This window comes from Neolamprologus multifasciatus, chromosome 17 (assembly GCF_963576455.1).
Source record: "Neolamprologus multifasciatus chromosome 17, fNeoMul1.2, whole genome shotgun sequence".
In the NCBI taxonomy this organism is placed as follows: Eukaryota; Metazoa; Chordata; class Actinopteri; order Cichliformes; family Cichlidae; genus Neolamprologus; species Neolamprologus multifasciatus.
Genome location: NC_140455.1, coordinates 13733138 through 13805226, shown reverse-complemented (window position 1 = coordinate 13805226; position 72089 = coordinate 13733138). Strand labels below are relative to the sequence as shown.

Here is a 72089-nt window from a genome sequence, read left to right as displayed (position 1 = left end):
CCAGCTGTGATAAGTGTATTTATAGCTGGCACACTTTTCACCTTTTTGTAGATGGGGCATGATGGTGACAGAAATGGGGTTTGAGGGGAAATATGCTTCTTGCATCACATTTAGTCGACAATGCTATGATGTACTGAACAGGTTGAAGAGACACCCCAGAGAGTGAGAGAGTGAAAACAAGAATAAATGAGAGAGTCAAAAACAAAGAGAATGTGTAGGAAAGACAAAGACAGGAAGCAGGAGATTTTCCCCATAAGGGACATGTCAGTGTCTGAAAGAGTGCTGGAGTGTGGAGTGCTGGTTCCTGATGTGGAGCAGAAGCAGGTCCCATGACTGAAACCAGTCTGATAGAGCCTGACTGCTCATATGAGGCTTCAAAGTAGGGTGAGTGGAGGGTGAAATACACAGAGGGGATGGAGAAGGTTAAAAGGGTATAAAAGAAAGTGAAGAGAAAGTCAAAGATGGAGACATGAAGGAGGAGCCGGAGAGATCATGGCAATTACATTTTATTTATAGAGCACATTTCATCATACAGACATATAGTTAGAGTCCTGCAAAGTGAACAGAAATTCACCAGAAAGTATCACGCAGCAGTGAAATCAGCAATTGAATAGACTACTGACTTATGACAGCAAGACATGATATAAAATGTGATCCAATTCTAAATTTGCCATGACTCTTTGTCATGTTAATGAAAATGTATTAAATATTTTTTACATGATTAATGCAGCAGCAGGACAACATCACCCTTAGCCCTTATCATATTGACCTTTTTTCAATTGTTATCCATATTTATCTCGCTCACCAAACCTAGAGACTAATATTCACTGGGCTTCCCTTTGATGTTGTGTTGTAAAGCACCTGGAGATAACAGTTTCTGTGAAACAGCGCTGTTAACTACTAAGCTATTCGGTGAATGCCCATGGGGATACTGGATACATACATAGTGTCCAGTTTTTGTAAAGCTGGAGATGGAAAAATTACACTACAGTCCATAAAATGAATGGAGGATAGTAACATTCTCTCTTTGTTACGGGCAAGGCCGTAATCCCGGAGCCTTCCTCCAGAAACCTGAAGGCTGGCTTTCTCAAACAGCATTGGATGGTTATTGAATCGGTTCCTGTTCAATGAGCCTGTGCGAAATAAAGGTAGTGACATAAAGATGCTGTCATTTTGTTCACACAGTTTTAAAAATGGTGAGGTTTTGACTTGACCCAAGTCCATAATAGGAAGCTCTGGCAACAGCAAAGTTAACAAAGACAACAACAACAAAAAACAGCAAATGCAGATGCCTTCACACAGGTCAGAGAAACCCTATTAATCCCAGAGGGAAACTGAGTTGTCATAGCAGCAAATATACACCAAACATCAAGCACTCACATGAGTGTAGAAACAGAGATATTGATAGAATAAATATTAAGAAATTTTAAGAATATTAAATATTAAGATAAATATACATATAAATAATAGCAGCGGGAAGGAACGACCTACTGTAACGTTCCCTCAACAGCGAGGTTGAAGGAACCTGTTCCTGAAACTGCTCTTCAGATTGTCCAGTGTGTTATGGGGGGGATGGGAGTCATTGTCCATCATTGCCTGCGGTCTTGCCAGCATTCTGTCACTGATCACCTCCTCCAGGGTGGCGAGCTTCATGGCAACAACAGACTCTGGCTTCTTGATGAGTTTGTTCAGTCTGTTTGTGTCCTTTGCTTTGATGCCTGCAACCCAGCACGCTACAGCAAAGAAGATGGTGCTTGCAACAACAGACTGATAAAACATATAGAGCAGCCTGTTGCAGACATTGAAGTTAATTGGGATTTTTATAAGATGGAAAGAGGAAAAGAACTTTTATTTTTACCCTCAGGGGCTACTGGCATGAAATCTAGACACAAAGACTACTACACTGTCTGGTGACACCTCTGTTTGGATTCATAAGACATCATTAAATAGTTGAAAATTGTGGTTGAAAGAATTTATCTGTTGTCTGTTATGCTCATGCATCAATCTAATTGGTGCAGCATGTAATGTGATGTAATGTGGTTTCTTAAGTAACGGCAAAGGCTATATCCATAGGGAGGCTTACTTGATTGTGGACCAGTGTGAGACACTACAGGTTGAAGACTTCATGAACCAAGCAGTTTTTTTATATTTTAAGCTGGTTTCCTTCTATTAGGCTACATAACCATTTTTCTCATTAGTGCAAAGAAATATCCAAGATACACATTTGGGTACTTATTTGACTACACTCTGTGTATTGGAAATATATGCAAATTAGTGCATAATAATGATGATGACGACCCTATTTGCCTTTTCAAACATAAAAAATGCAGGAAACATAAGGAATGCTAAGTAAGTGACATTGTAGTAGTTATTTCATAATTTCTTTTTACCTGTAAATACTACTGTTACGGATTCAAATATTGGGAATGGATACAAGAGGAAAACCAAAATAACCACACTGGTCCGGCCGGGTCAAGTCAAACGATGATTTAATGAACACACGCGTGGGAGATGGACACCATACACAGACAGCATCAGATCTCAAAATGGTGGAGCCTTGATCAAACTTTTATAGCCTCTAGTGGCCCCCACCTAATCATAAAAGCCTAAACATTCACATTCTTTCTCTCACACAGCGCCTAAGCTACGACCTTGGCTCCCTGTTTATCTGCTCCTGCTGAGATGGGGCAGTATGCTCTGTTCTCTTCTAACCAGACAGATAAGGCGATGACTTTCTGTGAACAATATTTCTTATAACTCAGCAGTATAATGCATCATAAAACAATATCATTCATTCACAATAAATCAACAGTCTAATGTAATGCAAATCAGTTTACCAAATGTAATAATTATCACCTTCTTCTAGTTCAGGAGCATAATGCAAACTAAAACTACATAATAATTCACAATCTTTAATTAGGGGTCTAACATGGCATAAAATAATATTATAATCTGACACTACTTTACAGTAAACATTACAATGCATAGCTTAAGCTACAGTCACCCCGGGGAAAGCAGTAATCTGATATAACAACAAGATCAGTGTGAGGCTGTCTGTCTGAGATTATAACTTGTTTATTTGTCAGCTCTGTAAAAAAAACAATGTAACCAATTAATGTATCCAATAATACAATTTAAATGATTCTGTACTAGTAGAATACATTGAAAATAACAGTGAGAGTGAGGGAAACAGAAACCGACATACTATGTTAAAATTGATGCACTGCTCTTGACGCACGGCAAAGTAAATGCAGAAGTCAATAAAGAAATAAAAAAGTGAACTGAACAGATCATCCCATTTTCAATTAAACAATTTAATTTACTTACTTTTGTCAAATGGGAATTACTTGCACATACTCAACAGAAATTTGCACATGGACACATTTTTTTCCTAAGTGTACAGTATATGGATCTTGTTTCTCCTACAGATGGGTGGCCTCACTCTGCTGGCATTGGGGATCTGGGTGAGCAGTGATGGGGGTTCCTTGCTCCAGATCTTGAGACCTTTCTCCAAACAAAGTACCCAGGTGGTCAATGTTGGCTTCTTTTGCATTGTCATCGGGGCTGTGCTGATGCTGCTGGGAATCTTGGGCTGTTATGCAGCCCATAAGAAGAGCAAGTGTCTACTCCTTACAGTAAGTGGACAACTCCTGCTTTAGACCGTGGCTAATAAAGTACCTGAACACTGGCGTAACAAATAAGTGTGTAGCAAACAGTAACAAAAAGGAAAAGAACAAAGACTGGAAGGAAAACCATAGGGTGCACGCAGAGTCACTCCCTGTGTGCATTCAGATGGAGAAACTCACTTGGTGTGCAGAACTTTGAAGCTGACAATGAGTCACTAACAGATTTTCCAGGCTCCGGGGGCCTAGACAATCTTCTAATATTTTTACTACCCTGTCACGTCAGTCACTGATATCATGCACAGTTTCTGGTAGTCATTTCAGTCTGTCTTCAGAGTCAATAAAAGTTTGTCACCTGTAATTGCTTAAATATTATTTCAGTGGAATCATATCTCAATGGAAAGTTTGAGCAACTAAAGAAATAAGACTAAATGTTAAACTTCAATTCATTAGATGGAATAAAACAGCAATCATGGATTAACAATCTATATATATATATATATATTGCCTCACTGCTTTTAAATGAGGACACTGATATTAAGATCAAAAACACTAAAAATTATACTGTGTGGTTTCATGAAGTGGCCCACATTTTTTTGGTATTCCATCCATCCTTGCATTTACACTGGGTTCATCAGCCACCCTCCTTTCTCATCCATATCAGCAACACCACCAACCCTTGTACACCACATTGTACATTATTACACTCATTAGTGAAGACGTTAACTACCTCTTAGCCCACTGCAGTGAGTAATGAGGAGCACAGGCAGCACATTTTGCCCCTGCAGAGCCCCCATCATGTCTACAGCTCCTGGTGAGTTGAATGACAGCAGAGGAGTGTATTCTACAACTGGCATCACAGTCAACAGCACATATTTGGCCTATCTGAGAAACTGCTGTAATGAACTAAACATAAAAAATGAAGATGGAGCATCACTGTCCATTGATTTTACAACAATGCGACTATAGATAAGCTTTTTTTTTTATCAGTACATTTGAAAAACCTTGACACATTCCCCTCTTCTTCTCTCCCTGCAGTTTGCCTCCATCATGCTGATCCTATTCATTTCTGAAGTGGCTACTGGAGTTGTAGCTTTGACCTACACCTCGTTTGTAAGTTTTCATTTCCTGCATTCATCCTTTTTCTCTTTGTCCATTGCTCTCATTCCTTTTTCTTTTGTCTTTTTTTATTTTTCTCATCTAGTTCTGCTTTTTCTCCCACCCTTTCACCTCTTTTTGCCATTGTCTGGATTTTATCTCAATATAAATTTTCTATCTTAGCAGTGGACTATTATTGAATTATGGGCTTTACGTCCACCTCACTACATTTCTGCAACTTAATTACTCTGGGATAGCCTGGGGCTGTGTGCACTGTCTCTCACTTTGAACAATATATTACTCTGAAATATAAAACCTAAAGCATTTTATATGCAAAACAGCCTATTTAGATATGTGTTCCCCTCTGTCTGCCTTCTCTCTCTCTCTCTCTCTCTCTCTCTTTCACTCACATACACACACACTCACACACACACCTGCATACATGCATGCTCCATTTTCATTTAGTGCCACAGCAAGTAAAAATTAAAAGGAATTCAAAGGCGCTGTGAAAAGGGAGGTTAGTGAAGACTGTGGTCCTAAGAGAAAATCGGTTGTGCCTGAAATCTAATACTTGGCTTTCTGCAGCTGGGAAATGGGGAATAGAGCAGAGGGAACTCTGCAGTGCTTGGAAATTTCATTTCATTTGTTTGAACTTCTGCTGTTGACAAACCAGTTTAAGCTGCAGGTACACACTGCAAAAGGTATCACAAAAAAGGACAAAAACAAGCAAAAACAAACAAAACAAGCAAAAGAAAGTCCTGTAGATTATAACTGCTGAAATATTTCCCAAAACCAAAAACTGGAGGACGTAAGACTTTTTGGTAGTCTTACATAGCTACAACACATGTACATCCTGATCAAATCATTGCTGGTTTGAACACAAAAAGTGATCAGACCTAAGGAGTGAGTACAGTGGAACCCTGGCTTACGAAGACCCCATTTAACAAAAAATTCAAGTTACGAAGGCACTTAACGGCAATATTTCTACCCATGGTACAGCAAAATTCCCGCATAACAAAATAGATAAAATAGAAAATGTAAAAAAATAAATACATTTAATTCCATAATGTTATGTACATGTACATGTACACGTACGTATGTATGCATGCATACGTATGCTTTCTTCAACCTCCGCCACCTCTTCCACCAAGAACTTCGTCTTCAGCCAGCATCACCTCACTCAAAAGGCGATGGAAAAAGGTGCTTCGACTTACAAACATTTTGACTTACGAAAGACCCTCTGGAACGAATTAATTTCGTAAGTCAGGGTTCCACTGTACTTAGTTCAGTTTGACTGGCTCATTATTATTTGCCAAGTGGCTGCTGCATTTATTTCTTTAACTTACTCTAAATTTCTACTGATTCTTCTCTACTAATTCACTCAGTCACATACACATTCATACAGCACTTACTACTCTATGACATAACATTCTCATACTCTCATACTCACACACACTGACTCCAATGAATGTGGTTGTAACTCAGAGGGCAACTCATTATTTTGCCCAAGGATACTTCCACATACAGACTGATCCATCCACTATGCTCCAATTAGTTGATGACCTATTGTACCCTCTGAGACAGAGCTGCCCCATATCATTTGTATGATAATCCAGTGAAAACAACTATCTCATGTATAGGCCTACTGATGATGTCAAATGGTGTGCCACCTGGCTAACCTTTAGAATTGGTGACAAAGGGCATCTGTGGTGGAAACCAAACAGACTTATTGTTGGCCATTATAATTTACCATTTGCCCAACCAGCAGGCCCATTTTACAAGCAGTTTTTAAATGTCCATAACTCTGTTACCGTTTGTGCTAGAGACAAAATGCTTTGGAAAGAAGAAAAAGTGAGCTTTACATGGATATTGTGTTGTTATGGTAGCAGAAGACATCCACAAGGTAGTACTGTCTGAACATGGATGTAAAAAAAAATCAGGTCTGATTAGATTATTTCACATGTGCTTCACGTTTTCATATTCCTCAACCATTTTGGGCTAGAGAGAAAATTCAAATGGTTCCTAAAAGATGTTAATTATTTTTTCATTTTGCACCCAAAATAACAAAATAATCCATTGGAGCTGTACAAATCTTGGCCAATGAAGGATAAACTACCTCAGTGATCTCGTCCCCAGACTCTGCTTCCTCTACAGAAGATGTGTCAGTGAGATTAAGGAGGTCCTCAAAGTATTCCTTCCACTGGTTGACTATATCCTCAGTTGAGGTCAGGAACCCCCTCTGCACACCTGATTTTTTGGCTTCAGCTACTGCTGAGCCACATTCTGTTTGGCTTGCCTGTACCCATGAGCTACCTCTGAAGTCCCACAGGGTAACCCGCTGTTCCGACCAGTTACACCCCTCTAGGTCTCACTGTTGTTGCCCACAGTGTTAAAGTCTCCCAGTAGGAGAAGGTTCGGTATTCTGAATTGCCATTCTGTGCATAAGCACAAATGACAGAACCCATTCTCCAACCCAAAAGGCAAAGGGAAGCGACCTTCTCGTTCACTGGTGTATGTGTGTGCAAATACTTTAAAACTGATGCTTTTGAATCAGCAGTTTTTGAACTAAATTGACATATATACATACAGTGGGGCAAAAAAGTATTTAGTCAGCCACCGATTGTGCAAGTTCCCCCACTTAAAATGATGACAGAGGTCAGTAATTTGCACCAGAGGTACACTTCAACTGTGAGAGACAGAATGTGAAAAAACAATCCATGAATTCACATGGTAGGATTTGTAAAGAATTTATTCGTAAATCAGGGTGGAAAATAAGTATTTGGTCACCTCAAACAAGGAAAATCCCTGGCTCTCACAGACCTGTAACGTCTTCTGTAAGAAGCTTTTCTGTCCCCCACTCGTTACCTGTATGAATGGCACCTGTTTGACCTCATCATCTGTATAAAAGACACCTGTCCACAGCCTCAACCAGTCAGACTCCAAACTCCGCCATGGCCAAGACCAAGACCAAAGAGCTTTCGAAGGACACCAGGAAAAGAATTGTAGACCTGCACCAGACTGGGAAGAGTGAATCTACAATAGGCAAGCAGCTTGGTGTGAAAAAATCAACTGTGGGAGCAATCATCAGAAAATGGAAGACATACAAGACCACTGATAATCTCCCTCGATCTGGGGCTCCACGCAAGATCTCATCCCGTGGGGTCAAAATGATCATGAGAACGGTGAGCAAAGATCCCAGAACCACACGGGGGGACCTGGTGAATGACCTGCAGAGAGCTGGGACCAAATTAACAAAGGTCACCATCAGTAACACACTACAACGGCAGGGAATCAAATCCCGCAGTGCCAGACGTGTTCCGCTGCTGAAGCCAGTGCATGTCCAGGCCCGTCTGAAGTTTGCCAGAGAGCACATGGATGATACAGCAGAGGATTGGGAGAATGTCATGTGGTCAGATGAAACCAAAGCAGAACTTTTTGGTATAAACTCAATTCGTCGTGTTTGGAGGAAGAAGAATACTGAGTTGCATTCCAAGAACACCATACCTACTGTGAAGCATGGGGGTGGAAACATCATGCTATGGGGCTGTTTTTCTGCCAAGGGGACAGGACGACTGATCCGTGTTAAGGACAGAATGAATGGGGCCAAGTATCGTGAGATTTTGAGCCAAAACCTCCTTCCATCAGTGAGAACTTTGAAGATGAAACGAGGCTGGGTCTTCCAACATGACAATGATCCAAAACACACCGCCCGGGCAACAAAGGAGTGGCTCCGTAAGAAGCATTTGAAAGTCCTGGAGTGGCCTAGCCAGTCTCCAGACCTCAACCCCATAGAAAATCTGTGGCGGGAGTTGAAAGTCCGTGTTGCTCGGCGACAGCCCCAAAACATCACTGCTCTTGAGAAGATCTGCATGGAGGAATGGGCCAAAATACCAGCTACTGTGTGTGCAAACCTGGTAAAGACCTACAGTAAACGTTTGACCTCTGTTATTGCCAACAAAGGTTATGTTACAAAGTATTGAGTTGTATTTTTGTTATTGACCAAATACTTATTTTCCACCCTGATTTACGAATAAATTCTTTACAAATCCTACCATGTGAATTCATGGATTTTTTTTTCACATTCTGTCTCTCACAGTTGAAGTGTACCTCTGGTGCAAATTACTGACCTCTGTCATCATTTTAAGTGGGGGAACTTGCACAATCGGTGGCTGACTAAATACTTTTTTGCCCCACTGTATATATATCAATTTTTTGTTGAGCAATTTTAATTTTTTATGCAGTTGCCCTGATGTTCTATTAAAGATTATTTTTGCAGTGTCCAGGTTTGCATTTAACTTCTTTCTCTGGGTGGAATGTAATATATTATGTTCCTGTTCAATCCTGAGTGTGCCACCTATCAAACAAAGAAGCTATAGGCAAGTGTGTTGGTGGTTGTCCTTGGAGACTGAACATTGAGCTGCTCTCCTGCTGTCGTTCTCTGAGTTTGTTAAATTCAATCTTTCCACTCTTATTTCCAAAAGCTGAGCAAACCAAAGCCAGCCATGTAAACGACAACTGGTGAGAGACGTTTTGACAACAGAGAGCATGCCTGACTATAGAAAGTGAGGAGTGGATCCAAGCTATAGCCTGAACCCCCATTAAATGTAAAATATAACTCAACTTTGTTTTCATTAAAACAATTTAATGTGCTCTTTGTTATCTTTAGCGTCATTTGTTCATTGCAGACATGGTGAGCTCCATCGTGGATATTAATGTGTGAGACCAGTTTTCCATCTTCTGCTTTTCATAAGACAATAAACACTATACCAGTGGAATAATGAAAATGGACAATATACATCTAATATGCATATATATAGCTGCCTGTGTAAATATGTAAAAGACAGAGGCGGGTACAAATAAAGGAGGATATAAATAAAGCCCTGATCTATCCTGTATTACTCATCTGCAGCATAAATCTGCCTTTTGGTTTCTGGGTCTCTGCTGCTCATCTAACCAGGAAGTCAATAACCTTCAGGTAGTCAGAGTAACTGAGATTTCCAGCATGTATTATGAGAAGCTGTCAGTGGTCGTTGTCATGGTTCTGTTTGTACAAAGTGACCAAAGTGGAGATATATTACAGGGCTGATATGATATGAGTTTTGAGTACATTAATGAAATAGATGTGCTGTGATGTTTAGTGACACAACAGTTGCGCCACTTTAATTCTTAATTCTTATCCTTACTTAGAAAATGTTTGAAAACCAAATGCCTTAAAAAACAAACAAAAATACCCAAAAAACAAGAGGAAAATAAATGTATGTTGTACTGATACATGTACAACAGATTTTAAAAAAAGTATTGAACATGCCTCCAATTTTCTAAGTAAATATATTTCTAAATGTGCTATTAACATGAAATTCTGATTAGATATTGGTAACATCCATTCTAACTCACACATGCAATAAACCAAAACATACATGTCCATGTTACTAAAAGACTTTTAGTAAAAGTATTGAGCGCAAGGGTAATTTCACCATAAACCAGCCATGGTCAGGTGTTCCCCACAAGATTTCACACAGAGCAGTGAACAGAATTCTCAGAAGGGTTAGAAGAGTCAGAAGAGTTTTTCAAGAATCAAGGACCACTTCTGGAAAGCTACTTCTTGCTGGCACGTATGGACGTATCCAGTGGCACAGTGCTTCCAACTACCGTGCACCTTTTTGTGCATGGTAGTTGGGAGCACAGTGTTTTCATGTTTTTATGCCTTTTTATTGCATCTTCCAGCAATGCACTGATCGTTTTTAGACATCAACCTCAGACAGAACCCGCACTTTACTTTGGATTGGGCAGACAGTATCCCACCTGAGTTTGTGAGACCACCGAGTGCTCTGTTGCTTTTTTTAGGAATAGAAGGCGACACATAGGTGGTGAAGCCACGTAGGTGAAGCCAAAGGGAAGATATGCTTCATCATATTTTCTAATCTTTGGCTTGGAAAGAAGTTGGTTTGGAAACATATTTGGCGATGCTTCATCTTCTGCCTTGCGTTTGTGTGGAAGCCCCCAAAAAACTCTGTCCATTATGCTAGCAGTGTCCAAGCATTCTTTTTTTTTATTATTATTCATACCCCCCCCCCCCCCCCCCCCGCAATGCCTCTGTTCCCCCACTTTGGGAACCTCTGTGCTAACCCAACGAGCAAAAACATGACTAAATATATAAAAAAGGGATGGCCTATGACAATTATGACAACTATCAACCCACTCCTATGAACAAAAGACTATATCACTTTCTTTGGAAGTAGTTGCTTTGATTTTTATTTATTGCTTTCTTCTTAACATGTAAGCCATACAAGAAAAGATACTGTTAATTATTTGAAAAACAGCAACATACTATAAAGCAAGAGATCAATAATTTAATAAAAGATTTTGATCATGTGTAAATGTGTTCATACCACTCTACATTGATAGGTACAGTGCTAACATCTCCTGCATCACTGAACTGTGTATTACTTCAAGCTCTTTGTTGCTTATCCACTGTGTGTGTGTGTGTGTGTGTGTGTGTGTGTGTGGGCGAATGCACGTGCATGCATCCAACAGAAAGTGACAAGGCGCAGGGCAATTGACAGTGTTGAATTAGCCTCCTAGTAATATATCTTTCTGATCTTAGCCTCACTTGGGGGGCATATTTAATTGTGACTTGTATCGCAGCATCCCCTTGGGATACCCCATGTATCCCATTCACTGTGCACGCATTCAAACATGTCCACCCACACAGAGACCCTCCCTAACCATCAGTTAGGTCTTTGTGACAGTACATGATAGGTTTATTTATCAAAACAGAAATAGCAATCTGCAAAGGAAAGGAAACAAAGGGAGGACATGAGGGCAAGCTATCCTTGTCATGATGCGGCTCTGTGCAGGCAGGAAAGGCAGGCAGGACTCAATCGCAGACTACACAGAGGCAAGAAAGTGAACTCAAAAGGCAGCTTTATTGCTGACACAAGGGGAAAATGGTACAAAAGTAAACTGGGAAAATATAACCTAAACACATGGAGAGGCACACAGGGAAACACACAGCCATGGATCGCGACACGGAGCACAGGAAGACACAGGCACTAAATACAAGAGGGATAATGTGGGAAGTGAGGACACATCTGACACAGTTTACCTAGACATCACAAGACACTAAAACTAAACATAACAACCTAGGGAGTATAGAAAGAAAGGATTGTCACTGGGTAATTTTGACCCAGTGACTTTAGAAACAAAATATAAAATTCAGACTAGATGTGTCCAGTGAGGATATATTTGTTTATATATGATGTCAGTAAATCGTTTTTTTTTCACAGGCTGAGGGGATCTTGAGAGCGTGGGCGACTCCTGCTCTACAGAATCAATATGGTAATGATCCTGCTGTCACTAAGCTCTGGAACAGCACCATGACACAGGTACAGGATATTGTGTTTTCATATTCTTGTTATATGTGTTTAGAACTTTATATATAAACTGTATATACATTCACCACCGATTTATGTATACCTGCTTAACTGCATATTAACATATATATCATGTTATAACATGTTCTGCCAATCACATGACAGAAACAAATGCATTTAGTCATGTACAAAAGTGGTTTAAGGGATTTGAACATGGCATAGGTGCTGATGCTAGACAGGCTGGTCTGAGTATTTCAGAAATCGCTGATCTACCTGTATTTTAGAACATAGTCATCCTACAGACAATGATCTTCAAAAGAGAAAATATCCAGTGAGTGAAATTCCTTGTTAATGTTGGAAGTCAGACAAGGTTGGCTGGGATGCTTTGAGCTGGTAGGAAAGCAACACTAACTCAAATAACAGACAATTGCAAACACATTGTCTTGTCGGATGAGTCTGGATTTCTGCTGCCTGAACAGGATCTAGTAACCATCACAGTGGCAAACATCCAACAAAGAGTGTCAAGCATGAACAGCACCAGTTGGACAGTACCAGGCCCCTCCATGATTCACAGCTGGTTGCTGAAGAACTAACTGCACTCCATGAGCACCTGGCAGCAGAAATGAACCAGTTGCTAATGGACAACACGTAGCTGGAATAGATAACTGAAGGCTGGACAGTGCTGATCCCCAATGTTCCCAGATCCTTGGGGATCAGAGGGGCAAAGCATCAGCTACTGGTAAACAGAGCAGTAGTTCAAGATGCTCTCCCCCCACTGTTCTTTGTAGGCCTGAACTCTTTAATCCCAAGTGATTGACAAGACTGATTACACACACTACCTACAGAATAGAGCAATCGTTAGCCACCTCCTTTACATGGATGATATCAAGCTGTATGCCAGGAGTAAACAGGACATCGATTCACTTATCCATCCCACCAAGATCTACACCAGTGACATTGGAATGCTATTTGAACTGGAGAGGGAACAAACAAAGAGAGTGATGGTAGTCAGAACTGAGGGGATTGCAAAACCAAAAGGAAACATTGCAGACACTAAGAATAGCGAGAATTACCGGGCAATCTCACAAGGATGTGGGAATCATGAAGCGGCTGCCAGGAAAGTTGCAACCACCAAATACCTGCAGAGACTAAGGCAAGTCGGGAAGAGTTAGCTGAAAGAGAAGAATGAGATTCAGGCAAGTAACACCTACACCCTGCTGGAATATGTGTCCGAAAGAGGAGATAGAAACCACTAACATCATGACAAGACAGTGCCTTTAAGAAAGGACCATTATGTCGATAACCCTCTTCACATATTTTCCTGCGGCATGAATAACACAAGAATGTCATCCTTCTTTCAGCTACGTTGCTGTGGTTTCTCCAACTACACTGATTTCATAGGCTCTAACTTCCAAAATGCAACTGGAGGCAGCCTGCCTTCCATCTGCTGCAGGACCAACAACAACACTTGCACCCCAGCCCAGGCAGAGTACAGCAATGTGCAGGTGAAATTACCACATTATACATTGTGCAGCTTTGGCATGAAAACAATGACAATTCAAACAAGCTAGTGTTTAGCAGAAATACTGTTTGCCATGCTCTGTGGCGTTCCAGGTCCAGTTCACTGATATGTAGCAGACAACTGCCAGCTACATATGTATCTGTTAGTGACCACTAATTAGAATCAAAATAGAATCAAAAGAAGTGAAAACAAATATTCTGTCATGCTATGAAGTTGTCTGGGGACTGTGGGCCTGGAAGTAAAGCAGGTTGCCTACTAATTTGAAAGTTGGTAGTTTGATTGTCGGTTCCTCCGGTTTACATGTTGAAATATCCTCGGCCAAGATTCTGATGCCTTTATATTAGAGTATGTGTGCTAGACAAGATGGTATGGCATAGAATAAAGCACTGTATGAATGTGTGAGTGATTGGTAGTATGAGGGTTGTATTATTAAACTGCATTTTGAGGGTTTAATTCTAGTAGAAAAGTGCTATTTAAGTATGGTTGTTAGATAAGAACTAACTATAGAGACCAAAACCTGTAAAAGACCTTTTTAATGCTGTAATATTAAATATTTTTACATAGACATAAATGGTGTTAAGCATAAATAAAGTGTATATTCCTGGTATTGAAACCATGCCACCCACATTGTAGTTCATTACTGACACGTGGAGTGGTGTGAAAATGTGTGGAACATCCTGCCCAATGACAACAATGTCCAGTAAAAACAATGACAACTGTCTACTGCAACTATTTTTTTTGTTTTTTGCCATGCATTTTTAAGCTTTAACATTTTTTCAGGTTAACTTATCTTCAACTGAAGTCTCATTGTCGCTCCTGCATGGATTGAATTTCCCCAGTCATTCTTTCTGCATAACCTCAGAGCTATGCAAACAAATGAAAAACACCAAAATGTCACTAAGATTTTAACAGTGGGGGACCATGTATGTCTAAATTCTATGACGGTAGCAACAGTTAAAATATTTGATTCTGGACCAAGTGTTGACTGCCCCAAGCATCTTGATTCTGGCCTAGAAATGTAGAGGATTTTGAGCCAATTATTATTTTGCAGTTTTGCGAATGTTATTTTTGCATTAGTGTCTGCATGAGTGTCAGCCATGCAGATGCACATGTTGATGCATTAGGAATTAACCAGAGCCCATTTCCTATCAGGGCTGTTTTCAGCAGATCCTGATGATCATCAAAGAGAACGCTAGCACCATGGGAGGCACTGCTGCAGGAATTGGATTACTGGAGGTAAAAACTCATGCAAAGCTTAAGGATGCATTCATGTTTATGTCATTCTGTTTGGACTCTTACACTTTTGTTTCTCCAGATTGCTGCCATATTGGTATCCATTAACTTGTACTGCCACCTGGATAACGAAGATAGCTGAGAGGTCTTCACAGAGAACATTTTGGGAGTGACAGATAATTTAATTAAAAACTATATTAACATCACTCTTATTCTTTTTATGCAATAATTAGCTATAAATTCATATTTATTATGTAAAAAACAACATCATATATAAGTTTCTGTTAGAAGTAGTACACTTTTACCAATATCATCCTTGGTTTTCAATGTTGCCTTTTCAAAAACAATGTATATATAAAATAAAATATTTCAAACATTTATTGAATGTGTTTCAGTGTTGGGTTATTTTTTTCAACACAACATAACATCATATTGATGATGAAAATGAAAATCTGAAGTACTGGAATTTACAATAAATGTTTGTTTTTAAAAAAAAATATATATATATATAGATGCTAATTGCTGCATGGGTAATCATGTTTGTGGAAGGTTTCATGCAGATTGCCTCTGTCAGTGCGCCCCAGGGTGGCTGTGGCTACAATGTAGCTTGCCATCACCAGTGTGTGAATGGGTGGATGACTGGATGTGTAAAGCGCTTTGGGTTCCTTAGGGACTAGTAAAGCGCAATACAAATACAGACCATTTACCATTAGCCAACCTGTTAAGTTCCAAGGGTACATACAGGCATATGTACCTAAATATGCTACAATCATATATAGTAAGAAAATTAAGAAGTGTTCTGTTTGGAGAAGGGGAAGTACTGGATTCCTGCATAAAAACCTGATCCCATCTGTGACATACAGTGGTGGAAGAATGATAGCTTGAGCCTGTTTTGCTGTACAACACCAAGGACAGGTCAGTATGCTTGCTGGAATTGAAAAATATGTTGTTAACCTCTTAAGCCCCAACGCCCCCTGATACGGGGGCAAAAGGCAGGAGATCAGTTAGGCTTGGGGCTTAAGAGGTTAATTGATCTTAAGAGCATATTTTAAGCAATGGATTCAGGGAAAAGTTTTTTACATGTGCTTTTAGATTTAACAGCTGCTTTTGACACAGTGGACCACAAAATTCTTATTACCAGTGGGGAAGAGTGGGTGGGCATAACTGCCTCAGCTCTGCAATGGTTTAGGCCCTACTTCTCTGATAGGAGTTTCTGTGTCATGATGGATGATTTTCTTCTGCTGCTTCTGACTTCAACACAGCGTTTAATAATGATGATCACAATAATTACATATATCTAGTAGAACATGATGTAGGTATTAAGGATACTGTGCTGCAGTGGTTTAAATAAAATCTATCTAAAAGGATTTTTAGATAGGACCAATACCATTTGCATTATATATGATTCCTCTATGCAGTATAATTAGAAGGCCTTGCATAACAATGCCACAACACAAGAATGTGGATGACATATGCAGCTTGAATTGTTCATGAAACCACATAACACGCACCAATTATTTAAACTACAGGAATGTCTTAAGGACAAAGATGATCATTAATGTCCTGCTTCTAAATTCAAGCCTTCAGCTGATCCAAAATGCTGCAGAGAGTACTGATGTAACTTTTTGGCTTCTTCTCACGGGGTCCCTGTTAAATCCAGGATCAAATTTCTAGATGACGGCATAGTCTGAATGTTTATGTTTTCTCTGTATTATTGTAATATTGTAACTTAATATTTTTACCTTTTTTAAAGACATTTTTCCTCCATTTTAATTTCAACTGCTTATTCACTGCTCTTGAATTAATGCTTTCAAACATTATCCATTAGCCTTGTTCAAACAGTCATTTATAACAGAAATATAACAGCAAGAAGTACAGACATGGCTGACTTTCAAATGAAAAAGAAACAGCATGTAAGATATTTGATCAAATGAGATCATGTTATATTTATTACACAGTTATACTACAAGTTGTAGAGTTCTGTATAAATTGATTGAGTTCCTTCTGTCATGGCTGCAGTTGTGTAGTGAAGTGAGAGTGAGGAGACCCTTAAATTTTCAGCAGGCACACTAATCTATAATTTAGATGATGCATGAACAAAATGTCTTTGTACGCTACGAAACATGTCACACATAATGATGAATGCACAGAGAATTTCCATTCATCTCTGCAACTGCTCTTGTTCCCACAGAACTCCCTCATCTGCACCATTTCAAAGTTTAACAACTAACTGATCCGAGACCACAGGTGAAGATCCTTTTCTTTTGCTTTTGTTACAAAGTCAGTTGAAAATAATAATAATAATGATAATACATGAAAAATTAAAGAATATTATCACTGACATGCATGGACTCCACCATGCAATTCAGTCCAGATCCCCCTTGTCATGCCCAAATAATCTCAGTGTTTCAAAAAATTTCACAACGTTGAACAATGGTCCTTTAAAGAGGTGTATGTCCTCTGCGGCATCTACAAGCCTAACTCTGATGAGTGTAAATCCTCAGATCTGTTTCATTTTGATTGAAATCTTAAATATAAAGCAGAATTTAAAACGCCTCTAGAAGTCTGCCTCCACACACATACATGCATAACATGTGGCTCTCCTTGAACAAAAAAGACTGATGTCAGTGGGGCTAATCACCAAAAACAAACAGTTTCGCTGCAAAAGTTGGACCTCAAAGGATAGGAAGCCGCACTCATCCTTGGTCAGCCACAATGAATACAGAAATCCACCGAGTCCTGAGGATTTGCATACATTTCCCTATGTGGTTTTTGCCTCTCAGTTCCTTTGCATGCCTCTCATGGGAAATCTGAAGGCAGCTCTCTTCTCTCCCACACACACTCTCAGAACAACAAGAGCTTCTGGTTTATTCCATGAATATTATACACACATAATAAATCTTTATTTATGAATTATTAAAATATTGTACAGTACAGCCTTGAGGTGGGGGGGAAGAAAAGCAAAAAAAGCATGAGAGTGAGTTTAAAAAAAATCTTTATTCATCTCCAAGATAAAAGAAACTCATACATGTCAAACTGCATTCAAATCCACAAATCCTCCTCTGTCACTCATACAAAGCACTTTCCAGTATTTTCAGAATGCTGCCACAGTATTAAATCAACTGTATTGCTATTGAAATAATGATTCAATTTAATTTAACCTTTGAAACCCAGAAAAGCAGCAACACCACAAAGTGAAATGAAAGAACAAACCAGAGGGGGAAAAAAGACAATTTGCAGAGATCTAAAACCAGAGAAACACACTAGGACTTAAACTTAGCCCCAACTTCAGTGGTTCATTCTGACAGGTAAACACCTTCCAATCAAATAACTGCAAATACTAACAGAGATTCACATTCATTTGGTTAATGCGTTCTTACATCAGCTGGTAAGAACATGTCCAGTATCTCTTCCTCACACACACACACCTCTCTGTTAACATGGTTGAAAACTCCACGTTCTTTTAAAACGTCTGGCAGAATATCAACATCTGGATTAAAAGTCAGTGTTTTTAGACTTCAATTGAAACAAATATTTAAATTATCTTTTCATTTTTAATTGCCTGAAACATCCATAACAGTTGTTTGAAAAGATAACATGACTGGTACAGAGTAAATAAATGCTTAGCCAGTTCTATAGTCTGACTTTCAAAATAAATGTATCCATAAGCAGATAATACTTGGTTTGCTTTTGCATGTCTTACCATAAATAATAACATTTTCTTAAAGGGTTGGGTTTCTATTTGACCACCAGTTAGAAAAGCTTTACAAGAGAAATCTCTCTCTCTCTCTCTCTCTCTCTCTCAGCTGCATCTCAGGGGATTGAATGCGGCCAGTGAGATTATCAAATAAATCTTCTCACGTATTTACTACTCTTAAAAATAAAGAACACTGCAATTAGAAACTCAGATAAATATATGTAACGAAGATTTAGTACTCTTTTCACATTGCTACCTTCAGTGGATGGAAGTGGTGGAGCCTCTGGCCTCCAGAATGGTTGAGAGAGACCAAAATTTATACGCACACTAAGAAAAAAATACGTTTTTAACACATGCTGCATCCAGGAAGTAGCTGGTTGCAAGGACTTGCCTGCTGTGATGTCTGACCCACAATGATCTAATTAATATATGACTAAAGTGCTAGTTTGGGGATTTCATTTGGTACAAGCAGAGAAATTGACTCGGTTCTTTAGTGTTTATACCAGGTGTTCCTGTTATCTGAGCCCTTCTCCTACGTGACTGGATGGCTGTGTGAAAAGTAACAGTGTTGAGCTCAGTTTTTAGTAGCTTCAGTAGTTGAACACTGTTCGATCAGGAAACAAAGAAGCAACTGAACGTTCAGCACCTTATGCAGCTGCCGCTGTCTTTTGTATCTCAAAAACAGCAGCAAGCACAGAAAAAAAAGTGTGTCAAACAAAAACAACAACAAAAAAAATGCGTACACACGTAAATGCTGTGCTAGGATACAAATATCCTGAATTGTTTGTTTAGCACACACGTTTGCATATTTAGATCTGATCCTAGACACGGATTTTCCTCCTTTTTTGGGGTACACAACAAAAAGGTTTCGTTCCTAATGATTGTTAATTATGATTTTCAGTTCCTGTGTCAATTATTACTTGTTGGTTCTGGAAGGGCCATGTGCTTTTTTTCCCCTGACAGAGCAAAAGCCAGTAGTGAACTATACCAGAAACGGATAATTACATGAAAAAAGGTCAATTTACTTAAAAAACAAACAAACAAAAAAACTGCCGGAATTTAAAGTGATTTGTTCAATGTGCATCGTTTAGTAGGTGAGCACACATTATCATCACAGCCTTTGCAATTTCTCTGGTTTCAGATGCAGCACATGTTGTTAAAAGTATGACTTTTCAGTTTTTTCTCTCAGCCACCTTTCAGATTACATCATCAAGCCTAATCCGAGGCAAGTGATCTAAACAGTCAATAACGGTACAAACCCATGGGGCTTTTACACTCGATATCTAATGCTGAGAAATATGCCAACCTTTAGATTTTACACACACACACACACACACACACACGTTTACATTTTTTCATTGTAAAAGTCAGACTCTTAAAAATGCATTGAACTTGATCAAAGTGGATTTTCTTATTTAGAAAAAAAAGCACTAACTTTTGACAGATGTAAAATAAATAGAGATTCGTTAAAATGTATGTACAAAAATGGACAAACACTCAGTAGTTAAAATACCAAACTATAAGGAGCACTGCCTTCTTTCAGGTCAGTGTGTTTACGTCAGTTGTACTGTTCTGTCAAAGATGTAGCTTAGTGATCGAGCCACAAAAAGACACAGCTGTTGGCAGCTGTACACTGTTGTGGTTGAACAATCACAATTAACTACAACTAGTTTTAGCATCACTGCTGGACGGACTCACCAGTGCTGTTTGTAGTGTTAATTCTTCCTCCAACATAAAAAATAGACTCGGTGTCCCAGGTATCCTCTTATACCCAAGTCAGACCTGTAGCTCTGGGCCCCAGGGTGGATTATTAATGTTCGTTGATGGAGAGAAGTAGTAGTGTTAAGGCCAGGGCTTGTTGAAGTCTCTGTTTGTGTGTGTGTGTGTGTGTGTGTGTGTGTGTGTGTGTGTGTGTGTGTGTGTGTGTGTGTGTGTGTGTGTGTGCGTGCGTGCGTGCGTGCGTGCGTGTGTGCGCATGTGTAACATCAGATCTACATCTGCTCCACCGGCGCTCCCTCTTCTTTAGGAGGAGGCTCTAAATGAATGGGAATGACATTCGCTGGTTTCCTCACACTGATCAGAATAAAAGAAGAGAGCATACATGAGGTTAAAAAAAGGAAGTGGAGAGATGATAACATTAAGCAGAGATCAGAGAACCTACACAGAAATACAAGTGAATTAAGGCAAATTGTTTTTTTTATCTGGTGTGAATTTACCCAAGATGGTTATTAAAATGAGAATTAAAAGCAAAAGACTTTAGGAATGCAACTGTAGTTGGCTGTTCTGGTTGTTGTGAATCTGAAGCAGATTAATCAACCATGGTGATTTTTGTCTCTTGTGGTCACTGACAAAGAGAACATATATTGATAGGAAAAATTATCAGTAAATCAGTAATTAATGCAAAGACGGGGTAGAAATTCTCACTCCAACCAGAGATTCTGTTAAAGGGCTTAAAGTTATTTTACTGAAATAAAGTTTTAAAAAACAAAAACAATTGGATGGTTGAAGAAAGGATGTGTAAACAATCACAGGAGTTATCATATTACTTTTGAAATAAATTCCCTTTCTCCCTCTGATGACTGGCACAGTGCAGCAGGAGTGACTTTGCTTCTTTGTATTCTATCGTATTCACATCATGTCTTGAGGTGGAGTTTATATAACCTTTATATAATTATATAAATTAAGTTTATGGGCAATGGAAGGAAATCAAACATTTTCTTCAAATATTGGTGCTAATTAATTATTTATGAATTATATCCTCCCCTCTAACAAGGTACCTCTTTAAAAGAAATGAGCCAGGGTACTCAAGAGTGTTTCAATAGTCTGCCTTCCTGAAATGCTCTTCTCATTAAAAGCACCAGTTGTAACCAGTACCTCCCACATGAACTCTTAGATCCTTCACTTAATCATGTTTACAATTAATAAATCTGCTCCTTGTGTTGCTATGAGAATCAATCTAACTATAAACAAGTGAAAGATGCAGCATCTCACCAAAATATCAACAATAGGGCTAAAACTTTAACCTACATATTAGGAGAATGCACCTTCTAAGCATTTCAAAGCTAAATACCAACTGTGTAACAGAATGTGTGCTGGACTGCCAAACACTTGAGACCTGGACCTGAATACATCCATTCCAACAGAAGACTGCAGGTGATAGCAGACTGACTGCCTGATATCATAGGCAGGCAGCAAACAGAGACAATATGTTGTTTAGATTGCATAAGTTATTTGCATAGCCCTTTATCTATCCAAAGTACCTGAAACTTTTCCTTTCTCCCTTTCCTGTCACGTAAAAGGTCATTGTTTGCCTGTGTTTCCACTGTGTTGAAAACCCTGAATTATTCATGTAACAACCAGGCCACATCTCTGCTGTTTGCATCCCTCTCCATCTCCAGTTTCTGTTCTGCATTTACAGGCTGTCACACAGAACCTGCTGCTCTAACAAACAGAAGCTGCTCTTAGGTAATAAACAGGATCTTTTACGGTTTCCTTTCAGGGCTGTGAAAATGTTTCATCTTGTTTCATACTGCTTTAGGGTGCAACTGCTGTAAAACATCAGATAATGGTCATATGATTTCCATGTCTCTTTCTCTGACACATTTCTTGTTTTCCCAGAAAGCACAGAAAGATTACAGGTATGGGCTACATATAATCTGAGAGTTACTTACGAGTACGGGGAGATCGGAACAGCCACGACCAACACATGGTTCCTTTTTCTGAAGAGCCGCCATAGACCTCTGTGGTATCCCCGAACATCTAGATCCCAAACGTGCAGGCACTAAACAAGAGACATGATTGAATTTATAAGGGCTTAAATCACTGCCTGTAAAAATCACAAGCAAGACCACTTATGTAAATATGACCACCTTGGCAAGCTCAGTCCAAGTGGATGTGTCTGTTTCAGACTCCATCTTAATGAACATGATGTAGATCTTCCCCTCAGAGTCAGGTAGGAATGAGTCCTCACATGGGTTTTTGGTGTGGTCTAGCACCTCTGCCTCTCTGGAATATCACACACACACACACACACACAAAATTTACTTTTTGTGGTTTATAACAACCATAAGCAAACACGCTGAGTGATGCCAGAGTTTGTACTCACTTCAGCAGGTTCTGGATCTCAACTTCATAAGCATCTTTCTTCAAGCTGTGAAGCCCAATTAAAACCAAGTCTGTCACCATGTAGCCAGATTACTTACAAAACACAATAGCATTTAATCACATGGCTGTACACACCTGCCCACGTTCTTCAGCTGTACATTGGGAACAGTGTTGAACTTGTGCTTTTTGAAATATACCTCCTATGTGACACGATAAGACAAAAACAGCAATCTTTAACAGCGGGCTAAAAAGATGCAGCTGACTTAACTGCTCTAGTGCTGCCTTCAGACCTGTCGCTTTGTGTCAGGAATACACAAATGAAAAGCTGATAACAAAAAGCATTTTCCTTTCAGATCTTACGTGAAAATAGCCATTCATGTTGAGGCCGATGATACCGAAGTGGTAGGAGCGGGATACATCAGGAATGATACACTCTCGGCCTTTCCTCTGCTCTGGCATTCGCATCCACATGTCCCAGTCCCACAGCTACAAGCCAGAAAGAGCGCAGGCACACACTTAGTCACGATCTTTTCGCCACGGCCTCATACGCATGCACAGCGTGTTCCTGCATTTGTTTTTACTTGTCAGCTAGACACTATTCTTTTTAAGGCCTACATAGATATTATTCAAGATTTTTAGAATTACAACATGACAGTAAAATCAACAACACAATATATTAAAAATCCTTTCATGCAGCTCCTTTTAATCACTTTTCTAAATGACAATCAAACTTTATTTATATTTAAAAGTTATTGAAGATTATTCACTTCACATATCTATTTATGGCCACTGGAAGAATCAATTGGTGACAAAATATCACAACAAAAGAAAAGACAACTTCAAGCACCTTTTCGGGTGTAGGCCATTTTGGCTCCAGCTCATCTTTGTAGAGGCTTTTCTTCAGCACCCAGCCCAGGCCGGGCATACTCTCCACCCTGTAGAGCAGGGCCGGGTCCTCTGCTGTGTGCTCATAGCCCTGATCAACACCACATATAGGGGAGCGTTATCATCTACATAACAAAGACTGGTGGGACAATGTTCATAAAAAGCAGGCTTAGAGAAGTCAAATAGTGAAGTCACTTAAGTGTGAAAATAAGGAATACAGATGATAGTCAGCACTCACCTGGTCGTTCCAGGCTGAAATACAGTACAGGCTGTCATCCTCATCCAGCAGGTGGATGGTCTGACTCAGAAAGCTACAGAAACAGAAAATATTGATAATGTAGCCGTTTTCTGACAATAGACTGAATATAAAAAGGTGTCTAGTTTGCAGTTATGATTTTAGAAAAAAACAAAACAAAAAAACATGAAGAAAACTTTGATCTAAACAGAAGACCCGAACATACAGACGCCTGATCACTGAACAGGAACATTGTTGTGGTACTTCAAAAGATTACACTGAGCTTTTCTACCAGACCTTTCATAGCAAGTGGTCACTGTGATTGACAGCTGACACAGGAAGCTTCTGAACTGGACTTGTAGATATTCCTTCAAGAAACTACAACTATTGGACATAAAGAAGAAATAACAGGCTTGTTTTTGTCAATAGAACCAAGCTTTAATTTCACTGCTCTCTAACTGAAAGCTTGAAGCTCAAAAGCAAACTGGCGCAAACACAGATGATGGCCGCAAGTTCTTCTCCACTATTGAAGTCAGAGCTTCAAACAGATTGGTCAGCCCAGGAGGGAAGCTGGAGCTTTCACAGCAGCAAACACACAGTTCAAAGCACAGCCTGTCCAACAAAGGAAGGCTAGAGGTTCTAACAGAGCAGAGCATCACTGTCGATCTACTGCCATCTGGTGGTGAATCTTGCAGGTCAGCGTGTTAAAAGGCCGTCTCAGCTGACATTATAGAATCAAAAACATCTTTAAAATGTCACAGAAGAGCTGAGGATGCTATGCAGAAAGTTCTCTTTAACAAAAAATAAAAATAAAGATGTATTTCCACTTTCTCTCCTCATCATTTCTTAATTAAATTGTGGCTAACTATAAACCACAGCTTGCTGCAAAAGCAACAGCACACAGTTTGGACACATATTCCTAGTATACATTTGGGTCCTTAAGAGTAAGCATCCCATTTAATGCACAAGCTCTCTTTCTCAAAGACAAAGACATTGAGCACCAGTTTTAATGTGTGCCTACATTCAAAATTTTAATAATGTCTCAGTACAGAAGCTCAGAGATCACAAATTATACAGAGAGATGTAGTGGTGCAACGGATCACGGTTGATCCGTAATCCGAACCGATCCCACTCCACGGTTCGGCAAACACGTTATTCCGAAGATTCGAAAAAGAAGGAAAAAACGTATGTGTATGGTGCGCGTGGTCAGTCTGTCAAGCGATAGTTATGGTCAGCGCTAGCGGTCCAAGTGGAGGAGCAGAGGAGTTTGCGGTATTTAAGCAGCCCTTTGCTGCCCAAACCGACCGGGCTAAAGCTATTACAAAAGCTACTGGGGTGTTTAGCTGCAGATGGGAGGCCGTACTCCCTTGTGCAAAACAAGGGGTTTAAACTATGATGAACGTGCTTGAGCTACGCTATGATATCCCGTTCGCGTCCACTTCAGTGACAAGATCGTACCCAGGCATGTATGAGCAGGAAAAGTTTAAAGTTATGGCTGAACTGTCCCAGGCATTCTCTGTTGCCCAACTACAAACGGGTGGACCTCCAGGTCAACGGAAAGCTACGTGACCGCTCGTGATATCACAGCCGAGTCGTAGATACAAAGCCCTGTACTGCCCTATATTGCACCTTAATTTGTTTTTATATAATTGCGTGGAATGAGTCTTGAGTTGAATGTTTTTAATAGGCAAAAAATACTTAAAAAGTTAATAAGTAAATGTTAAATTTTTTTCTTTTTTGCTGATCTGAAAATTGATCCGATCCGTGACTTAAAACCGCGATCCGATCGGAACCGTGAGATTTTTGATCCGTTGCACCACTAGAGAGATGTTGCAACAGTTTGACTTTCTGTGAGGTCTTTGCTAATCCTGGTTTTGACTTCTTTTCCTTTTATACCAGCGCTGACAAGTACTCAGTAAGTGCTGGTATAAATGGTACAAAGCTGTGGCAGCATCACTGTCAGGGTGCAAAGCAGCCAATGTGGCAGTAATCACGGGTCCCTTATAGAGACCTTTTAGAGGATCACCTGGAATGGAACTAATTGGTGTTTATTATCTGACTTCATGTATAGATAAAGCTGGGTATCATCTACATAGCAATTAAAATGTATGCTATGCCCTAAAAATGATACTGTCTAAGGGAGGTTTGTATTGTATACATTGTTTAGGCAAAGTTACACACTGATGCAACATTCATTTTAATGACATCCAACTGATGTAACCAGGTGTTATTAATACCAAAAGGAATTATAATATTACAGCATTTACGTTTATCCTTAGCCAACACTTTCAGGGTTTCTTCAGAATTGCCTGCTTTGGGCCCTGGAAGACAATCTATTATGGTTGCTGGTGTCTCTAATGAACTGAATCACCAATAATCAGAGTCTGTTCCTTGGCGGGTGTGGCGCTGAGTGGGGAAAAAAAAAAAAACCCAAACAATTCAAGATGGTGGAATACCGTGAACTTCTGTTTAGGCCTATTCTTCATTCTAATCATCATCTAACCCAGACGTTCCCAAAGTGTGGGGCCCGCCCCCTAGGGGGGGCGCAGAGCCATTGCAGGGGGGGCGCGGCATGAAAAGGGAAAAAAAAAAAAAACAACGCTTGGACACTGCTAGCACGGGCGCCCACACGAACGCAAAGCAGGAGATGAAGCATAGCTGAATATGTTTCCAAACCAACTTCATTCTATGGTGAAGCATATCTTCCCTTTGGTTTCACCTGCACAAGTGCCGAGGTAGGTCTCCCTGCAGGATTGGTTTTCCCTTCGTTGGGAGCAGCGCTGGGCTGTTTAAATCACGGACAAACAGTATCCCACATTCTTGATTTGTAGTTCACAAACACTTGTTGTAATGACTAACTACTCCTGACATTTTGGAGATGTTAGCTCTTTATACAGTAAAGTTACAGTGGGATACAAATAACATCAGGCTCATCCTGCCACAATTTGTTCCCCGGTTCAAATCACGGACAAACAGCATCCAACAGTTGTTTATGTTTTTGAACCCATTTTGCAGAGGGATTTTTTGAAAAATGTATTGATAGCAATGATGAATATTATTACACAGGAAAAAAAAAAACAACTACATGTAAAATAATTACACCATGACGCCTCTGCCTTTCTAAATGGAGGGACAGTAACTGCGTGGGTATGTAAGCGTGTAAAACCTGCAGATAGTCAGATTAACAGTATTTCGTCTCTGTCTGCCATTCTGCAATTCATCTCATGTAAACAATAACGTGCACACAGCGTGAGGTGAAAAAAGGCACATACATTTGACATTGCGTGACGAACTCTGTATTCCTCGTCCACACGTAAACGCAAAAAAGGAGTTTTAAAAAATCTCTGTTCTCAGTGATTCGAAACACCGTTTACGTGTGGACGAAACAGCTGCGTTTTCACAAATACCCGTGTAGGTGTGGACGTAGCGTAAAAGACTTAGTAGTTTATTTTCTTACTACCTGTAATTTATTGCAGATTACTTGTATTTGCTTAATTGTTTACTAAATGTTTGAGGTGTGAAATAAACCGCAATGGAGCAAAATATGGGCATGTGTGGTTGGAGGATGTGTTCGTGCGTGTGCGCGCGAGGGGGGGGGCGCGAACATTTTTCTTGTAAAACAAGGGGGGCCCAGCAAAAAAAGTTTGGGAACCACTGATCTAACCAGCCTGATCTCCAGGCTGCTCAGGACAATACAAGGAGAGAGCCACCAATCAGCCAAGCAAGAAAAAGTGTAAGGGGCGTACATTTTGGACTTTTAACTGCAGTTTAAAGCATTTACAGCTTACTACACTTAATTAAGTAATACATGAGCAATTAAAATAAACTTCACAATAACATTAAATGTAAAATCAATTTAAAGGGAGTTTGCTCTGAAATAATGGAGAATTTTTAGCACAGATTCCATAAGCATGAGTAGAGTCTAACAGAATGAGACTACCAGGTTAAGAACCAAAAACAGCAGCTGTACAAAAAGTTGTCAGTAGAGAGTGACTAGATATCAATCAGTAAGAGCCCTTTTCTGGAACTAACATGGACATCTGGCTGCTTTTAGTAGTGGTAATGTAGACTGGAAGAAATACCTGAAGAAGTCAATGGATATATCAAGATCTTCTTCTAGTACAATGGCATAATTAGCATCCTGGGAAAAGATAAAACAGAGACAACAAACTCTAATGAGCGCATACATATGGTACATACAGACTCTACCCCAGGCAACTGCACACACTAAAACACCCACAGTGCATTCACAGAGTTCACTGCATAAAATCATAATGTCAGTGTTGACAGTAAGAGTTTCAGAAGTCTCATTAATATTGAGTGGAAGCAGAAATTTATATGTATACAGTTACAATTCAGACTTATGTTAGAGGGTTTACCTCTGGTTAAGTTGCAGGTTAGTTATGATGGTCAAACAAATGAATTGAAGCAACTGAGTGTGCACTGTGAAACCTCTGTTTGGACGTGCCAGATGATTTTTTTTTCTTAATTAAAGAAATGCTGAAGTGCAATGTAAAATTGAGGCTGTACAATGCACTTATTATAAAAGATGAAAAATTCAAATAAGAGTTATAACAAACAAAACAAAGTGTTTGATGTTGGTACTTACTGGGTGAAGATTGAAGGTGGCTGTCAGACTCGCTTTGTAGTGCTGTGGTTGAGGAAAGAGATGTTTGAGCTTCACAGTAACAAAGAATAATTTAATAACAACACTGCTGAACGTTTCTGTAAAGGAAACATTGGTCCTTTAAAATCTATGCTTGTACTGCTCTGAATTATGTGTTAACCCTTGAATGAGAAGCTGTTGCTTACCTGAGACACTCTGGCATTCTTGATGCTGATAGGTGTGTGTTGAACTCCCTTCAGTCCAAACAGGTCAACAACATCCATTGGCTCCTGAGTCAAAAATGCAGATGTTTGAGAGCTACAAAAAGATTCTTTAATAATTTGCAAAATGTTTCCTTGAACAAAATCCACTGAGTATAACCTGAAATGACAATTCTGTTTCTAAAAGAAATAGAAACCTAAAGAGAGAACACAAAAACACCCAAAAAACTGGATTTCTGTAGTTCTAGTTTAAATTCTTTTAATCTCACAAAGGATGCAGTTTAATCCTATTCTCGTGGTAATTATGACGAGGATACACTGTAGAGATTACAATTTTTTTTAACATTTAACAAGATAATTAATTTATAGATTCAGTTCATTCATTTGGTAAAACACATGTGATCGTTATAAGTCAAACTGACTCCCAATAAAAAAAAAATTGGGGGGCAGTGGTCAGTGGTACCCCTTCGTCTCCTAGAGAGAGATAGTATCAATTTCAAAAGCCTTGTTTTCAAGTTATTGCATTCACAAGGCTTTCTAAAAAAAACTTGACCTCTGACCTTGAGGTTGAGGTCACTGAGATTCAAACTCATCCAACATTTTTATTAGGAGCACCAATATTATCACTTTCAAATTCCTACGAGTTACTTGAGTTATCGCATTCACAACCTCGGTGCCGATGCTGCCTGCCTGGCAGGTTAACAACAAATCTGCATCAGCCTCTTACAGCCAAGGTGTAAAAAGTTATCAATAACTTCAAAGTCTCTGACAAGGAAAAAGATATATAGATACCTAAACGATCTATAAAGACTTCTGCAAATAAAATTATGTTTGTTGTATTTGTTTAAAATAAGGTATTGAAATATGATGTCTTGGTTAAGATCTTAAAATTGTATGACTTTGATAGTCACATGACCTGACACCAGCAAAGGTACACCCCAATCACTGGCAGAAGTAAACTGCAGCAATCCAAATAAATACATACATACATAAATAAACAAATAATAATAATAATAATAATAATAATGAAGGTACCTCATAATATCCATCAATGAAGACTGTGATCATCTGTGGGTTAACACCATGGGCTGAAAGAAGTGACCTCAGCATACTAAACAACAACAAAAAACCAAACACTTAGTTATATTTTGACAGAGATTTATTACTTCCCTGTATGACAGAAGAGAATTTTTCAGATCTTACCGGTAGAGATAGTTAGGTCTGTTTCCTGCAATAACGGCCACTGGGACATTGAAAACATTATTGATGGGGAGCTGCAAGGACGAAACAGAGTAAAAATGTGATCATACCGAATCTATACTTGCACACAAGAAACTCAAATTAGTGGACAAGAAGACAAGAATCAGTAAAGCATACACCTGACTACTTAAATCCAAGTATATGAGCATTTTAACAATGACACTTTACATAGACTATACAGCCTCATGTATTCGGACAGCTGGCCAGGTACCTTTATTTTTCCATCTGTCTAAGAAGTGGTTGTTTTACTACTGGACTCTAAGCTAACTCAGTCCTTCCTGTTCTGTGGCATCCTTTGGGCTTGTTTGTCAGATGGAGGCCCCTTATGTCATTCAACTGTCTTGAGTCCCTCGCAGCATGCTCAGACAAATTCCAGCTCCACCATTTTGGACTGCAGATGATGACAGTCTGTAATGTTGTGGAGATCCATTGCAAACTGGAGGGTCACTCTAACTGAGCCTGAAGAGCACTAACGCCAATATCCTGGGCTCACTACAGAGCAGCACAGGAAGTATCATCGAGACAGTGAAGTTGAGCATACTCAAACATAAGAGCAAGTGTGCTCAGTGCCTCACTACTCGCTCAAATGCTACTCTCACTTCTGTGGCATTCTGTCTTCATCCAAGACCAAAAAAAACATACAAATTATAGCAAAATAAATAAATATCATTTGACTGATGAAAGGACATTACTCCCTCCTTACAGCTTGGCATTCCTGGGCTTCCCCACACAGGAAAAACATGGTGAAACTAAAGAGTCATGTCTGTTACATGTCTTACAGGGTCAGGATTAAACTCTACGGGTGCCGGATCTTTGCAGCTGCAGATGCTGCCGTATCCTTCCACCTTGCTGCAGAAGAGTTTCCTCCTCCTGTTCAGCTCCGTGTCTGCCCAGTGGCACTCTGCCTCTGCAGAGTGATAAGATCACACCCCAAATTATTTTACAGTTTTTTGTAACATATAAAATTATTTTGAACTTTATTCCCTTAGGGATTCATAAAGTATTCCGATTCCTATATCAGCAAAAAGGTTGGGGTGGGAAAAAAGGCTGGAGTAGTAAATAATACTAAAAAGTTAGAGCAGGCAGAACATGTTGCAATACATTAGGTTAACTGTCAACAGCAACATGACTGAAAATAACATGTTAGAGAGGCAAACTTGTATCTGTGTCATCCATAAATACAGCTTAAAGCTCTATTATGCAAAAGAGGAAGATGTATATGAACATAATCCAGGAATGCTGTGTTCTGCTCTGAGCCAAAGCTCACGTAAAATGACTGAGGCAGAGTGGGAAACTATTCTCTTGTCAGACAAATCCAAATGTTAAATTATTTTTTGCAAACATGGCTGCCGTTGCATTCTCTGGATTAAAAAGAACTGGGACCATCCTGCTTGTTATCAGCACTCAGTCCAAAAGCCTGTATCTCTGATGGTATATACATGGGTGCATTAGAACTGGCAACTTGCACATCTGAAAAGGCGCTATTAATGCTAAAATGTGTACACAGCTTTTAGAGCAACATATGCTCCCAAAGAGAACACATTTTTTTCCATGTGAGGCATATTTCAGCAAGACAATGCTAAACCGCAAAATACATTGGTCAGAATTATAGGTGTTGAACTGGCCGGCCTGCAGCCGAAATATTTGACACATGATGAAATGAAAAATACAACAAAGATGACACAAGACTTTTGAGCAGCTCGGCTCCTGTATCAAACAAGAATGAGCAACTTTCCTCTCCCCAAAGTTCAGCAACTGGTTTGAACTAATATTTTTTCTCAGTTTTAACATTTGTGTTATTTTGTGCATAAAATGTGTTTGAGACCTTCAAATCATCATCTTTTTTTTAAATTTACATTTTACAGTTTCCCCAACTGTGGCCAAAATGCTAAACCTACAAAATGTGAAATCCAAAACTACCGGTGACTTCAACCATCATTCATATACAGTCTTTGGCTCAAACTTTTAACCCATCTGGTCCCAACACCATCGGGACTAAAACATCTTAATATAAGCAGAAGCAAATCCCCAACTTTGACTTTTTTCTCAAGGACCCAACTTTTACTGCATGTCATCGCACTTTCAAAAGATTATTCATAAAAAAAGTCTTTTAGTGAATAAAATACTTTTTTTTATAACATTTTGTGCACGAGAGGGGAATCAAGTTTAAATATTTCACCCTTTGTCAAGCATGCTAAAACTGGCTCTTACCTTCAGAGGCAGTAAGTTGCACTTCAGTCTTGAGCAGCACTGGGTCTCCCCAGGTAGACAGAGCTGGAGACTTTGAATGCTTTTCTCCATAAACCTGACCTGAACACAAAAACAACATCAAGTCAAGAGAGGTAATCTCAGGGCAAGTATAAACTCTTGTTTTTCCTTTTGTCTCTTACCCCCTACTGACTGATTTATTTATTTGATCAAAGATGCCTTATTTATGGTTTATACTGATAACTTCTCAACAAAATCCAAGTTTATGTAGAAAATAGTGATGAAAAACTGCACAGACAATTAAATATATCCATCTGTTTTGTTTCTTGTAAATCAAAGACGATTAAGTTCAGCCTAAGAAAAAGTGTTTAGCCATTAGTGACAACACCTCAAGCACAAAGGTCAAGACACAAATGTGAATATGTAGAACAAAAAAGTCTTTCTTTCAGTCATACACAGTAAAGTTGTAGTGGCCCAGAAAACAGTCTAAGCTGATCCTAGTTAAAAAATAAATAAAATAAAATAGAAATCATATGTCAATCCACGATAAAAGGGTGCACTTTGGGCTGACTTTGTGAAATCTCATAATCAAATCTTCTTAATGTTTCTAAACAACGAATCATAATTCTCCCCAGCTCCTCAGATGTTTTGTGACTGATTGATTTAGTGAAGCTCTTCCTGTATAATGGCTGTCCTCAATGTCATTGTTAAAAATGAAGGTCTGCTTTTCTACCTCCTTTCTTCACCACTAGAGTCCACATGTCTCTCCAGCTCAGATTGAGGGACACCTGGCTGCCCAGACTCTTGAGCAGGTTCTTAGCAGCATCTTTCAAGTGGAATGTGCCCTCATCCTGCAGGACAAATAAGCCCCCAAAAAACACAGTTACAGGTATGGTTTATGACTGGACATGAATATCCCCTTCACTCCTCAGACAGTTAGAAGCTCCTGACCTTTATGGTAAAGATGAGGATTCGACCACGAGTCACCATATTGAGGAACAGGATCATGGCTTCATCCTCATGGGGAGAGTAGGTGTCAAATATCCTCTTGGCCATCACATGACCCTGTGAGAGACACACACACACAAGACCACTTACTGGCTTACTGAAAAATCAGAAATTGCTAAAAATCTACTACTGACATTTGATAAGTTTAACTTCAACGTTGTTTGTATTGTACAAATACAGCTATAAATACAGAGAAACACAGTTAGCAAAACAAATCATGATAATATGATGCATCCATTTTTTCCTCCCACATCTAATATGTACAGTAATTGCAGTTCGTTATATTTACATATGAGTTGCCAGTGGAAAGACATGCGTCATGATATGAAGAATAAGCAGCACATGCTCACAGTTGCTTGGTTGAGAACTATCACATGGATCCCTCTGCCTTGTTCTCGCATGTCATCTTCCAGCACCTGCGGGAACAAGTAAAATGAAGAAAAAACATATTTTTACTGAGCCAAGTGTGTCAGACACTAATCTTACCTGGGCAGGCTCCCCAGGTATACTCTACATTGTTTTATTTCTATTTAAAATACAAAATACATTTTATTTATTAGCGGGATAGGGACTTCATTGCCAGTGGCAGTCTAAGATGGTAAAGTTATCCACATGATGAGAAACTTACTGGAGACTAATTTGTATTGTTGTTGCTGTATATGGTATTATTTATTAAATACAATATAATTCTGTGAGAAATGTGGCATGTGAATGCTCGGCCAGAAGAAACAGTCTGACGCTTTGTGTCTATCATTAACCAAATTCATTATAAAGGATTATTATCATTTTGAACATGAGTTCAATGACATTAAAAAGCCAAAATTTAAACACCTTGCATTGCCAATATTTCCCTTGACAAAACAGAACTCAACTGAAAACCTAACAACAAAATGAAGGTTAGTGGGAGGAAAGATTAGTCTAGGATGTATAGATTGTCTTGAAAACTGCGATGGTGAGAGGCCCAAGAAGCAGCAGCAGCTCACTCTGTCTGAGTAAGATTGTTGTTGTCTTCAGGCACCTAGAAAGTTAGTGAGACCAAACCCTCTGTTGTTGTGTGAGTCGGTTATATTAGCTAAGCCCCTTTGAGTATTAAAGCATTATGTCTCAAGTAACCTGTCAGTAGGCATCAGCCAGTTAACCAGTTAATCACCCACCGTGGTGCCATCTACTGCCACGTAGACCTTGGAGCGGCTGGAGTACACCTCAATGTCGAGGACTTTGCGTCCATTAGCCGGCCTGCGTGCTGTCTCCATGTTAGGAATAACATCCTCTAAATAGAGAAAAACAAACATCAAGATCAAGATGATGCACTTCATAATAAAACTACACTTTAATGGAACACTTTGTGTATCAGAAGGTTAATGAGTGATGGGTGGATCTGTCAGATAGCAACAGACAGATCAACCCTCAACTCTTCTATTAAACTGATTTTGTACATATTTAAATACTGACTGTTACATTAACATACAGTAAACGTTTCAGAGGAATTGACTGAAAGCTGCATTACTGTACAGAGAGTCACAGAGTTAGACATTTGGGTACTATAGACTGTACTGTATACACATATTGTAGATGAGATATTTTATAGAGTCACCTTGAGGAAACTATATAAATAAAACTGAATTTAAATCCATGACAAATTGCAGCATCTATCCAAGTATACTGATGGGTGAAAGACTGTAGTTAAAGTTTACTCTGAAATCACAAATCAAGATAAAAAGTTCAAGTTGACATGTCAAAGGATGAGACATCCATCTATCAGGCCGAAATACTACTAATCACAAAAGTCTGCTACAACTCAAAGCTAAAGCTGTGGTCACTCGCCAACATTCATCATGGGTAGAATGTCATGGTAACGAGTTGCTTGTAGCAGGTTTTTTTGCGGAGTTATTGTACAGCACAGACCTTTAAAGACTTAGAATTAGACGCAGAAGTGTGAATTCATTTAGGATTTTCGCTAAACCACACAGGGTCAAAATCGCACATACAGGCTCAAATTTATACATACACACTATACACTATATACACTTAAACCTGAGTGTACTAAGTATAAGTAAAATGACATGTGAACATGTTTCTCACCATATTCTTGGGCTGCTGCATCTTCACTGGCAACTCTTCTTGTATCCAGGATGAGTTTAATGTTGACTATGACGGTTATCAGCAGAAACAACACGGCACCGGCCTGTAGGATAAAAAAAAAATATGTACCGGTGTTCATCTTGATGTCTGTAGTTAGTTAATTTTGATATTATTAAACTCTACAAATGGTTCACTTAATTGCTGATCTGGTGGCACTAATGAGTCTTGACTTCTGTTGTGAGATTCAGATGGTATTTATTTTACTGTCATTTAAATGCGACACCCAACAAGTATTATTGCGGACCACATCCCTCCCTCTATGACTACGGTGTGCTTATTCTGACGTCTGTTTACGGGACAACAAACCATGTCACAAAGCTTAAATCAACTCAAACTAGTTTCTTGAACATGACAATAATCTCAATGTACTCAAATGGCCTCCACAGTTACCAGATTTCAATCCAGTGGATTGCTATTGAATGCAGTGGAATGGGAGATTGAGATGAACGTACAACCAACAAATCTGCAGCAGCTGTGTGATGTCATCATGTCAATATAAATCAAAATCACTGAGTGTTTCCAGCATCTTGTTGGATCTATGCCATGAAAAATTAAGGAAAATAGGGGTCCAACCCAGTACGAGTAACATGTAAGCTACAAAGTGCCCAGTGAGTGCATCTAGGAACGGGCACTGATATAATCAAGCCAGGATATGTCTTGCAGCCTTTACTTTGAAAGAGCACCTGACATTTCCTTTACCAAAACTTTTTGGCAATATGAAACCTTTAAATATGAGATAATGTGGCTTGTTAAATGCAAAATAAGCGAGAAAACAGGACAATTATCCAGGACAATACGTTTACTTTACTGATTTACAGCAGCAACATCGCTCTTTTGCTGAGCTCTATCAGCACAGACCGTTTAACTATTTACCTGACAGAACCGGCGAATCGTCCTCTTGTTGGTCAATTTGTATTTCCAGGTGAGATAGAGACTCCTCTGTTGACGGGGGATGAAGGGCTTAGCTCGGGGATTGGGGGTCCAGGTCTCCATCCCGGACACCGACAGCCGCCTGGACACAGCTCACGCCCTCCACCTGCTCTCCTCCACTTTCTGCAACCGGGACATGCACAACTCCACACCACCAAAACACGGCTGACTCTTACATGCTCACCTGAGCTAAACAAGAGACGCGAATAAAAAGGCACTGTGCACAAATAGTCACCAAGTTTAGCCGACGACACCAAACTGCCATGTGACTGTACGGGGCTTTAACATGCTCCAGCCGCTTCTTTTCTGTTCACGTATGAACATCATTAATCACGGAGTCATCAGTAAGTCTTGTAGTGCCATTTATATTCCATAGTAAGCAGCTGCTTCTAGAAAAGTAGCTTTAAACCGCAACATACACAGAGTTTCTGTCGCAGAGCAAAATACGTCACAGAGGTCCTCTTCCTTCTTCGTTTTTTAAAATAGGCAGAAAAGACATTGGCGTATTTCTGCCCTCTACCGGTTGTTAAAGTAAGTAAGAGTCCGCTTTCCTTCGTATTTTAAAACTTAGAAAGACTTAATGGGAGCAATAGCATTGTGTATTTCAAGATGAAATGTCACAACAACAACAACAACAACAACAACAACAAAATAGCACTGGAACTTTTACAGTCTTTCTGTGTAGAGCTTGCACAATCTCTCCAGGAACTCCAACTGGTGATTCTAGATTGGCTGTAGGTGTGGATGTAAGCATGATGGCTGTCTGTCCATGATAGACCATTGACAGACTCTAGACCTGGCCAGGGTGTACTCTGACAGCCAGCATGGGCTCCAGCCCCATATGACCCCGAATTGGATAGGAGGGAAAAAAAAAAGATTTACTTATTATTTACCAGGCCACCTTTTGCCAAGTTTTCTTAGTTGCTAATGTTTAGAGAGGTCACATATTTTAAAGCTAAACATCCATGTGCAAAATGATGACTACTGCAGAGACAGACTTTCATTTGAATAAGTTTCAAGTGTTTTTAGTCATATACAGATAACAGCGGCACATCACTACTGGCAATGGAATCCTAAATATTGTACATAGAAAAAACTCCAAATTGCACATAAAGTAACACTCATGTATATATAAAGTATAATAAATAAAATATATATGTTGAGAAACAGAAAATTAAAAATATGAGATGAGGTGCAACTCCCCACTCCAACCACTCATAAGAAAAGGCCAGCTTCATAGAACAACTGAAAATGCCTGGTACTAGTTTATTTGGGACAATGTCAAAACAGCAAACAAAGGTTTAAGTTCCCTCGTCTTCCCTAACTGAAAATAAAAGGCAAAGATAGACATTTTTTATTACCTATGCTCCTAACCAACAAAAAAGAGACAACAGGATTAAATAAAAATGGCTTCTTAATCCCACTACTGCTGCAGTTTATAACCACCTACTGGAAAAAAAAGTCTGACTGCTGGCATTATAATCCAAGCTCGTACATAAAGGTACCGAATGACCGGTGATGGGTGGCCCAACACCCCATTCCCATACATAGAAGGGATGCCTTCCAAGAACATTGTAACAAATTAGGACGATTTCTAGCTAACCAGTCAAAATAAATTAAAAAATGACTATATGTGCCATTAAAGACTCATCTGAAAGCCCTGAAAAGTATGCCCAATAATAAACATAGATGAATGAATAAACATAGATTACTTAATTTGATAGACACAGTAAAAACACTGAAACCACAGTATTGTTTCTAAATGTAGAAAAAGCATTTGATAGAGTTGATAGGGTAGGGCTCAGCCTTTAACTGTGTGAACTTCATTTATTTAAACTGCACTTTGAATGGAACGACTTTGAAAAATAATTTCAAGAGGAATTCAGTTTAGACATCACCTAGTATGACCTCACCTGGATTTTAGCCTTTTGATGGCTTAAAATATCTTACGTCAGGTAAAGAAATCAAAAAAGTATGCAATCAACACTTCAGTTTTCTAACTAATACTTTGGGTAACACCCAAAATTAATCATTTGCTAACCTGTCTTAATTAAACATACACGTGGCGGTATTTTTTCATGAGAAGTAATAGTTCACTAAGTTCAAAGTTCATCATTTACAACAGTACAGAAGTTAAACATGACTGCCTTTTATGGTGCCACACCCAAAGAAACAGTCCAAAGAAAGGACACCAGTGCTATTTAGAAAGCAACTGAGTTGGAAAATGAGGTGAGTAGCTGCTTTTCTGGGGTTTTTTTGTTTGTTTGTTTTTTATGTGATTTGAATATTTAGAGAACATTATATTTCTTGAATGTGCATGTGTTTTAATTTTGAATCCACATAGTTTTTCTCAGACTCTGTCAACGTTGGAGTCCAAACTGGAGGCTCTGCAGTGCCACTTTAACTGGAATCTGGACTATAGCAGGTCCACACTTTTCCGTCTCAAGTACAATTTGGAGGACATTGGCACCGAAGAGGGGTACAGCTGGTTGGGTCACATTTATAACTTGCAGGGGTTCATTCACTACCAGCTGGGCTTCAGAGAAGATGCCCTGCGTTTCTTCAGCAGGGCCACAGAAGCCTTCCGTCAGATGAGAAACACAGTATCAGATGAGGGTCCCTGGCTGGTAGTGAACTATGGGAACCTGGCTTGGCTACACAACCAACAGGGAGAACAAGTACAAAGTCAGAATTACCTGTCAAAGATTAATGCGCTGATGAATGAATACCCACCTCCATCCCAGGATGAACTCCATCCAGAGATCTATGCAGAAAAAGGCTGGACCCTGATGAAGTTCAACAAAGAAAAAACGCTGCTGGCTATAGATTACTTCCAGAGAGCCATCAGGATGCAGCCTGACATGGTGGCATGGCGGACCAGCTATGTGTTAGCATTAGTGAATGCTCATAACAATAGCGACCATGCCATCGTGGAAAAAATGAGAATCGCCAAAGAACACGATCCAGAGAACTTGTACCTTGCTGCTATTTACCTTGATGCATGCCCTCAAAAAGGAACAAAAATGAAAGATGAAGTATGCACATTGGCCAGAAGAGTTTTAAAAAAGCCAGTTAGCAGCTACAGTGGTATCAATCCGGTACTTATGCTTTACAGTAAATATTTATCTGTACATGAAGCTATTGATTTAATAGAAGAAGCTCTGGAAAGACATCCAGATGAACGTTACCTGAAGTGGTGTGCTGCAAACTGCTACAGAAGTAGGATCTTTTCCAGGCAGACAAGGACCGGTCTACTCGAGCGAAGCATGATTGACAAAGCCATCAGTCTCTGTAAGGAGGTGATTTCGCTTTACCCTCATTCTTCACTTAACATGAAAATAACTCTTGCAGACATGTATGTAAAGGTAAATAAGCAAGACAAAGCTGACCAGATATACAATGAACTGCTAGAAAGTGACCTGGAATATAAAGAGCAACAAATGCTTTACAACAAATATGCAAAACATTTATATTTTAATGGAAAGTTGATTGATGGACAAAATCCAATAGAATATTACAAGAAGGCAGCAGCGATACCTCACCAATCCATCTATCGTGAAAACAGCATTACAATGCTGGTTAAATACACTAAAAAATATGGTAGCAGAGAAATAGAGGAATTTCTAATCAAGCTGCAACAGTAAGAGCTCACACTAAGGTTACGAAGAAGAAAGAGAATAAAGATAAAGAACATTTACTATGCTGGCAGTCTAAATTTTTGTAACGAAACTAATAATTAATTATTATTGATTCAGATATTGTTATAACAGTAACAATAACATACATGACCTGAAAAAGAACTGTATTGATTTTAATATTGTTCCATTAATGTTGCTGACTCTTACCCAAGTTTTGCAGTTTGCATTTGTTTTTTGTTCATTCATTTAATTGTGTTTTACATAAAAGGTCTAATTTTGAAAAAGTTGAATAATTTTTTTAAGAGTTTTTGTATTTGTCTCTTGTTATCCTCTGCGGCCGAGACAATCAAATGAAGTTACTGGAAAATGATCTGGAACAGTATGTCACCTTCTGAAATGAGATCATAACAGTTATGTGTAAAGGAATGCAGAGTGATCAGCGAACATCTCCAAGCTGGCACGGGCTCATGATGCGAAAAAAGAAGTGAGCAGCTGCACGGTGGATTTCAAGCAGTACTGTCCTCAGCTTCTCACAGACAGTTTACAAAATGTGCACATCGCAGGCCACATACAGCCACTTTGATCTTAAGTGGACCAGTGAAACCCTCTTTTCTGTTAGTGTAAAGAAGTCACATCTTTAACTGCTTTTCTACATGATAAAGAAAAAGCTGCTGTGAGAAAGAAAGAAATCTGTGACCACGTCTTTTTGGACTTGAATTGTAAGAAATAAATCTGTAAAATTACTGAAAAAGCTCTTAGAAAGAATAAGTTAAACATTTTTTAATTCTAATATAATGTGTAAAACACTAAATATTTTAAAAATGTGCACTGTTTTTGTGTTATTTTCAAGATCCAGCAAAAGCAGGATCTAAAACAAGCAGTTCGGCATTAATGTGTTTGTGTTTAAGTGTATATTAACTATTATATTCTAACAATATAAACTGAATGAATGTAAATATCCAATTATTGTTTTTTTTTTTCCACAGTCCTACACTTTTAATTTTTATCAAATCATATATTTTATGATTTAATGTGGGCCAAGGTGTGCATGGTATACTAAATTTGGAAGAATAGGTAATAAATTAAACTAAAAGAAGCTTAAACAGACAAGCTGGAAAAATAATCTAATTTTGCCCAGGAACATGACATTAGTAGCGGGAAGGGGGCGGTCTTTCTTCATGCCACTGAGACAAAGGACACAAAGAGGGAGGCTGCCTGGCTTGAAATACTGTAAGACCCTACAGTAAGTATCCCTTAGTAGTTTAGCTTAATGTAATGAAAAAACATCATAGAAATGTGAAATTGTAAAAAAAAATGAAAATACGTATTTCTGAAGGCATGTGATGTTTTTAGAAAAATTATCGTTGTATGAGGAGAAGTTTTGAGTTCCTCTAACTGGCTAGCTAACTAGAGAGCTAAATCAGGGTTAAAACTTATTTAAACAAGCAATTTTACACTGAAATTCCAAGTTTTTATGTTTAAATTAAAAAAATAAATAAATAAAATAAAAATGTGTTGAAAACATGAATTATTTTACTTTGAATAAATTGTTTTCTTGCATTTATTTAGTTTCACAATTTTTCTGCTTCATTTTCTTTTTTATTTCAAATCTAATTTTTTAGTTTCAGGTCATTTTTAATGCAGTTTCAGACTTTTGACCATGATTTTGTGTAACACCAAAGATGTTGAAAAATGTAAAGGCGTTTTAAAATGGGGGATTTTATATACCTACCAAACAATCACATCACAGTATTCCCTGTTGCTGGAATAAATTGTTTTCCCTTCACATGCTCGTTCTCATATTCAGTGTCAAGAAGTCTATCACACGCACACATATATTAATGCTATTTTATGATTACTTGTTACGAATTTCATACATTGTTTGTCACACTTACACTAATATAAGAGGAAGGGAGGAGACTGAGGGAGAGAGATATCTGAGGGTAACCTCGAGTGATATTGTTAGATATTACACTTTTATTAAACAATGGCAGAGTATCCAATGTTGACATTAATGTGAACAGTATCTTTAAGTCCACCCTTTATGCTGCCCGATATGTGTGTCTGTAATGTCATCATTAAATTAAGCCAATACAGTAGTGTTAAATAACCGCTGTTTGTTCCAGAGCAATTAAAATGAACTTAGCCAAAGACTACTGGATAAACTTACCAATGTAACACAGTGTCCACCAGTAGATGTGAACTATTAGCAGTTTGTTGTGAACCAGGAAATTACACTGTTTAGGTCATTGTGAGGCCAAGCTGAGATGCCACAGGATGTTCTAACTGCTATAAATGAGATGTCAACTCTAGTCAACACAGCCGAAAACTGTAATCTGAACTTCAATCAGGTGCCACTATTACAAGGAGATATGGGGCAACGAAAATACAGTACATGTTAAATGATAAGATATACGTGTTCAAATAGTGTCAATTAACACACAACTATGTTTTTTTTTTAATTTCTATATGATAATTCTTCTTAATTAAACAATAAGAACAAGTAGTCTGATGTCCTATAAGTATTATGAAGCTATAATTTTAAATACAATAACACATTAAGTTTTTGTACAAAGTATTGGTATCGGATCAGTATCGTCGAGACCAACTTCTTCTTTTGAGTTCTCTACTAAGTACGTCTGCACATACACGTTTTTTTGTAACTGCAGCTGTCAAAGCTGTCATCATGATGTTTAACCCCAATTTTACAGAATCTAGTTAACAATTATAATAAAGTTAAGAGAACAGTGGCTAAAACACAACAGATACACTATAGATGTTGTTCTCTTTTTCCCTGGTTGGCTTAAATCTGAAAGGGTCAGCAATTCTGTCTCCTCATTTCTGTTGTGCTATAGTTCCTCATGTTCCATAGGTACTTCAGGAGACCCACTTTGCCATCCCTTAAGGTGACAATATACCGTCATTGTAGGGCTGATAGATATAACAATATATATCGGATGACGATATGAAGACGTCTATTGTTTCATATTATGCTATAATTTGTTTCATGGTGTCGCAAAATAAACTGTACGGCAATATTTTTTTTTATCGGTTTGACGGTCACTGCAGTGGCTATATTAATTTCTTAAAGTTCTCTCTTTCTCTTATATTTAAAATAACCTCACTACGGATGGACCAGTGACTGTTTTTACACGATGACGTTAGAAACAACAACGGTGAACCCAGCGTGTGCCTCCACCGTCCGCTTGTTTTCTTTCCCCGCATAAACCTTTCACAATAAAGCTGAAGATCCTGTTGACACTTTTCAAAATAAATTGAAATTATGACAAAATACATTATTCTCAAACATTTTAGAATATGCCTCAAACAAATTACCTGAAATAAAAACATACAGGCACCATGTGGATGCACTTTTCCACTGGACTGGAAGAAGCAAACTAATCACTTCCTCTAAAAACAGTTATGGAAGGCAAGATGCTATTGCAGTTCAATGCACACCTAGACTTAGAATGTAACAGTGTCTTCTCAGCATGTTGGGCAGAAGGTGACAAAGTTAGTTTATTTGCCCTTTGAACAAAGACAGACAATGTCAGAATTTAACCCTGTTGTAAGACCATCGGACCTTTGGGTGCTGCATTGCTGTTATTTCTGCATGTCTATACAGAAGTTTAATATTCTTTATCAGATCAAGCCTTTAATTGAACACGCACAAAACCAAAGCAGCCTGGACAGCTGGAAGCTGCCAGTAACACTGAGTCTTAGGATCTAGGAGCAGTGAGACAGTGAGACTTTTGTTGCATCAAAGTTGTAGCAAGCTACAAAGTTGATGCAACAAAAGTGTCCTATATAAGTCTGAGGTGTGTCAGGTGTTTTGGTATCTATTCATAGATGAAGTTGCTGGGAATGTGTGGTAGAGGCTTTGTTCTGTGAGATCTTCATATCCCACCCTTCACCAGAACTTTGACCAGATTCCAATGGATGCTAAATGATTCATGGACTGGTTCTTATATAGCGCTTTTCTACTCTGTCTGAGCACTCAAAGCGCTTTATACAACTAATTCATTCACCCAATCACACAAGCACTTCTAAGCTTAAGTGCTAAGTATCTAACATTCATAAAAATTCACACTCTGATGGATGAATCGGAGAGCAATATGGAGTTAGCATCTTGCCCAAGGATATTTGGCATGCAGACTGGAGCAGCCTGGGATCAAACCACCGACCTTCTGGTTAGTGGCAGCATACATGCTGTGGATGGTATGCTGTTTTTTACTGCAGTAATTCTCACACAAACTAATTTACCTTTTTAAATGAGACATGAATTCTTGATTTTCTATTTAATCAATTATTTTATTTCATAAAACATTCTTGACAGAAAAACAGCACATACTCATACCTCTGTTCACTTGGCACATCTAATCCATTCCGATTTATTTATAAAGCACTATTTTGACAAAGTGCTGTACAAATCACCAAAACACCATACAATAAAGCAGCAACAATAATATTAAACATGTAACGAGTTTAAGCATAACAAAAATCTCACTGACACGTTGCTCATTTGTGGTGTACTACTACTATACACCCTAATGATCAACATGCCAATGATATGTCAAAAATGAAGTCCCAACAACATTGTTCCAATAAGTCTTACCATTATTATTGCCTTAAAATGCTAAAAATATTATCAGATTATCTTTGTTGAAAGGCTACATGGTGACTTAAAGTTGCGGTCATTAAAATATGCATAACATAAATAGCCTTTTCTTGACTGACCAGATGTCTTGCATAATCCATTTCTAACCTCTTTTACTGAAAAATTCAATAGTTGTCCTGAAACAGCTGAAGGATGGTTTATTTGAAGACACTTCAGCCATGTAACAGTTGATAGATAATGAAACAAAAATAGATGCAGGAAATGAAAAGGTCAGCTTAAGGTTTAACTAAAAACAACACTGCCTGATGGTAGGGGAAAGTCACACTTTCCCATTAAAACTGTGTCAGATTTCGTCACTGGGCAGGAAAGCAGGACTCAATTGCACGACTTTCTTAGCAGAAACACTGTTCTGTTGCAAAAACCAGTGTTCCAAAAAAGTGGCATCCACAGCAGTAAAATCCCCAGCTCCTGGTGCAATGCTAAAACACTCCTTCCACAGTTTCCCTAGAACTATAGGGATGGGAAGCTTGAAACAGCCATTTTAACACTGTAGCTGTGTCCAAATTCAGGGGAAGGATGCTTCAAATGCCATATTTGGAGGCAGTGACGTCACAGTGACACGCCGAAGGCTGTCCTAATTCAAAGAGTCCTTCAAATGTGGTGACAAATGCATCTTACTTTTACCCGAATTTGAAGGTTGGCTTTGTCCAAATTCAGGGGAAGGATGCTCCAAATGCCATACTTGGAGGCAATGATGTCACAACGAAGCCACGAAGGCTGTACTCAAAGAATACTCCAAATGTGGCGACAAATGTGTCCTACTTTTCCCCGAATTTTAAGGGTGGGTGCGGTGTATCCTTCTTGTCCTACCATATCCCAGGATTCATTGCGGGCCGTTTTTTCTGATAACAATGTTGATCAAAGCAGGAGAGGAAAACGCTATGAAAATCTGGTGGTACAAAAGTTAAATTTTTATAGCGGTTGTGTTGTTAAGCTATGAGCATCTACATAGACATGATTTTTTCTAATTAAAATAACCGTAAACTAGCTTGTGTGGTGGGTTCTGCGGTTTTTCATGTATTGCTGCTTACATACAGCCAATTTAGATTTTTACAAATTCATGTTTTGGTGATATGTTGTAGGGGACAAAGACCAAATGGCTCAATTGATTAAAACGAGGAGAAAATGATCACTACTTCACTGCGGTGAAGAATTCACCACTGTGGCATGGAGGTACAAGAATAAATCAATTTACACATTTAACCCTAATGTTGTACAGCCGCGGACCCCAACATTTTTTGCGCCACAGACCAGTTTATGTCAGACAAGGACCGGCCTTTAAGGTGTCGCGGAAAAATACAACAAAATGAAATGATATGACCAAGACAAAAACTGTGGTATTTTGTAACTATAATAAAAAACATGAATTCACTGTGTAATTATGTAGCTTTATTAGCAGCATCCTCCTGAAATTCGCCAAAATTGAGAGTAACATCCTCCTCTCTGCCCCTTAACGCTCTCTGGTCGCTATTGTATCACGTAAATATTTCTTTCAAAATAAGACACACAACTATCACACGGGAAAAGACCCAGGGAAACCGAGTTAACGATTAAAAACCCTGAAACCCATAAACTTCACACCTGAGCCTCAACTCTCGCGGCGGTACCAAATGACTAACAGACCACTGCTGTACAGAACCTGTGGTGTCCTGACGGTATTCCTCTGGTGTTCTGCTGTAAAACCTTTTAGATTTAAGGATTAACATAGTTGCCATGGTTTCCTCTCTTCTCTTATTTGTTGTGTGTGTGATCAAGACAATTCTGGAGAAGATGGGCCTACAGGGAAAAGTCACCCACTTGCAGGCCAGAAGAAAAGGGATAACTTAAAAAGAAATACAAAGTATGTATTTGTGTTATCAAGAAGAGGAAAAGAGATAGGGATGATGAGCTGCTAGACCTCATAAGTGAGGACATGAGGCAGCAAAGAGAGGCTGAGGAGAGGAGAGAGCAAGAAGAGGATGGACAGACTGTTTTCACTTCTTGAAACATCCATCCATTAGCTTCCGCTCTCCTTTTCAGGGTCGCGGGGGGCGCTGGAGCCTATCCCAGCTGTCATAGGGCGAGAGGCGGGGTACACCCTGGACAGGTCGCCAGTCTGTCGCAGGGCCAACACACAGGGACAGACAACCATTTGCGCTCACATTCAATCGCACATTCACACCTGATGGCAATTTGGATTTTTCCAATTAACCTATCCCCACAAGCTGCATGTCTTTGGACGGTGGGAGGAAGCCGGAGTACCCGGAGGGAACCCACACAAACACGGGGAGAACATGCAAACCCCGGCCTGATGTTGGAATTGAACTCAGGACCTTCTTGCTGTGTGGCAACAGTGCTAACCACCGTGCCACCGTGCTGCCTACTTCTTGAAACATCAGTTCCAAAATGAGTTATGTATTAAGAAATGTATTTATTTGAATACATTTGTGACATTGTTATATGTGTTGCATTAGTTTAAAAGTTTTATGTTAGTAATAAATTCATTACAACAAACACTAACTGTCACTGAACTAATTTTATTTACAGGTATTTTTAACATGTATGAACATAGCGCTAACTTTGAACAATTTTACATGGATGTTTATTTGATGGCAATAAAGTAAATAACAATAACAATTAAACAAGAATATTTCTAATATGCCAACGATATTTAAAGAAGGAAAAATAGTACTTACCGTATTTTCTGGACTACAAACCGCACCTGAATATTAGCTGCACAAGCTAAAATCAGGGGAAAATCCTGTTTTGTACATACATTAGCCGCACCTGATTAAAAGCCGCAGGTGTTTCAATGTTGACTTATCATATGTAAGAGAATATGCACGGGGAATATGCAAGGGAATTGTCAGGAAAGAGATGGCTGTTTGGAGACACATCCCATTTATTAATATTTTGAAAACAAGTTAGGGGTACTGTTAAAAGATTTTACTTTTATAATTGCTTATGTTTAGCTTATTTGAATTTCACAGAAATGCCTGTACATAGTGTGTCAGCATTTCTTTAACTGGAACAGAGTGACCACATGAGGAAGTTGCTCAAATTTAGACAACACCCGCATGTATTGTTTTAACCCACTACAAGATCGTTAATCAACTTGTCCATCTTTGTCTTGCAAGGCTGCATCCTGTGCAGCCTCGTATGCAATCACCAGATAAGAAGTTGTTTTTTCCTAACTTGTACTCCACCCATGAGTGTTACGTGAGTAAGACAGTATATAATAAAGTCTAAGCAGATGCCTGGCGCGCATTCCTGCACTGACTCTGTAGTTGACAGATCCGTGCACAGGAATCGTCCATGTACATGAATTAACTCTGGGCCCGTGATTCTTTGCTTTCCTGAGGTTTTTCTCCTAACATTTCTATATTTGCATAACCTTTTAGATATATGTACAAGTACCGGTAATTACAAGTACAAAACATGTACTGTGCTTCATAAATTAGTAACAAATGTAGTACATAACAATAACCTACAGCACACCAGAAAAATAGATTCGGACTACCTTTTAGGCTCAGGTGCAGTGACACGGCTTTAACAAGAAGAAAAGTCAGTCATTCACCACCATCTTCCTGCGCACTAAAACCACCAAAGTCCTCTTCTCCAGTGTCGGAAACAAACAGGCTCAGGATGGCTACGTCATCCACTCTCTGCTTCTCTCCTTCGTTGTCACTTTCAAAACCAAAGAAATCTTCGTTGTCAGTGTCAGAGTCGAACACCCTCAGAAGGGCCATGGCGGTGTCCTCCTCTCCATCATGCAGCAGTCCAGCCCTTCGAAATCCGTTGATGATCGTGGATGTTTTCACACTTTTCCACGCTGTCAGAATCCACTGGTGGAGTTGGGCATAACTTGCTTTTCGCAAGTCTATCACCGCTCGTCATCCACGCCTCCCACTGAACGTGTAATAATAATAATAATAATAATGGATTGGATTTATATAGCGCTTTTCAAGGCACCCAAAGCGCTTTACAATGCCACTATTGGCATTGTAAAGCCAATAGAAGATGGGTTTAGCCCCATCTTCCAAAACACCAGACCATCATTTCACATGAGCTAGGTCTTTTCGCACGTGGAAGTAGATGAGACAGGCCACGGATAGCTCATGCGGAATTTTCTAACATTTTGGTGAGTTGAGCCCATGGGTTTGAAAAATTAATGTGTTAGTCTGTTGCTAAAAGTTGTTTCTTCTGTTCATACTGATTCGCGAGTGGTAATTTGCTGTTTAAAAACGGTTGAAATGCTGTTTGTGGTAGAATTTGTTTAGCATACTTGAAGGATGATTGGAAAAATCTATTATCTTGCTAGTTATACCTATTAATCACAATTTCATGGTTAAAAAGAGAACGAGAAATTCATTTGTTGTTTTACATGTGGTTAAAATAATTTCATGTACAACGAGAGATATATTCAAAGCATGCATGTAATGTATTACTGTGGTAATGTGAAAGAAATGTGAAAAGAGATAAAGAACTAAAGCTATAGCTGTGATACAAGAGAAGAAACGGAGCTGGCTGTGTGCAATAATGTTAATATTGTTGTGCAGGCTAGGTTTTTTTTCCTTGTTCGTGTGGAAGGAACTAAGATTTTGGATTACGATGGATTCTCTCCGGATGGAGATGGCGAGCCTGAGCCCGGACTGAACTTTGCAGAGGAACTTGCTCTTCTTCCTCGACGGAGACTCCCAAGTGGTAACACACAAACCACAAACGAAAGAGAAAAAGAACTAGACTAAGAATTTTTGACTTGACAAATGACCAAAGACAAAAAGACAATTGAATATTGAGCTCAAACGACTATTTTTGGGGTTATTTTTGTTTTGCCGGCTTATTCTTATTATTGTTATTGTTATTATTATCATTACTAGTGTCAATGTGGAATTTGTGTCTTGTTTATTTCATTTTTGTGTAAATAATAACCGTTGCTGCTCAAATTCCTGTCTCCAGCCATTTCATTCTGTATTCGCCTCGCTTTCTATTGTAGCCCCGAACCTAGCAACTGGTCTGTAGTTTGGCTGTCCTAAACTATTTAAAATGAGTCAGTGGTTACAAATGACAAAGGTTTTCTAGCTCCTCCAGAATTAAAAATGTATATAAAAACGGAGCGACATTTCTGTGTCCGTTTAAAAGTTCTCGCACTGTGGTGCTAGCAACCGGAAAACACGAAAGTAAGGGCGGACTTGAACGAAGGCAGGTTGTCCATAGCTGTTTATATGTTGTATACTCATTGTTTTTTCAATAAAGTTTCTATGGAAAAAAGGGGGCTGTCCACAGCTGCTCACTTCCTGCCTACCCGTCTGTCAAAGGATACGTGATGTAGATAGGTAGAATCCTTCGGCACATGGTTCCCCTGAATTCGGGCACAGCATGTGTTGAGCTTCTCAAGCATAGATGTTTTGAAACTATGCTCCAACGCATGGTTCAAAACACCCAGATCATGTGACCATGACTGAAAATGGTTTTGGTGTGCTTCCCACACTTTAACAGGCTCAATATTTTTCTTGTCTTGTTTGTGCAGGGATTTCTCCAAAACATGCGATGACCATCAATATTTAGAGTCTGGTATAATAAGTAGTTTAACCTCCTAAGGCCCGAACTCTTTCACGACATGCATTTTTAATTTCTCTTTGATATTTGGGCTGATTGGGACGATTTTACATTGTTTTACATTGATGAATGTAAACACAAAGAATTACCAGATTTTTTATTACCTAATTTTTGTTTCTAAGAAAAATGAGAGCCACATATGAGGATATTCATTTATAATTTCGATAGGACAGTAGCAGTATAATGTCCTCATAAGTGGATATCAGGCCCTTGTAGAGCAAAATTGAGTATTTTGGTCTAAATAACCCAAAATGTGATGTCCACATATGTGGACGCCAGGTCCTAGGAGGTTAAAATTGTACAGGGCTTGCCTGTGTCATTGTTTCACAGAAACACACTATCAGGATTTGGCAGTAGGTGTCACTGTGGCATTGGTTTCAGATTGTTTCAAAGCCTTGATACAGTTCATGCACAAATACTTCAAACATTGCAGTGTTTCACGAAGCCTCACTTGCCCATCTGCACTCTCTCCAATTCCATGCCACAGGATTCCTGGATATGAAGGAGAAAATGGGTAAGTAATGTTCACAAACAGAAAGGTAAATGGCCTGTATTTTGTATAGCGCTTTTCTAGTCCGTAAGGACCCCCCCACACACACACACACACACACACAGGCTACATTTAGAGAGTAGTTGTTTGAGAGTGAATATTCAGTAAATAGTGTATTTTACGGGTTATGGCGTCCACCTGAACAGCAGCAAAACTTTGAGCTCCGACCTCTACATCCTTCGAGTACGCCTACGCCTCAGTTAAAGCCATCCTTTTACTGATATCCTCTCTGACAGGATGCCGATTAAACGCAGAACTAAACCTAAAACAGCCGGAAAGGATGGATCACGGTTCATCGGCTTCCGCGTCTTCGCCACTGTCTAGCCGCACAGCACAGCGCATGGAGATGCCGCACTTCGGTGAGGAAGAGCGACAGCAAGTGTTACGGGCTTATCGCGAGGAGGAGCTGCGTTGGAAGCCTTGGCTCCATCCCGACGGGGAGCTCTCACCTGTTGCCTCGCCTCAGCCGCTCGCCCTCAGTGCCCCGCTCAGACTTTACTTCCTGAAGCTGAAAGAAGAGTTGTTCAGAAGGGTCTACTACGGGTGTCATGGATTCCGACCTCTATGAGCGACAGGAAGCAGCTTGTGCCCAATGTGAGTACAAGAAAATAATTATTATAATATGCTGTGTTAAATTTGTTTAGATCAGAGGAATAAGGAAGGATTGGTCTGCACTGTTCCAAAAAATAGTAATGTCAAAGTATCTTACTGTATATTTTACAGTTTTGTACTGTCTTTCTAGAATATCATGAAATTTACATAAGCAGACTGTGATTTTACATGTCAAAGGTAAAATAACATAACATCACTGTACATATAGTAAAACACAATTTACTTGTTTTTTAAATATTTTTTTTGTACATATGCATATTTAGAGAGGCACCGCAGGGGTGAGGGTGTGGCCATGAAAACAATGTGACATGCCATTGGTAAATGGTAAATGGCCTGTATTTATATAGCGCTTTACTAGTCCCTAAGGACCCCAAAGCGCTTTACATATCCAGTCATCCACCCATATGTTGGGACACATAATAACATGACGCTAAGCATTGGCCAATGAATGTGAACTAACAACCAGGGTATGGCAGCACTGTAGGAAAAAATCCTAATATAAAAGTATTTTACTGTGCATTTTATAGTTTTGTTCTGTTCTTCTAGAATATCATTAAAGTTACGTAAATAGACTGTGATTTCACATTTCAAATGTAAATTAACGTTAAATCACTGTAATGTAATAAAACATAATTTTCATGATTATTAAATGTATCTGTCTGTACATATGCATATTTAGATTGTTAAAATACATTCACAAATGTATCATGATTTCACAAATATCTTTCCGTTATTTGAAAGATTGAACTGTTGAATTCAAATGTAACGCTATTGAAAAGTCTATAACATGATTCCTATAAGCTTGAGTTACATCACAGTATTGTTATCATTGCTATTTAGTGGCTCAAGAGTTGGCAGTTTGCCTTGTGATCAGAAAGTTGCTGGTTCGAGCCCCGGCTCGGACACTCTCGGTATTTTGTCTGTGTTCAAGACTCTTCACCTACCGCCTACTGGTGATGGCCAGAGGGGCCGATGGTGCGATATGGCATCCTTGCTTTTGTCAGTCTGTCCCAAGGCATGCAATCCATTATTATTTAAACCAACTGTTAACTGTATATTTCTGTACATTTACGTATTATGATTGAAACACAGACACATCTCCCCTTCTAGAAGATGCATGCTTAAATAAAGATGAATGAAGATGAATAAAGGTTTTGTGAAAATGACTACTGAGTTCCGGTGCCGCCTCTGGATGCCCGAGGAATAAAAAGAAACTGTGTGAAACTGATTTTGCAACACCAGCTAGAGAAGGAGCTCCAGGGAGAGCCGTGGCTCACCCCCGATTATCTGCACATTTTCCAGGGGACTCGCCTCGCTCTCGGGGGCCCCCTGAGTCACCTGAGACTCACACCACCAGTGCCTAGCTCCCTAGCCTCACCCACCTCTTCTCAGCTATTAGCTTTGCCAGTCCAGTCAGTTCACTTGCCTCCTGTTTAGCTTCCAGTCCAGTCAGTTCACTCGCCTGCTGTTCAGCTTCCAATCCAGTCGGTTCACTTACCTGCAGTTCAGTCTCCTGTCCTCCAGTCCCCTGCAGTTCAGTCTCCTGTCCTCCAGTCCCCACGCATTTGTTTTATTGGTGTTCATCAGCCACAATAAAAGGCTCGCTTTTTGTTTAAGTTCACTCCCGTCTCCTCACTTGTGTTTGCACCTGGGTCCACCACACACACCTCCGCACGGTCTGTCTCCACAAACCGTGACACAAACCAAGAAATAAAAACCGCAATTGGGGCATTTTCAGAGAGGTTTACCTCAGCAGAAACTTGTATTAGCAAAGTTGAAGAATTTATTTTGAGTGTCTTCATAGTTTTATTTTTCAGATACACCAATTTTTATATACTGCAGAAAATAATGCAAATTTGCAAAGAAAACAGCATGTGCATCAAAATAAACTATTTAAAGCAGTGCAATTTGAGTTCTAAGCATCCTAGAAACTATACAGAGAGGCATAAAGTCAAATATGACTTTTAAAAACACCAGTATATGCTTTTAAGCCTACAAGTAAAAAACTACATTTTACGTAGTTCCGGTTCTACGGGGATTTAAAAATAGTTACGCAAAACGGAGTGTGCCTGCTCCGACCGACTTTAAAGGGTTAAAGAATGGAGAACACAAACTTTGTCCAAAAACCTCTCATGTTTAGCTGGGTTTTTTTTGTAAAAAGATAACAATGTTAGCCTTTTCTTCAGGTATAGGGCATATATGGTATCATATTTCTTTTTTAAAGTTCACTTTTTTTAAGGAATTCCTTAAAAGACTGCAAAGTAGGTGGAAAGGGGGGGGGGAGAGAAAAAGAAGGGTCCTAACGACTCGCCACTTCAATATGAAGAAGATCAATTCAAGGGGAAAAAAAAACCTGACCTGTAGGCCAGAAAAATGTCCATTAGCACATCAAGTTCAATTCAGTTTACCGGTAATCAAATACATTTTTCTGCAGTTCTATGCAACAATGCAAATCATGAATTATCATCATCATCATCATCATCATCAGTCACAAACAGTTAAATTATTAACCATCTTGGCTACGTAGCTTAAGCCATACATTCCAGTAGCATTCACTACAAACAAATACAAAAACAACAATAAAGAAAAACTGTCTAACAGACAGCATAGCCGAATTCAAGGCAACACATAACAATAATCATTCAATTGCACTTTGTTTCAAAGTAAGCCTGAGAAAAAGAGAGCTGATTATTAGCTCATCAAAACATAATCACCTGACAGGTTTTCTCTAAGTGCACTGTTACAATTTTAAAGGGCCCAATTCTAGACATGTCCACGTTTAATAAAACTCCCACTATTAAAATAAGAAAACAACCCAAACCTAACTGACAGAATCCACCCATCACTCAAATAACAACCCCAAAGATCTTAAACACAGAAAAATTTGGCTTATTAATCTATCGATATGTTATGGAGATTAGAACTTCAGGGCCACAAAGGTTTTGCCCTACTCTTGGTTTAATTAATACTTACATAGTCTGAAATCAGATTTAAAATCACTCCCTCTGTTCATTTTCCCCACATCATATCTCAGTGGTTGGCCTCAGATTCCACAGTGTCCTGAGAGTCCGAGGTCAACTGATATAATTTCACCTGCTAAATACACAGAAAATCTTGTTAAAAGCCACTCACTTTGCACACAGTAATGTTCCCCTTTAGGCACTTTAACATAACTAGATTTAGCATAACATATAAACCCGTTATAACAATGTGTCATCACTAAATTATAAATTTCTTGTCCAAATCTGCACTTCTGAACAGACCTGACCACCTTATTTAATTATCCTGCTAGCGGACCGTCGTTATTACCGTTTTTTTGGAAAATATGGCACACTTAAAATCAATCCTTTGATTTTTCTGAAATATAAATCTAGAAATATATATCTTATAATCCCGTGTGCCTTATGTTTGAATTCTGGTTGTGTTAACTGACTGATGTTTTAGTACAACTTTGCTAAGCTACAAACCTGCACCACTTGATGGATTGTCGGAGCATTACGGCTATCGTAGGCAGGAGCCTCGCGGAGTGATACATACCGGCTTCAACATAATATTACCGTATTGCGTGTGTATAAGCTCTTTTTAAGTTTTGTGGATATTATACACGGTTATGCTGAGGATATGTCCACTGGAAATGCCTTTTGGTTAAACTGTCAGCAAGGAATTTGCATTTGCAATGTTACATTTTTATATAACTTTAATGCAAAAAAACAGCTGCTTGTTTAAGTGAAAATACATTGATGGGTTTTTTTTGCACTAATAAAATTGTGGAGTTGTAAAGTATTTTGTCTAGTGTCAATTATATCATCAGTTATATCGTTATTCAAATTTTCAAATGTATCTCGTGATAAATATTTTTGGTCATATCGCCCTGCTCTAGTGTGACGCGAATTTGTGGATAGGTAATGAAAGCAAAATAATTGGAGAGATACTCCCGCTGCGTTTTACTGTCTAGCATAAGTGATCTCCTGCTTTTATTTACAGAGTACAGAGCTGCTGCGGGCCGAGGATCCGATACAGCGGTGTATTTTAATTTGTCTTAACCTGGTGTAATCTGACATATTGCTGTCAATTTTGTTTGGGTTTTATTTTTCTGTATCAGTAGGCACCGCAGATATTTTCTTTTAGTGTTTTACCCTTTTTTATATATATATTGTTGCAGACAGTGAAGGTGCTGCGTGGCAACCAATCCCTTTTTTTTCTTGCTGCTTTTTGCATGCACCGCGGTGAGCCTGAGTGAAGATGGCACTGAAGATTTGTCTTTTTATAGTGTTTTGCCCAGTTGGGGTTCAGTGCGAGTTGCCATCCCTTTTAACGTGTGTGATATGTTGATTTGTTTTTAACACGCATCGCTTATCCTGTCTCACGGGCAATCATACAATTTTATCGTTTTTATTGTACTTAATCAAGTAAAGCTTTTAATTGTTTTCAGGTGCCGCTGTTACACCTTTACTTTTATTTTGTATTAAAATGAAACCCATTTTAACCGACTGGTATACATGTGTGACCCGTGGGTCACACAGCAGATTTAGGAAATGGCCTTGAAACACTTCATTGTATCTTGATCACAAGTAATATACAGCAGATTAAGGAGAGAGAGAAATTTAGAAAATCAAAGGGACAAAGGGAAACAAATAAACAATAAATAAATATAATTGTGCTTCTTTCTTTTATTTACAAAACATGCTATTAAAAACATTGCTATTATTAGAAGGACTTCTTTGTATCACCCAAACTAAAATCCAGACATTTACATACATGGAAAACAACATGCATATAACGCATATTTAAAATAAATATTCTAAATAATATTAAATATTGAACTGACACAATTGTCTATGCCAACAAACAAATGAGTCTTACATACTTATTCCAAGTCTGCTTCAACAATACTCTATTACCTTTTTTCATGGACTTCAGTTTAACAGTGATTTGTAAACAACTCAAATCTCGAAAAGCTTTGTGAGTCTTGCATCATATGTTTTTTTTGTTTGTTTTTGTGTTATTTGGACTTCAATGAAAGGTAAAGAGAAGGAGTCCAAGCAACAGATGGATCATTCCCAGTCTGATGGAACAAGCATCACTTTTGGTTGTGGAGGCAGTAGTTGTACTTGATCCTGCAGCTGAAGTTGTAGTTGGGGTAGTGGTTGTAATTGTAGTGGTTGTAGTTGGGGTAGTGGTTGTACTTGTAGTGGTTGTAGTTGGGGCAGTGGTTGTGGTAGTTGAGGCAGTGGGTGTAGTTGGAGTCGTGGTTGTAATTGGTGTAGTGGTTGTAGTTGTAGCCGTGGTTGTAGTTAGTGTAGTGGTTGTAGTTGTAGCTGTGGTTGTAGTTGGGGTGACGGTTGTAGTCGTGGTGGTGGTTGTTTTTGAGGCAGATGTTGTAGTTGGGGTACTGGATGTAGCTGTAGTTGGGGCGGTGGTTATAGTTGGGGTAGTGGATGGAGTTGTAGTGGTAGTAGCCGGGGTGGTGGTTGTTGTTGAGGTGGTGGTAGTAGTTGGAATAGTTTTTGTAGTTGTAGCCGTGGTTGTAGGTGGGGTGATGGTTGTCATTGTGGTGGTTGTAGTTGGGGTGGTGGTTGCTGTTGAGGCAGATGTTGTAGCTGGGGTGGTGGATGTAGCTGCAGTTGGGGCAGTGGTTGTAGTTTGGCCGGTGGTTGTAGTTGGTGCAGTGGTTGTTGTTGGAGCGGTGGTTGTTGTTGGGGTGGTGGTTGACGTTTGAGCGGTGGTTGTTGTTGTTGAGGTGGTGGTTGTAATTGGGGTGGTGGTTGTAGTTGCGGCGGTGGTTGTAGTTGCAGCGGTGGTTGTAGTTGTTGTTGGGGCGGTGGTTGTAGTTGCGACAGTGGTTGTAGTTGTAGCTGGGACGGTGGTTGTAGTTGGGGTGGTGGTTGTAGTTGCAGCGGTGGTTGTGGTTGTAGTTGCAGCGGTGGTTGGGGTTGTGGTTGCGGCGGTGGTTGTAGTTGTAGGTGGGACGGTGGTTGTAGCTGGGACGGTGGTTGTAGTTGGGGTGGTGGTTGTAGTTGGAGTGATAGTTGTGGTTGTAGTTGCGGCAGTGGTTGTAGTTGGGGTGGTGGTTGTAGTTGTTGTTGCGGCGGTGGTTGTAGTCGGGACGGTGGTTGTAGTTGCGGCAGTGGTTGTAGTTGTAGCTGGGATGGTGGTTGTAGTTGGCGTGGTGGTTGTAGTTGCAGCGGTGGTTGTAGTTGCAGCGGTGGTTGTAGTTGCAGCGGTGGTTGTGGTTGTGGCGCTGGATGTAGTTGTAGCTGGGACGGTGGTTGTAGTTTCAGCGTTTGTTGGAGTTGTGGCGGGGGTTGTGGTTGTAGTTAGGGCGGTGGTTGTAGTTGGGGTGGTGGTTGTAGTTGTGGCAGTGGTTGTAGTTGGGACGGTGGTTGTGGTTGCGGCGGTGGATGTAGTTGTAGCTGGGACGGTGGTTGTTTTTACAGCAGTGGTTGTACTTTCGGCGGCTGTTGTAGTTGGGGCGGTGGTTGTAGTTGTAGTTGCGGTGGTGGGTGTAGTTGTTATTGGGGTGGTTGGTGTGGCTGTTGTAGTTGCGGCGGTGGTTGTGGTTGTAGTTGGGACGGTGGTTGTGATTGTTGTTGGGGTGGGGGTTGTAGTTGGGGTAGTAGTTGTAGTTGGGGAAGTGGTTGGGGTTGTAGTTGCAGTGGTTGTAGTTGGGACGGTGGTTGTAGTTGGGGCGGTGGTTGTAGTTGCGGTTGTAGTTGGTACGTTGGTTGTAGTTGCGGCGGTGGTTGTAGTTGTAGCTGGGACAGTGGTTGTGGTTGCAGCGGTGGTGGTGGTTGCGGCGTTCGTTGTAGTTGGGGCGGTGGTTGTAGTTGGGGTGGTTGTTGTAGTTGCGGTGGTTGTTGTGGTTGTAGTTGGTACGTTGGTTGTAGTTGCGGCAGTGGTTGTAGCTGTAGCTGGGACGGTGGTTGTGGTTACAGCAGTTGTTGTTGTTGCGGCGGTCGTTGTAGTTGGGGCATTGGTGGTGGTTGTTGTTGGGGCAGTGGTTGTAGCTGGGACGGTGGTTGTGGTTGCAGGGGTGGTGGTGGTTGCAGCGCTTGTTGTAGTTGGGGCGGTGGTTGTAGTTGGGGTGGTTGTTGTAGTTGCGGTGGTTGTAGTTGGTACGTTGGTTGTAGTTGCGGCAGTGGTTGTAGCTGTAGCTGGGACGGTGGTTGTGGTTACAGCAGTTGTTGTTGTTGCGGCGGTCGTTGTAGTTGGGGCATTGGTGGTGGTTGTTGTTGGGGCAGTGGTTGTAGCTGGGACGGTGGTTGTGGTTGCAGGGGTGGTGGTGGTTGCGGCGCTTGTTGTAGTTGGGGCGGTGGTTGTAGTTGGGGTGGTTGTTGTAGTTGCGGCGGTTGTTGTGGTTGTAGTTGGTACGTTGGTTGTAGTTGCGGCAGTGGTTGTAGCTGTAGCTGGGACGGTGGTTGTACTTGCGGTGGTTGTTGTAGTTGGGGCGGTGGTTGTAGTTGGTGTGGTTGTTGTAGTTGCGGCGGTGGTTGTAGTTGTAGCTGGGACGATGGTGGTGGTTGCGGCGTTCGTTGAAGTTGGGGCGGTGGTTGTAGTTGGGGCAGCAGTCGTAGTTGGTTCTGGAGAACAGGTAACACCTTTTACTGTACCAACACTCTCCATGAAAGGTAGAGAACCCAGGCTTGAAGCAGCTGCACACAGGTTTTCAGATGCGCAGCCGTAACCTGGATACGTGCCGGTGCTGCTTCTGACTGCAGATCAAAAAGAAGAATTTCAGGTAATGTTTTAAATTGGCTACTTTCCAGGAAGTTTAATATATTTCAAGCAAAAAACAACTTAACAGCTTTTTAAAACGTTAATGTGTTTGTCTGACTTCCAGTCTTGAAATTTAAAATCTAATCACAGTAACTTTCACACCCAAGGATAACATTTAGTATAAATTAGGGTAAAAGTTTCCGCTCTTTTATATGTCAGATGTATCACAAAAGAATTTGAAATCATCTTTGATAGAAAACCGATGACACAACTGATACAACATAAAGACTTACTGGTTGATTGGAAGCATTTGTTCTCCACTCCCTGACACTGTAATGTGGAGGAGCACTGACCAGTGGAAAGGTCACAAAAGTTGCATACTCCGCCATTATTTGACTGAGAAGCAGGATCTGAAACAGAAAAGAAGATAATTTCATTTCAGAACAGAGACCCTTAGAACATCAGATTATTGTCTTTATCTCTTTATATTATTCTTTTGTCTTCAATGAGCAGCGTAGTATTTAACTTACTTGGTAGAGTTGCTGAGTTGCAGTTATCTGTGTTGCAGCATTGAGCAGAAGCCAGAGCACTTTGAAAACCCAGGTCGACTGAAAATGTCTGAGAGGTTACGGCTGGACACAGGAAGGAAGATGCACATGCCTTGTAGATTTGTTTTGTCGTAGTTTCAGATGAAGTAGCTACAAAGGCAAAGTGCAGTTTGTTAATGTTGATGGAACACAAATAGCTTCACAGTGGATGTAATTTAGTGAAAATATTAAATATGATATGAGAAAACATTACCTAGAATGGTAGCTGTAACACACATTGGTTCCAATGAGGAACATGTATTTGCCATTGTGTTTGAACACGTCAAATCTGTGCAGGTTTGACACAGAAGCGCTCCAGCTGCAATCAGGAGAGAAATACAGAAATGATCATCACAATTTAAATATATAGCAAATATGAGATGTTTTGAAAGTTCATATTGGATTACAGCAGGTTACAGTTGAGTCAATACTACTCACTAACTTTGGAAAAAAATTACAATGTAAGATAAAAAAAAAAAAGATTTAAAGCTTTAAATTAGACTCCCTTCTACCTGCAGGTGAAATGAGTGTAGTTACCTGTGGTGGAGAGTGCCCAGAGAAGAAACAGAGAAAACAGCAGCTTCATTGTGATGAACAGGTCAGTTCTGCAGATTAGTTTCCCTGGACTGTGATACTAAAGCTGAGGAGCACCACTGCACTTTATATACTGAACAGGTGACATCAGGTTTGGGTGTGTTTACATTTTTACAGCATGATCATTCATACAGTCAAGTCTTCTTTCGTCAAATCATGATGTCAAAGCATCTTACCACACCTTTCTTCTTCAATTCATTTGATGTATTCATGCATCAAAACAAGCTCAGAAATTTTCTTTTACGTTGTTAACTTTTCATTAAATGAGAATGACTTCATGTCCTGTTTTATTAGTCATAAATGACACAATTTAGATTTTGGATAATGGTAAATGGACTTCTTTAACAATGGTCCATCATTTATCGCAGGAGTTATGTTTTGGAAACAACCTGCGACCGATTAAATCTACAAAGTAGCCAGCTTTATTTTTTAAAATTATTATAGATGTTTTAAGGCTGTAAAACCCCTCACTACACATTTTATACACTGAGGGTTTTTTGAGTTTATTATATTATTGATCATTTCTAGTCTTTGGTTTCTTTGTTAGAGTTCTGTCTCATGGTTTATGTCTCTGTTTCTAGAAATGTTTAGCTTATTTTAGAGTTTAGAAATGTGTTAACATAGAATGTAGAATTATTGTAGAGACACTGATACTGCCCTCAATGTGATAAAGGCCTGACTGTCATGAACTTAGGAGCAGAGTATAGGAGACCCTCCCCAGTTGAACTGTGAAAGTAAAACAGAGAGGAGTTAATCCTGAGAGGAAATTCCCCAGAGAATGTTTGGGTGGGGGTCTCAACATTTGACCTGGATAACTGTGGTCTGGAAGGGAAATGGGTTTTTATGACCTCTAGGGAGTCACCTACACCCACAGTGTTTTAACTGTCACGCACACTCACTTACGCGCACACACATACATACAGGTATGCGTACACAGTCACACACAAGCACTCACATAGACACAGACACAGAGTTTGCAGCACACCGTAGGGGGGTTTTATGATGGGGACACCTCTATAAAGCTGGCTGTAACTAACAAAGGGGTGAAGATTTTGCAGAGGGACACACCGGCCTCGTCTTCCCTTCTAGAAGTGCATGCTTAAATGAAGATGAATAAAGATAAATAAAAGTTTTGTGAAAATGACTACTGAGTTCCGGTGCCGTCTCTGGAAGTTTCGACGAATAAAAGAACAGGGGTAAAACTGATTTCGTAACCGTTTTGGTGCCGAAACCCTGGGATTCGCTCGAGGCCCAGAGAGGATGAATTGGCAGAGCTGAGATCGTGAAACGAGGCGAACAGAGAGCTAGCTCACATGATTAAAAGGTAAGCACGACCTGTTTATTTTCGAACCGTGCATATTGTTTAAAGCCTAAATTATCTGTTCGCTAAGTTGAACGTATCGCAGTGTAAATTCACTCAGTAGAAAAAAAGGCGGCTAGCGTCCGTCTCAGTGCGTTAAAGCAAGAGACTTTTGTAAGAACTCCAAGTTGATGTTTAGCGTACTGTGAGCGACTAAAGCAAGAGACTTTTCTAAGAACTCCAAGTTGATGTTTAGCGCCCCGTAAGAATATCTCAGTGCGTTAAAGCAGGAGACGTTTGTTACGGATTAGTAGAATCGGTGTTTCATCCGTCTTATTTATTAGGAAAAAAAGTGGCGGTGTGTGATCCGTCCTCCGTGCGTTAAAGCAGGAAACGTGTGTTACTATTAGTTAGAAAGCGGGGTTTAAGGCCTCGTCGCCAGCTGAGAGCTGTGTGTGTCACGGGTTTGGTTACCCCACCTAGTCTCGGACGCGGGGCTAGGACCTGTGAGGGCAGGAGATCCAGGGTGGTGACCTGGGGATTCGTGGCTCCTTAAATAACTAAGTCGGGGAGAGGTCCCTGTCACAGTCTGAAGTATGCATAAAAGCAGGATCGGTTGCTTTCGCCGGTTAGATTCCGAGCTGAGTTGAACCAGTGCCTGATGCAGAAGGAGGACTGTGTAGTTTGTGTGAAAGCGCCGTTAGAGTCGGCGTCTCGTCTGAAGTACGGGAGTCAATTAAAGTAACAAAAATAATTTGTGTCTAAAAGTGTGTGTTTGTGGTGTGTAGAAATTGCGGCAGGAGGCCGTGTCGCGAATTGTTGCAAACTGTGAAGTCAATTGGGGGGTTTAATTTGGTTTTATTTTTTATGGGGAAGAGAAACTGCGGTATCCAGTCCGTGGCGCAGTTTGAATAATTCGTGAGGCAAATGTGGCGCGATCTGAAGATCGTGAGCCTAATTGTCCTAGTTAGGTTGAGGTGTATAAGAGCGGATGGCACCCGCTCTTTGTTTTGATTAGGGCGTTGTCCTGAATCAGCAGAAGTGTCTCGCAGAAAGTTTGTATGGGACTGCAAGAAGTATGAAGTGTGTGTGAGCCAGCCTCGAGGGGCGGGTTCACAGGCGGAACGAACGAGGAGTAAAATGTGCGTGCGTGTGAGAGAGAAAGACAAGGTGGGGGCGAGTGACCAGCCTGTGAGTGTGTGTGAATTCCTTGATGACAAATAGGGAGATAAAGTAGATTAGTTGATTTTCTGTGAAATAGTAATAGTCAAGAAATCATAGTGATCAAATAGGAGAAAATGAACTAAAGTAAATAAAGCAAATTAAAAAGTGGATTAGCGTTAAAGTAAAGATAAATAAATAGATAAAACTAATAGTGACATTTAAAGGTGATCAAGTATTCAAGGATGAATGGAGAATTTGATTGTGGACTGCATGAGAGCTGTCGGGGTGAAAGGAAAATGAGGTTGGAGGAGTGAGTTAACAGGTTAATGTGTGGGTGTAAAGCAATGGGGTAAAAGAAAAAAAAAAGAGAGAAAGAAAATGATGAAAACAAAGAAAATAAAAAGTGTGGAAGTGTGAGTGGGAAATTGTCTCCAACTGGGGGAAGCAGTGACACTACAGGTCACCTTCTTCCCCTGCTGGACACAAAACAAAAACATAATTTGGAGTGTTGTTGATGAAAATAATTAATAACAACATCAAGAAGATTTTTTGTGTTTGCGGTTAAGATCAAATAAAAATTTCATTTTTGGGGTTTGAAGTCAGTAGAGGTCAAAACAAAATAAGTAGAGATGTGTTGCTTTAGGAGTGATGAAAACATATGCAGTCACAGTGAATAATGAAAGTCTCTCAGTCTGTCGTTTACAGGTGGGGAATGGACCTGGATCAATTCTCCATGGGCAGCAGTCGGAAGAAATTTATAGGTTAAAATCATTAGAAAAAGTAGAAGCACCCAGCCAGAATTTTTGGCTGAATTGTTTTGCAGCTTCCAGTCCTCATCCTGAACAAGTAAGCTCCAAGGAAGCTAATCTCTCCCTGAAGACACCGAGTGCAGTTCCAGAAGCACGAGCATGAACATCAACAGTGGACAGCAGTCCAAAGAGACAATACCAGAGTTCTGAGCAGAGAGGTCCAGCAGCACTATGGGCAAACGACATCAGAAAGAGAAGATCCACCATCTAGATTGGATGGATGGAGATGCGTTTCCAGCAAGCTGCAACCTCACTGTGTGTGAAGGACCTTTGAGAAGACTGTCTGAGTTTGACATTTGCCATGTTTGGAGCGAGATGGCAATGAAAGAGACAGTGGGACAAAGAGATACACGGGACAAAGCTGAAAAGAACTGACTGCCATTGGATAGAAAAGTGGGAGAGAAGAACGGAGAGAAAGGAGCAGAAGAGGACTGAGGCTGCTGTTTTAGTTTGGGGAATCAAATTGGGTTAAGGAATCCGGGGAGACAAACGACTGCCTGGAAGTGGAGGATTGACACAGTGTCCAGACCACCACAAAAGGGGGAGGAAGACAAGCACTGAGGTATGCAAGAGTACTGTTAGAAAAAATGGAAAGGTTACACCACACATGCACATGATATGCACTAGAGATAACACAAAATCATACATAAAGTGGCACACAAGCATTTGGGGTTTAGCTGTGCATGACTATGACAGAGTTTTTCATTTAGATGTTTCTGAAACAAAATTTGGAGTGAACGGAGTTTTGTTTCAGAAAAAAGGGGGAAGGTACATAAAAGGATACATAGAAATAGAAAATGTATAAAAAAAAAATTATTTTAATTTTATTAATTTTAAGTAGGCAATACTGTTACCATCATGCTGTCTGGTTTATTGAGTGGGTTTAGAACTGATACATAGACGACTGAATAAGTATTATTTTGGGGAAGATGATAGCAGGGGTGAACAGAATCCTGCAGCCAGAGTTTAAAAGAGTGAAACTAGCAGATTTTTTGTTTTTGTTTTGTTTTGTTTTTGTTTCTGAAGTATGGGAAACCAAGTTTTAGATTTGGTGTTTTCTCACCTATAAGAGAAAGAATATTCTGTGACAAGTCCTAAGACCGGGCTTCTGTATTTTTTATTTACTTTTGTTTTTCAGTTTTGTCTGTTATTTTTCATTTTATTTTTATTTTTGAACAGTGCACTGATTTCTGTTTGTGAATTTCTTTTCTTTAAGCAGATCTGCACGTCGGGAATTACAAGCGCTACACGTTGTCGAGAAAATTGTTGCAAGTGAGTTTCTCCACATTAAAATGGGCTCTGGAGAAAGCCACTTATTTGGGACAATTAGAAAATGAGAGTCCCTGCCTAAAAAGGATTCAGCGAGGTAATCCAACCTAAAGTTCTTCTTTTTTCTTTTTGAAATGACGTCATTTTGCTGAGGGTGGAAATCAAATGCGGCGATAGTTTCCACTATCAGCAAAGAAAGAAAGACTGGATGAATGAATGAGGGAATGAATGGAAATAAAACAAACTGACTGACTGGTAAAAGCTGACAAGACTTGACCACGACTCAAAGTTAACCTCCACCTAGACAGGACAAAAGGGTGGATGAATTTATGCGTTTCTTTTTACAGGAGCAGAAAGATGCCAGCAACATCTGAGGTTGCATGACGATTTAACCTTTTAAATGCTACTTTCTGTGTTTGTGAATCTACCAGGGGTGTGTTATTCATGGGCTTGTGTTGCTCACAGAAGTTACTGTGAGAAAGAGTGTATACACGTGCGCAGCGCTAACATTTGCATTCTCTTTTCTACAGTATTACAGTTCTTCATGTGATTTGATGATGTGATTTATAACAGAACAATTGGTTGATGTTTGTTTCTCTACTACAGGTTATGGATTGATGATGCTGTTACACTGTGTTGTTGGGAAAATGTTGAAGGTTACTTTGACGATGTGAATAACGTGAGAAATTTCCTGTGTTGAAACCAGTGTCATTCCTTTTACAGCAGGCTTAATTTTATGGCCTTTTACGGCACCTCTGGAATGTGGATGGCTGACGTCTGCCCACCAGGATGATCCATGTGTGCTCCTAATGTTTGTTTTTCTTTAAGAGTGGATGTAGAGCATTCAGCAGAAAACAGACAAGTGACATGAGGAAACAAATAAGATGCAGTGTTTATGGAATAGTTGAATATGAGCTCATTAGCTGGCCACTACTGAGCTCATAGTGATAAAATGGGTGGAGTGACATTGTTTAAGGAAAGTCACTGATTAAATTGTGGAATAAATTGGGACGATTCATGATTTGGGACAAATTATGGTAATAACAGTGATTTAATGATTGGAGAAAACCTGCACATGATACTCGTCTTTTATGCTGAATACTTTATCACTCTTATGATCTACAGTTGGTTGCAAATGTGAAGTTTGTTTTAACAGATTTGTCTTCCAGGATACAGGCTCCAGGTGGAGCTGGGAGTTAAATAAGTTGAACATGTAACTGCTGATTAATGTTTTTACACAGGGTTACAGGTTGGAGTATGGCTGCTCCAAGTGGGAAACCCTGGAGATTGTTTTAAAGAGAATGTGCAACATTCTTGTACATGTCTCATTGGGGAGTTGACACATGGTGGAAGCCATGTGGGGAGAGGAGTGTTATTTTTTAATCTGTAGATGTCGTGAGGTGCCATGACGAGAAGGAGTGGCTGAGAGGATCGTCCACAAGATGGGAGCTGAGGCCAGGAGAGAGGCTTCAGGAGGATCAGAGAGACAACTTTATTGTCATCTCCGCTACATACAGACCAGTATATAGAGAGACGAGACGACGAGGCTCCAGTTACAGCAGTGCAAGGAAACAAACAATAAATATAAGAACAGTAAGAAAATAAATATACACTTTAGGACTCGGGGTAAAAGGCTCAATAACAATTTATAATTTGCAGTTTGATGATTCAAAGTCTCACACACAACCCGTCGAAAGGGGAGGGAGACATGCTGCTTCCAAATAGAGCACATTTCATTCATAATGATGTAAATCCAATCCCATTATGTATTCATGATTTGAATCCTGGGTTGTGCGAAATCCCAGAAAAAAAACCCTAGACAAAGTGAATCTGTGAACTAACATGTAGGTTTATTAGGTTATGTTGTGGTGATCCAAGAGATCCAAGGGATTTGTGTTCATACTGGAGTGCAAAATTAAAACCAATGGAAGATCGACAAGAAAAGTTCAAAGCCATCAGGTGCTCAGTTTAGAAAAAAGAGAAGAAGAAGAAGAGGAAGAAGAGGAGGAGAAACAAGCAAAAGATGCAGGTAAGCAGATGTGTCATTGGATAATGGCAGGTCATCCTGAAACAATCAGAATCAGAATACTTTATTACTAACCTAAGGAAGTTATGTGGGTTACAGTTGCTCCAAAAAAAAGGGTAAAAATAGTAACAGTAACAGACTAAACTCCAAAAAATACATTAGGTTACAGATTTTAATATTAATTAGTCATTGTCAATTGTTGATTTGTCCTGTTCTCATTGTATGACAAATTATGATGGCTGTTTGGTAGCCGTTTGCATACAATGCTTACTCCCTCTCTCTTCATGTGTGTGTGTGTGTGTGTGTGTGTGTCTGTTCATGTTTCTCTGGTGAAATTCAGTATGGTTCCGACAACAGTTTTATGCTAATGTACAATCTTTAATATGTTTCATGAGTGTGTGTGTGTGTGTGTGTTGGGGGGGGGGGGGGGTATCGGTTTGATTTTATGTGTAAGATAAAAAAAAAAAACCTTGATGCAAGAACTAGCAATTATATAAAATAATAACATAACGATGTTAATCACTCATTATTTTCTTGCGCCGCACCTGCTTCAGTTTTCCTGTAGAACTGGTTTGTTGAGAAACTGGCAGCTTGTGATCAATGGTGGAAAACCTGCTGCAAGTGTGCCAGCTGCCTTACCTTGCAGGTCAGCAATACGTGAACAGTGAAGTAACTGTGCTTTTACTCAGCTACTGTACTGAAGTGTCTTTAAGCTCAAACATTGATTTTCAGTATTACAGTTCTATACATTTTGCTCTTAATATGATTGTTACACAGCTCAAACAGACAACAAATCATCTAAGCCATTACCGTACAACTGATAATCTGTCACACAATGTTGTCACTCTCTGAATTCACCACACCTGCTGTTGTTAAATTGATGCCATTGCCACCCTCTATTCATAACTTAATGATGGGGTGCTACAAATTAAAAATACAGCGCATGTTGTTTATCAAGTTTGATCATGTGTCACACACACCTGACTTACGTACAAGAAGTTCTTTTTGTTCTATTATGGCCTTTCTGTGAAGTAGAAATAAAGCAGGTTGTTTATGATGTACTTAACTAAGGGTGTGGCCATTACAGTAATTCTTCAGCTATGTCACCTACACCCCACGGCCTAGTTATCTTTCAAATATATTCTTCTTTATTACTATTCCAAACAGAGTGAAGCAGGACTGCTTTACTCTGTTCTGTTTCCATGTTTTGGATGAAACATCTGAAACACTACTGTATGACAAATATGAACTATAAAAGGAACCATTTGGCTGCTGAGGATGAAACTGCAAGGGGAAACAACCTGAACTGTTTTTATCTCCAATTTGAAATGGACACTTACAAAGAATACCTTGATATTCACACACATTCACAGCTAGGGGGTGTTGTGGAAAATCTTAAATAAAACTGCAACCACCAGGTGAGTGTGTCTTTTAAAGTGAGGTTTATTAAAAAAAGAGAGAAACACTGCAGTGGAGAAAACATTCAGGTCAAACACCAAAATGGTTTTCTGAGGAAGGACAACAACCTGGACTCTTTTATAGCTTCCCAAACACTCTCAAACAAAGAACATTCCACAGCAGATCATATATCCCTATACCTTCAGTCCAGCTCATCCTTCACCCCTTTACCACTCTAAGAAAAGTTACAACCACCCGTCACCTCCCTTGAGCAGGATGTCTGGATAGCTTCAACTAAACAACAGGCCCTCTGTGAAAAGTACAATAAACATGGGGCGCACTTGTGATAACATTCATGCAGACTACTAAGTGAGAAAGTAATATTACTATTACTAATGTGGTATGGTTAACAGATGTGATTAATTTTGTGTGATAATAAAAATAAATGCACAGCATATTATGTACTTAAATGCACTTTCTCTTAAATCACTTTCCTTGGCTGTGTGTTTGCGATCATTTACTCCCTGAAATGCCCACCCCTGTTTTATCTTCATTAAGTATGTTTGTAGGTAACATTCACAAAGGTAGCATGGTTTGGCACTTCATTTTACCTGTCATAGTATGTTTCTAGCTCTTATTAACAGAGGTAGGATGATTTGGCACTTAATTTTAGCTATGAAAATATGCTTCTACCTCAGATTAACAAAGATAGGATGATTTGCCACTAAATTTTAGCTATTAGTATGCTTGTAGGTCACATTCACAAAGGTAGGATGGTTTGGCACTTAAGTTTACCCATCAGAGTATTCTTCTGGCTAATATTCACAAAGGCAGTACGGTTTGCCACTTAATTTCGTGTTGTGCACATGTGCAGAAACAACGGGTAGGATGGTTTGTCAGGTAGGATGGATTCCCATTCTCACTTTGAAGTGAACGACGATGGGCGACATTTTTTTTATTTTGCTCACCCCCTCTCTCTCACTTTTTCCTTTTTTTTCTCTCTCAGTTTTTTTGCGTCAAGCTACACATTAGCCTTGTGTTTGCTGAGCAGAGGGGGGAGGGGCGGTAGTTCCACTCGCAGCAGCAGTAGCACACAAACAGAGCAGGAAGGAGAGAGAGAAAGAAATCCAGGGGCAACAACAAGAGACAACATTGACACATCAGAAAGGTATAGTAAAGAAAATGAGTGACACCAAGAAAAGAAGCAAAACCTCACCTGAGAACTGTCCACCCATCAGTGCAATGGGAAGATAAAACACAGACGTTGAATTGAGTGTGATATTAATGAAGGTGACAGTGTGCGTACTGCAACTGTTGCTGCTGCTGCACACACACACACACAAATGTATATATATATATATATATATATATATATATATATATATATATATATACACACACAAATCTTTTTTACACATACAAATGTTTTTTACGCACACACAAATTCTTTTTACACATACAAATCCTTATTTACAAGTACAAAACTGATTTACAAGTACAAAATATTTATGACCACAATTTGAGCCCATAAATGTGCTCATAAACGAGTTGGCGCTCCGTGTTTTGAGGGTTAAGAGTTTCATTTATCACTACTTTCCTGATTTGAAAAATTGTTAATGACGTAGAGTGCAGACGGTTTTGCAGCATGCTTACATACACATGAAAATGGGTAGAAAAGTGTCCGGGTCAGGAAGTCCGAACAAGATGTCCTGAACTGGGACAGCTGAAGGATAACATTAGATAATCAAGGCCACATAGCGTGGTTTTATATCTGTCTTTTTGATTCCACGAATGTGAGCTGATAGGAGGGTGGACTGGACGCAGAAGATTTGAATGGAGCATCCCATTGGGGTGCTGGGAGAAGAGAGCCATAATAAATAATAATGTTCAGTTATTGTCACAGTATATAAGCCCGTGTACAGCCAATTTCAGGGTTATACTTGGTGTGAGGCAGGCTGTTGTATCACACTGGGGTCCCGCGCTGTAAACTTGTAATTTCAACTGCTAAAGTAAATTAAATCTTTTCAAGCTAAAGAGATTTCTCCTGAATTCCTTCTGCTGTTTGCTGCTGTTCGGTATATTTTGGTTAGAGCCTGATGAAACTTGCAGTTTTTGAATCTGTGCTTTCAGAATAATTGTTTGTCCATGAATGCTTTCAGGCGAATGGGGGAATCAGCTATTTGTATTTACATCCTTTCACAGAATCTGTTTACTGACTCCTTAATTATTTGCTGCGTTAGCTGTGACTCAGGCATTTCTATGGAAATGTGCAGAAGTGTTAACAGCTTAAGTAGAAAGTTAATACAGAAAACCAGAGCTTTAAAGAAGAATTGACTGATACGTATGTGCAAACTTTTAGAAATGCTGTACCTGGGTGCCTCATTTGCAAACAAAGTTTCACTGTTGCTTTAGCATAATGTAGTTGATAAAGATAAGCTAACAGGTTCCTCTGAAGACACGGAAATCATAGTTATTTATCAGCTTATTATTTATAGCTTAGGGTTTGGTTACCAAAGAGAGAGAGATAAAAGATGCTACAAAGGTAAAACTAAAACAAAAGAGAGAAGTCCAAAATACAACTATTAAATTGCCATAAGAATTAGTACTTTTATTCTCAAAATCAATATAACGCTATGACAAAAAAAATGAGTGATCATTGTAAATTTTATTGCAAATTTAATTAACTTATATTATATGAAAGTTTTCTTTACGACATATGTTCAACATTTTCAAATAAAACCTTGATTTTACTCATTAACACAGTGCAAACAGCGTGGTGTAGTGTCTGTTTGATTTTATGTGTATAATTAAACATCAGATGTTCCTTGATGCAAGAACCTACAGTCATAACTGGGAGGTAACCGTCTGAATAAAATATAAAACAATAATGTTAATCACTCTTTATTTTCTTGCCCTGCATGTGCTTCATTTTTTCCCATAGAACTGGTTTGTTGAGAAACTGGCAGCTTGTGAGAAACGGTCTAAAACCTGCTGCAGGTGTGGCAGCCTCCTTACCTTGCGCATCAGATCAATACTTGAACAGTAAAGTAACTGTACTTTTACTCAGCTACTTTACTGAAATGTCTTTTAGCTCAAACATTGATTTTCAGTTTTACGGTTCTATGCTTTGTACAGTTTTCTCTTATTATGATTGTTACATGTCGCAAACAGCCAACAGTAACCTCATCAGTTACCATTTCAAGTGTTAACAATGATCATTAAGCACAACTGACGCTGAAACGCTGTCACACAATGTTGCATTACTCTCTGAATTTACCACACCTGCTGTTGTTAAACCGATGCCATTGCCACCCTCTCTTTGTAATGTAATGATAGGACATCACAAATTAAACATACAGCACACTGTTCATCAAGTATGATCATGTGTCACACACACCTTACAAGAAGTTATTTTTGTTCTATTACTATTTGTTCTTTCTGTGAAGTAGAAATAATGCAGGTTATTTATGGTGTATTAATTAAGTGTTTGGCCATTACAGTAATTTTTCAGCTATTTCCCTGGTATGTCATCCCACGGCCTTGTTATCTTTTAAATATATGCTTCTTTATTAATATTTCTTTACTCAAACTTCTCAAGGGTGGCCCGAGGGCCCAATGTCCTCTAGTGGGTCCCGTGCTCTGCCCCATAGAGCCTTGTTGGCTAAAGCTGGGCATAGACTGCGTTTTTTTTCTTCTTTCAGTCGCATTATTCAACTCCTGCTCAAAGTGTACAACTGAATCGCAAGGGTTAGAAGCTCATAGCTCACGATGCATGTTCTCACACTATACGGCCCAATGCTCTGATGCGACCTAAGTGCTCACACTGTGCGTCCATACACAACATGTGATGTTCTTGTTAACGGATGTAGCAGAACAAAAACCCCGAAGTGGGGAGACAGCAATCTGAGAATTTGAAAATGCTCACCTAAGAGATTTCTGTACGCAGAAACATCTAAAAGGAAAAGCGTGTATGGACAAGGAAATGGCTGGGCAGACATGGGCAGT

General features: G+C 39.5%; 4 protein-coding genes across 6 annotated transcripts in view; 2 read left to right on the top strand and 2 right to left on the bottom strand.

Moving 5' to 3' along the window:
- Positions 1–15212, top strand: part of tspan1 (tetraspanin 1) — an 18537-nt gene extending 3325 nt beyond the window's left edge. Inside the window, exons 3-8 of the mRNA XM_085137845.1 lie at positions 3429–3635; positions 4662–4736; positions 12008–12106; positions 13456–13599; positions 14769–14852; positions 14932–15212. Of these exons, the coding sequence (XP_084993971.1) occupies positions 3429–3635; positions 4662–4736; positions 12008–12106; positions 13456–13599; positions 14769–14852; positions 14932–14991 (669 nt within the window). The 3' untranslated portion in view covers positions 14992–15212. The remainder of the gene's footprint in view (positions 1–3428; positions 3636–4661; positions 4737–12007; positions 12107–13455; positions 13600–14768; positions 14853–14931) is intronic.
- Positions 15213–17827: 2615 nt separating this feature from the next.
- On the bottom strand, positions 17828–36634 carry pomgnt1 (protein O-linked mannose N-acetylglucosaminyltransferase 1 (beta 1,2-)). 3 transcript variants are annotated; one of them, XM_085137843.1, is made up of 22 exons: positions 36381–36634; positions 36089–36289; positions 35156–35258; positions 34228–34343; positions 33424–33489; positions 33017–33130; positions 32799–32916; positions 32069–32167; positions 30637–30764; positions 29801–29871; positions 29633–29708; positions 28583–28666; positions 28380–28421; positions 27853–27911; positions 23774–23846; positions 23498–23626; positions 23011–23136; positions 22786–22850; positions 22652–22696; positions 22416–22551; positions 22218–22327; positions 17828–20619 (listed from the first exon to the last, which is right to left on the bottom strand). In XM_085137843.1, exons 2-22 carry the CDS (start codon positions 36206–36208, stop codon positions 20538–20540), a joined length of 1962 nt encoding a protein of 653 aa, XP_084993969.1. In that variant the 5' UTR covers positions 36209–36289; positions 36381–36634; the 3' UTR covers positions 17828–20537. The 3 variants fall into 3 exon arrangements, with proteins under 3 accessions (XP_084993969.1, XP_084993970.1, XP_084993968.1); XM_085137844.1 differs by having other exon boundaries at positions 36089–36268; XM_085137842.1 differs by having other exon boundaries at positions 36089–36634.
- Positions 36635–38424: 1790 nt separating this feature from the next.
- LOC146499073 (interferon-induced protein with tetratricopeptide repeats 2-like) lies at positions 38425–40045 on the top strand (the record flags this gene model as incomplete). Its single annotated transcript, XM_085138285.1, has 1 exon — positions 38425–40045. A coding segment is annotated over one exon (1365 nt), but the record flags the coding sequence as incomplete, so codon positions are not given.
- Positions 40046–54018: 13973 nt separating this feature from the next.
- Positions 54019–60320, bottom strand: LOC146499072 (uncharacterized). Its single transcript, XM_085138628.1, has 5 exons — positions 60062–60320; positions 59739–59843; positions 59468–59635; positions 59231–59347; positions 54019–58933 (listed from the first exon to the last, which is right to left on the bottom strand). Exons 1-5 carry the CDS (start codon positions 60108–60110, stop codon positions 56235–56237), a joined length of 3138 nt encoding a protein of 1045 aa, XP_084994754.1. The 5' UTR covers positions 60111–60320; the 3' UTR covers positions 54019–56234.
- Positions 60321–72089: the final 11769 nt, after the last annotated feature.

Excerpts from the sequence above, each read along its gene's own strand:
- LOC146499072 (XM_085138628.1), bottom strand. The coding sequence starts at position 60,110 with ATGAAGCTGCTGTTTTCTCTGTTTCTTCTCTGGGCACTCTCCACCACA. Across the intron at positions 59,844-60,061 it reads CTGGGCACTCTCCACCACAG|CTGGAGCGCTTCTGTGTCAA; the intron begins GTAACTACACTC and ends TCCTGATTGCAG. Across the intron at positions 59,636-59,738 it reads TGTTACAGCTACCATTCTAG|CTACTTCATCTGAAACTACG; the intron begins GTAATGTTTTCT and ends TTGCCTTTGTAG.
- pomgnt1 (XM_085137842.1), bottom strand. The coding sequence starts at position 36,208 with ATGGAGACCTGGACCCCCAATCCCCGAGCTAAGCCCTTCATCCCCCGT. Across the intron at positions 29,709-29,800 it reads AGACCTAACTATCTCTACCG|TATGCTGAGGTCACTTCTTT; the intron begins GTAAGATCTGAA and ends GTTGTTGTTTAG. Across the intron at positions 28,422-28,582 it reads AGAATGCCAGAGTGTCTCAG|CACTACAAAGCGAGTCTGAC; the intron begins GTAAGCAACAGC and ends CCTCAACCACAG.